The 72,089-nt window shown below is 39.2% G+C and overlaps 2 protein-coding genes and 1 long non-coding RNA gene across 4 annotated transcripts; 2 read left to right on the forward strand and 1 right to left on the reverse strand.

The window, feature by feature from the left end:
- Positions 1-11,108: 11,108 nt before the first annotated feature.
- On the forward strand, positions 11,109-16,028 carry LOC311075293. 2 transcript variants are annotated; one of them, XR_014604456.1, is made up of 6 exons: positions 11,109-12,463; positions 12,645-12,709; positions 12,981-13,036; positions 13,389-13,469; positions 13,906-14,016; positions 14,565-16,028. It is a non-coding gene; the product is annotated as an uncharacterized lncRNA (long non-coding RNA). The 2 variants fall into 2 exon arrangements; XR_014604457.1 differs by having other exon boundaries at positions 13,429-13,469.
- Positions 16,029-40,516: 24,488 nt separating this feature from the next.
- LOC311075539 (uncharacterized protein) lies at positions 40,517-47,771 on the forward strand. The gene is made up of 5 exons (XM_084103035.1): positions 40,517-40,790; positions 43,436-43,527; positions 45,105-45,569; positions 45,866-46,074; positions 46,989-47,771. Exons 3-5 carry the CDS (start codon positions 45,293-45,295, stop codon positions 47,199-47,201), a joined length of 699 nt encoding a protein of 232 aa, XP_083959161.1. The 5' UTR covers positions 40,517-40,790; positions 43,436-43,527; positions 45,105-45,292; the 3' UTR covers positions 47,202-47,771.
- Positions 47,772-54,925: 7,154 nt separating this feature from the next.
- Positions 54,926-56,531, reverse strand: LOC311075024 (uncharacterized protein; the record flags this gene model as incomplete). Its single annotated transcript, XM_084102079.1, has 4 exons — positions 54,926-55,319; positions 55,494-55,648; positions 56,231-56,415; positions 56,516-56,531. The coding sequence occupies 4 exons, from the start codon at positions 56,529-56,531 to the stop codon at positions 54,926-54,928; spliced, it is 750 nt and encodes a 249-aa protein (XP_083958205.1).
- Between the last annotated feature and the right edge of the window lie 15,558 nt (positions 56,532-72,089).

The following is a 72,089-nucleotide window of genomic DNA, read 5'->3' on the forward strand; positions in this document are numbered from 1 at the left end:
TTTCATGCACAGTCTGTTACTTTCCTAGGTTAGATCGTCTCTTCTGAGGGAGTGCGCATGGATCCTGACAAGGTTAGGGCTGTGATGGATTGGCCAAGTCCAGATTCCCGTAAGGCCCTATAGCGATTTCTGGGGTTTGCCAACTTCTATCGACGTTTCATTCGCAATTTCAGCCAACTAGCCGCACCTCTGACTGCCTTGACCTCCCCCAGAACGACGTTCAGGTGGTCAGATACAGCTGAGGCTGTATTTGCTAACCTCAAAAGCCGCTTCGTTTCGGCTCCCATCTTAGTCGCCCCTGATTCCACACGTCAGTTCGTGGTGGAGGTCGACGCGTCAGATGTGGGGGTAGGTGCAGTTCTTTCCCAACGAGCTTCCTCAGACGACAAGATGCACCCTTGCGCGTTTTTCTCCCATCGTTTATCACCTGCCGAACGTAACTATGACATTGGTAACAGAGAGTTGTTGGCCCTCAAGTTAGCCAAAAATAATGTTTGACTAAAAAGGTACTTCACTGAATCTTTATTGAATCAGAGGGAAATGTTTTGACAGTCATGGTTATCATTGCAACAATCCTGCATTATAATCTTGTTTCAATCCAGATAACCTAAATCTATTGATGGCTTATGTTGTATGACTAAATCTGTCCATATTTCCTCAAAACTCACTAGAAGACATCATTTGAGGGGTCCCCAAACCCCCCAAGAATTGCTTTTTCACACAGTACAATTTAAGTATAGACTACACAGACTGTTGATAGTGATTACACAGAGAAAGGGTCCACAATTCACAAATTAAGACACCATCCAAAAACCCAGCTACATCTCTGATTTGACTCCCACTCCGTGTAATGTAGTGTAGAGAACAAAACACATTCAATGAAAACCGTAGCATTTTAAATTATGAATAATGTCCATGGCCCCCCTCCTGAAACCTCATGCCACCCCAGGAAAAAATCTCTAGATCCGCCACTGGCCAATAGGAATAAAACATTTTTTTTTGCGCGTTTTGCGCTCAGACAAAATATGACAATGATTCAGACAACCATTACGGATCAGACGAATACATTACAATTTGCATATAGATGATATACAAATATTTTTGATTCATTCACTAAATTGTATGAGTGTTTTTTATGACAATCAAACATTTATTATTACAGACTCAGGGTCCAATTTTTAAAACACACCCAACACCAACAGATGTTCTATGATTTGTTCACAACTGGGCAGTATAAAGTGGTTTACAATGTGGTGTACAATATGTTTTAAACAGTGATGTCTTCACTTTGTCTGAACAAGAGCTAAACGCAAAAGTATATAAGCTAGCAAACATGTGATGTTGCCATTCAATGTCCTCATCATCTGTCATATGCTCAGTTATAAAATGTCCAAGATATTTACTTTCGCACACACAACAAGATCCTTATCAGACCATTTGAAAACAGAAAAATGTAGGCCCTTGTCCTTGGTTCTGCAAATCATCACAGCTCTCTTACTAGCATTATATAAAATATCATGCTCAAGACCATAAACAGAACATATGGTTAGAAGCTGTTGGAGACCAGCACTACTAGGGCTAAAAACCACAAGATCATCTGCATACTTAATGTGGTTCACGTTGCTAACTGGATGTGGAGTTTTCCCCAGAGTCCTTCATCCAAACTACCTCCAGTTCCTCGAAAAGGTGTGAACTACCTATTAATTCCCCACATTGGGGGATGTTTTGTCTTGGTCTGAGTATTTAAAGAAATGTTTAGCGATTTGTAGTCAGATCAGCCCGTAATGCTGAATGTCCTCGGACGCTCAGCATTGTGCATTTTTTCAGGTCAGGTATGCATCTTTTACTCTTGTCTGCCTTGCTGCTGAGTGGGTTGATCTAGGACTGTTGAACTTGTTAAAATCAAGTTTTGTGAAAGAATGCCAACCGCCAAACGAAGGCTGTTTTCCAATGATCCTCTGAATTGGGACAACCTTTGATGGGGTAGTTGACGTGACGTGGCTTTTTCACCGTCACAGAAGATAAAAAATAATTTATTTCACATTTTCATCATTTAGAATACTATAAATGGTTAAACATTTTCTTGTTTTACATGAATTTGTTGTTTTAATACCAGAGTTATTTATTTATTTATTTTACAACTTTGAGCCAAATCTCAAAATCGTCCTATAGTGTGACGGTAGACAAAATTATTTCATAAATATTAACTTTTATAAATAAAGAAAATAATGTTTAAAAATCTTAATGGACACTCCTGGCATAATTGTGCAAGTGTCTATTTCACTATGTGGCCATCACTTTTCCTATACATACATTTCTAAAAGTGTAGAAATTTCATAAAGTTTGTCACAGAAAAAAATGTCCTTTGGTGTTATGCAATAACCTGATATTAAGTTGGGCAATATCATGGACAACTACATTTAGTTGAAAGACCCCATTCAAGGTCATGTGACATGTCCCCCCCCACACACCTTTTACTATGGTGTCAAATGATTTTGATTAATATGCGTGAGGGAGAGAGAGCAAGACAGCGCTCGAAAATTTCAATGCAGGAAAACCGCTGACAAGGCTTGTGAACATTAGCTGCGTTGTTTCTTACCTTGCTCTACGTTGACTTTACTAGTTCTAGCTTCACCGTCACCACCTTTTTTAAAATATTTGTTTAGAAAATCTCCCAGGCCTCTATTTTCTTCTTCTCTTCTTCTCTTTTCTTTCCTTTTCTAAGCACCTGACTTGTGCTGACCGGACATTTTGAGCGTACTGAACTTCAAATCAAATTTTGATCAGTGGCCAAACCATTTTTGTGTTGGGGGTGTTTTTTTTTTTTACCACTATTTCAAGGACAATTAGGAAGAAAACAAATAAAAAGCTTTTATGTAACTCAAATATTACATATTTTTTTCCACAAATAGGCCTATTTTAAAATGTTTTAAAAAATTAGAACCGGAGCCAATGCACTGTGCTGCTCGACTCGCACCCCTTGGTTGATGTTCAATTCTTGATTGATGAATGCTGCCACGTGCTAAGATGACCCTCACTATTGAATATGTTGTTAAGCATATGATAAAAATATAGTTCCTGGAATTGTTTTATAATAGAAATTTCATACATGACTGGTAATATTTTAAAATGAATTGAAGTTGTTTTTTCAAAAGTACCTAAAAACTGAAAAAGGAAATGTGTGCAATCTTCATGATTTTAAATGCATCAATGTGTTTAAATGTGTTAAGTATGATTAAAAACTGCTCTAAGAATATGTTTTAGATGGAATGGAGTTCATGAATTTTATTTTCATGTCACTGTTACTGTTTAACTGATGAATTTTGCAGTTTGACAATGTCACAATTGTTACAAACTGCTCCGAGACACGAAGGTTGAGATCCAAATGCAGCTTTAAGGGGCAACCCAGACACGTAATCCAATATACAGGCAATAGGTCAAAACACAGGTAGGCCGTCCAAACAAACAAACAAACAAACAAAACAGGCAGGGGTCAGAGGCAAAAGAGTAATCCACGGAACAAGCAAAAAATCCAAAAACCAAAAGACATGAAACCAGGGAAAATGCTCGGAAATGCAGTGCAACAACATACAAAACTTCGCAGTGAGTGAATGAGTGAACATGGTATAAATAGGCTGAGACTAACAGGGTGATGAGACACAGGTGAATGCAATCAGTGATGAGTCCGGGCAGTGAGTTCTGGGAAATGTAGTTTGTGAGGGAGTGATAATAGTCTGGTGTGGAGTGCCCTCTGGTGGCTCTCAAGGGCACTCCAGATGGTGACCATTACAACAGTATTGTTTTGAAATGGCATTTTACTGAATTTCTCAAAGATATTATATGCATCAATGTTTCCTTATTGATGGATCTATAAGTATCAAAGTTACTTTTGGTGTGCTATGTTTTGCACAGTTTATATTGTTGAAAAATAAAAACAAAATGTCCTCCTTTATAATTGTTACAATAAACACTATAGGCCCTATCTTGCACCCAGCGCAATTGACTTTGTACACCGACGCATGTTTCATTCCTATTTTGCACCCGCGCAAAGCGCGCTTTTCCCTCCACAGAAGCACATCGCTAAACTAGGGAATGAACTTGCGCTCCCTGGGCGGTTCAGCGCAAAAAAGGAGGCGTGTTCCGGCGCAAACAATCCCTGGTGCTATTTTACTGTTCCATAAAACAATTGCGCCACTGGCCAGAAAAAAACTAGTCTAAAGTCAGTGGCGCGTTGCGCGTTGTTCATTATGCTATTTTAAGGGCGCATGCTTGACCATAATGTATTGCATGCACAACGCGCATACACTTTGATTCTCTAATCTACACAGAAGCAGCAGTTTTCATTTTTGCAAATCATATTATTACAAACGATAGATAGATAGATAGATAATTTATTATAAAAGCATACATCTAGCTTACACATTTACCCACATTATTATATACCTGTTTAACCGAAGCTAATTTGGGTGTGTTTCTCCATCCCCAATGTCACTTCTCTCTCTTTTACGGCCGTGACGAGAGCATTGCTCTCCTCGGCTGTGAACCGCTCCTGGCGCGCGTCTGGCAAATCCGCCGTTATAATAGCAATACGCCAAGGAAAAAGCACGTCTGCTCTTAAAGGGAATGTGAGATGATGCTCTGGTTTATTTCACGTTACGCCCAAACCACACCTATGAATAATGAAGCTACTTCAGACCAACCCCTTTTAGATTTGCGCCAGGCGCAAGAGCCATTTATCCCGCCGGGAAAATAGCAACAGCGCCGAGACCCGCCCACAAAGTTACTTGCGCTTTGCGCTTTGACACTTGCGTTTCAGATCGTTAAAATAGGGCCCTATATATTCTGACTCTTTTTATGCAATGACTATATTTGTCCTTTGGTGTGACGTTTTGTCCTATGATATGACAAACATAAAACAACAGGAAAATATACTTATTTTAAAATATCTTGTCTTAGATAGTACAATTTCAAACAGTTTTGTAAGGTTGGCGAAAAAAGTTTTATTGACATTCGTAGGGAAAAGTTTATCAACTTCATCTATTCATAGTCAAGTCAAGTCATCTTCATTTATATAGCGCTTTTAACAATGGAGATTGTTTCAAAGCAGCTTTACAAAGATAAATGTATAATTTAAGGAAACAGAGATTGTTTTAGCTTCATAGCTTTATACCTTTAATAAAGGTATTTTTCAGCTAAAGTTATTTTTGATTGATTCGCTTCCGTCGCAACGATCATTTGTTAGTAAATTAGGGGCCGCTAAGACGACACCATTCTCTCTACACAGACTTTAAACGCGAACCTGTGAGAAACGCTGATAGCGTTCACATGCGCATTAAGAATTGGTTCTATAGTTATGTGTGTTAGAATATGTGTGCGCAGGTTTGGAATTCCCTACAAACCAAGCCTAAACAAAGTACTGGGCTTTCCTTATAAATTTTGATACAGAATTTTATTTTATTTTGTCACTTCGGGGTAGGTACGTGAAATGAATTTCCTGACAACGCTTTATCTGTAGAGTGGTAAAGGGATCCTCCATAGGGAGAGACTAGTTGGCACTTCAGCACTGCGTTGACATCGGGTCCAGGCGCAGGTCCTTCATCCTGCAGGCTGCGGGAAAACCTTGGGATAAACAAAGACACTAAAATTAGCGTAGATGCCATTCTTCTTATGATGTAACGAGTACATCAGGATTTATGGGAAGTGTTCCCGGTTCTGGCTGACCTAATCTATGCAGCCTAACATTGAATTATAGAAGTCTATAATGTATTATGTGAATCCTAGGTCAAAGAGATGTGTCTTTAGTCTAGCTTTGAACTGACAGAGTGTGTCTGCTTCCCGGACAATGGTAGGAAGACTGTTCCAAAGTTTTGGTGCTAAATAGGAGAAGGATCTACTGCCAGCAGTCGATTTTGATATTCTAGGTATTATTAACTGGCCAGAATTTTGAGATCGCAATAGATGTGAAGGACTATAATGCATTAAAAGTGAAAATGATTCTAATTAGGACTTTCATGTAAAATAAATATCACTTTAAGAAAATAATGTTTTAATAATGTGAACAATTCTGTCTCAAGTATTTTTTTTAATGTTATTTAATAAGTACTTTTTAAATGTCACACCATGGGACACATTTACAGTACTGTTGAGTGAAAACGTGAAAAAAATATGTGAAGTCATTGACAAAATGAGTGACCACTACTATTTTCTGAAACTGCAGTTTTCATACTCCATAAATATGTATATTTTTTCTTAAAAAGTTATGTTTTCCAAAAAAAGTACTTTTTCTTGGCCATTTGTCAACTACCCGAGGCACTTGATGGCGTGACAGTTGAGATATGCAGCCTTCTGATTGAGAAACTCTCAGCAAGTCTCAACTCACCATACAAATAAATAGCACTTCAGAACAAAAGATGTTCTTAAAAATTTAATAGGGATTGAACATTCTCATGAGCTTCTAAGCATGCCTGAACTTATAAAGAAGAAATGTTTTGTGAATCTAGCCCCTGGTCTGGTTCTTTTGTTAGTTTTACAATAATCTGTTACACACGTAAAACATTACACATGATAGGGTTAGGGTGGGGTTAGGGTTAGCTATTATATGATAGCTATGCACTAAAAGACACATCACATATACAACTGCAATATCTCAAAGTAAAAAGTAAATGCTTAAAAACTTAAAGAAACTTAGCACAAATCACTTTTTCTCAATCTTCTGACTATGTACGATTCTAGGACACTGCAGATGCTGAAATAAAACAATATCCTGAAAACTTTTGCCTGGATTATTTTCCGATAAAGCTAATGGCAGATGACTTCATATTTGATTTGATATGTTTGATATGACTGATCATCAACAGTGCTCACAAATCCTAAAATTATAAGGGCATATAATGAAGGTTGTGAAATAATTGCCTAATTCTACTTTGGTGCTGCAATGATATTGCATATCACCACGATAACCAACCTCATCTGAGCTGCCTTATGTTCGTTATTTTAAATGTAGATGCTTGACAAGTGCGCTCAAATAGAGAGCGACGCCAGTACTTCCTAGTGTCCAGAACCACCCTAGTGAAAAAAACCTATACCAAAAGGTATTTAAATACAAACATTTTAAAATACATTTATTTCATACTAAGTATACTACAAATCCATCAACATATTTACTGACATATCGCTTGATATTTCTACTTCTTTATTGCACAATGAACATTTCTCAATATTAAGCCTAAAACGTGTTTTAACATAGTAAGGATATTATGATATCAGTCTTTAAATACAAGTATACGTGCAATATTTCCACTTTAGCACAATCAAATATCCATCCATCCATCCATCCATCCATCCATCTTCTTCCGCTTATCCGGGGCCGGGTCGCGGGGGCAGCAGTCTAAGCAGGGATCTACCCAGACTTCCCTCTCCCTAGACACTTCCTCCAGCTCTTCCGGGGGGACACCGAGGCGTTCCCAGGCCAGCCGGGAGACATAGTCCCTCCAGGGTGTCCTAGGTCTTCCCCGGGGCCTCCTCCCGGTGGGACATGCCCAGAACACCTTCCCGGGAAGGCGTCCAGGAGGCATCCGGAAAAGATGCCCGAGCCACCTCAGCTGGCCCCTCTCGATGTGAAGGAGCAGCGTCTCTACTCTGAGTTCCTCCTGAGTGACCGAGCTCCTCACACTATCTCTAAGGGATTGCCCAGCCACCCTGTGGAGAAAGCTCATTTTGGCCGCCTGTATCTGGGATCTTGTCCTTTCGGTCATGACCCACAGCTCATGACCATAGGTGAGAGTAGGAACCTAGATTGACCGGTAAATCGACTGCATTACAGCAGAAGCTGCACCGATCCGTCTGTCAATCTCCTGTTCCTCACTCGTGAACAAGACCCCAAGATACTTGAACTCCTCCACTTGAGGCAGGAACTCCACCAACCTGAAGCGGGCAAACCACCCTTTTCCGACTGAGAACCATGGCCTCGGATTTGGAGGTGCTGATTCTAATCCCAGCCGCTTCACACTCGGCTGCAAACCATCCCAGTGCATGCTGAAGGTCCTGGTCTGATGGGGCCAGCATGACAACATCATCCGCAAAGAGCAGAGATGAAATCGTGTGGTCCCCAAACCTGACACCCTCCGGCCCCTGGCTGCACCTAGAAATTCTGTCCATAAAAATTATGAACAGAACCAGCGACAAAGGGCAGCCCTGCCAGAGTCCAACATGCACCGGGAACAAGTCTGACTTACTGCCAGCAATGCGAACCAAGCTCCTGCTCCGGTCGTACAGGGACCGGATAGCCCTTAGCAAAGGGCTCCGAACCCCATACTCCCAGAGCACCCTCCACAAGATGCCGCGAGGGATACAGTCGAATGCCTTCTCCAAATCCACAAAGCACATGTGGATTGGTTGGGCAAACTCCCATGAACCCTCCAGCACCCTGGAGAGGGTATAGAGCTGGTCCAGTGTTCCACGACCGGGACGAAAACCGCACTGTTCCTCCGTATTCTCCTCTCCAGTACCCTGGCATAGACCTTCCCGGGGAGGCTGAGAAGTGTGATCCCCCTATAGTTGGAGCACACCCTCCGGTCCCCCTTCTTAAAAAGAGGGACCACCACCCCGGTCTGCCAGTCCAAAGGTACTGTCCCCAACCATCCCCGCAATGTTGCAGAGGCGTGTCAGCCAAGACAGCCCCACAACATCCAGAGACTTGTGGTACTCGGGGTGGATCTCATCCATCCCCGGTGCCTTGCCACCGAGGCGTTTCTTGACTACCTCGGTGACTTCAGCCTGGATGATGGAAGAGTCCACCTCCGAGCCCCCAGCCTCTGCTTCCTCAATGGAAGACGTGTCGGTGGGATTGAGGAGATCCTCTAAGTATTCCTTCCACCGTCTGATGTCATCCCCAGTCGAGGTTAACAGCTGCCCACCTCCACTGTAAACAGCGTTGATAGGGCACTGCTTCCCCCTCCTGAGGCGCCGGACGGTTTGCCACAATCTCTCCGTGTCCGACCGGTAGTCCTTCTCCATGGCCTCACCGAACTCCTCCCAAGCCCGATTTTTTGCCTCCACAACCACCCGGGCTGCAGTCCGCTTGGTCTGCCGGTACCCGTCAGCTTCCTCAGGAGTCCCACAAGCCAACCAGGCCCGATAGGACTCCTTCTTCAGCTTTACGGCATCCCTTACTTCCGGTGTCCACCACCGGATTCGGGGAGTGCCGCCTCGACAGGCACCGGAGACCTTACGGCCACAGCTCTGAGTGGCCGCATTGACAATAGAGGTGGAGAACATGGTCCACTCAGACTCAACATCTCCAGACTCCCTCGGGATCCGGTCGAAGCTCTGCCGGAGGTGGAAGTTGAAGATCTCTCTGACAGGGGATTCGGCCAAACGTTCCCAACAGACCCTCACAGTACGTTTGGGTCTGCTGAGTCTGTCCAGCTTCCTCCCCCGCCATCGGATCCAACTCACCACTAGGTGGTGATCAGTTGATAGCTCCGCCCCTCTCTTCACCCGAGTGTCCAAGACATACGGCCGGAGGTCAGATGAAACGACCACAAAGTCGATCATCGACCTCCGGCCTAGGGTGTCCTGGTGCCATGTGCACTGATGGACACCCTTATGCTTGAACATGGTGTTTGTTATGAACAAGCTGTAACTAGCACAAAAGTCCAATTACAGAACACCGCTCGGGTTCAGATCAGGGTTCCTCCCAATCACGCCCCTCCAGGTGTCACTGTCGCTGCCCACGTGGGTCCCCAGTCTGAGCACTTTCCAGCACCCCTCCCAGAGACCCCAAGAAGGCCGGGTACTCTACACTGCCATTTGGCCCATAGGCGCACACGACAGTGAGAGACCTATCCCTGACCCGAAGGCACAGGGAAGCGACCCTCTCGTTCACCGGGGTGAACTCCAACACATGGCGGCTGAGCAGGGAGGCTATAAGCAAACCCACACCAGCCCGCCGCCTCTCACCATGGGCAACTCCAGAGTGGTGAAGAGTCCATCCTCTCTCAAGGAGTGTGGTTCCAGAGCCCAAGCGCGGGCGCGTTTTGCTGGATTTTCTCCACATTGTAGCACTATAAACTTAAATTTCTTCGTCATTTATGGTCATACAGAAAAAAGAAATATAAAAAAAGAATCTGTGATATTTCTACTTTTGTATGTGTCCACTTACAATCAAATCAAAACATTGTGCTTTTGTAAAATAAAGAAAATAGACAGGGTGTGCGTTCTGCCTCTCCGTCACGGTGAACTTTTTTTTCTTGAGCACGTCTATAAACTGAAACAAAACTCAGCGAATACTTGTCACACATTTATGAGCCATACACCTTTATAAACATTTAAGTGTGTACTTTTAAATGATCGGATTCAAAACGAAAACAAATATTCTCTGTTTAAGTAATTTGTATAAAACCAACAAGATGTCCAGCTTCTCAAACGCTTCCTAATTATTTTTTAATTTACCACGCCTACTCGCGCAAAAGATATTCACATGCAAATCTCCACATGGAACGCGATCGCGCTCATTACCTCAACAACAAAACACTTCACTTCACTTTTCGTCGAGTTTGAAAGACGTTCCTGAGCTTACATTGGATTTACATCAGAAGAAGAAGAACCCGATTTGAAGACAAGAAAGATAAGGTAAGAAATGATATACTTACATATTAGTTTGCTATTGTTGCATAAATTTCACATTGCAGTTGAACTGTTGCTAGATATATGGTGAATATTATAATATTTAGACCCGTGTTTACTGTTACTGTGTTTGTGGATATCTGCTCAAACGTAGATATGTATATGGTAACCATAATGTTTTATATTTGAGCGCGATCGCGTTTGAATGTATCATATTTTGGATCGTGATCGCGTTTGAATGTATCATATTTTGGATCGTGATCACGTTTGAATGTATCATATTTTGGATCGTGATCACGTTTGAATGTATCATATTTTGGATCGTGATCGCGTTTGAATGTATCATATTTTGCAGCGCGATCGCGTTTGAATGTATCATATTTTGCAGCGCGATCGCGTTTGAATGTATCATATTTTGGATCGTGATCACGTTTGAATGTATCATATTTTATCCAGCACTGCGCATAGCTTATGCCCAGCAAACACAGAACGTTCCCCTAACGTTCCCGTTTGGTTCCCATTTGGTTATTTTTTTGGGAACCAAACAAGAACGTTCTGGGAACGTTCCCTGTAGGTTATTTTTAGGATCTTTGTTTATAACATTAAGGGAACGTTCCCAGAACGTTCCCTGTAGGTTATTTTTAGGTTTAAATTTATAACCTAAAGAGAACGTTCTGGGAACATTCCCTGTAGGTTATTTTTAGGATATATTTTTATAACTTTAAGGGAACGTTCCCAGAACGTTCCCTGTAGGTTATTTTTAGGTTTAAATTTATAACCTAAAGAGAACGTTCTGGGAACATTCCCTGTAGGTTATTTTTAGGATCTATTTTTATAACTTTAAGGGAACGTTCCCAGAACGTTCCCTGTAGGTTATTTTTAGGTTTAAATTTATAACCTAAAGAGAACGTTCTGGGAACGTTCCCTGCAGGTTGTTATTTAATAACCTAAAGAGAACCTTCCCAGAACGTTCCCTGCAGGTTATTTTTAGGTTTAATTTTTATAACCTAAAGAGAACCTTCCCAGAACGTTTCCTTGCAGGTTTTAGGTTTTATTTTTATAACCTAAAGAGAACGTTCTGGGAACGTTCTCTGCAGGTTATTATTTTAATATCACTTAGCCTACTATTAACAGGCAGATTACCAACTGACAACGTCGTCAGTACGGTCCCCTAAGGTTATAAGATAACCAACAACGTTCAGATCTATTCGCAATAACTTTTTATTAATGATATTTTAAATTATGTTATATTTTAATTCTATATGTTTATTTAAATGCTGCATGACTTTGAAGTGTTTTAATGCGCATGCGCGTGATCAAACACTGGAGCACGTGCGCTGCGCGAGAGCAGATGGAAACGTCATCGACAACTGACAAACAACAAAACTCCCGTCTCTCGCTGTTGGTTTCACTGCTTTCAGGTAAGTTTAGACAACAAAATCTCACAAATAATACACACAAACGCCCCTGACACATTTCTTACGTGTAATTGACACGCTTCTGTTAAATATTTATTTTAAAGAAATGGTTTTATGTCTTTGAAAAAGTCCGTTAGCATCTACGCTAGCTAACCGTTTTCAAAAGACAACGTTAGGCCTAAGTTACGTTAAGTTGAGGTCTTATTTATGAAAGTTTGGGTTTTTAAACACATATTTAGTGTAGATAACAGTTTTTGATAGTTTTGCTGGTAATTTGTCAATGGGAAGTAAGCTAATTTATTTAGGCTAACCAAAAAGAATGCACTGTATTGTTAACTTAATCAGTGACGTTACTTACCAATATTGCTAAAATGTGATTTCAGAATAGCGAGAGAAAAAATAAAACTCTACAACAAGGGGTGAGTTATTGTTTAATCATGATGATAATTCCATATGCATTTATTTCACAATATATTATCTTAAGATTTGTATATATTTATCTTTTCTGCATTTCACCTCTGTTCTAGCTTGGTTCCTTGTAATAAACCTATCACATGTAATATTTTTGGCTCTGTGACAAACAGCATGTTATGTTCCTAGATCATCATGCTGTGATGGCCTGCTGCACTCCCTGTCCAAGAAAATCTCTATGAACCATATGACTAGTAAGCAAAACCACCTCAAACATGCAGTGCACTGCTGTTCAAAGGTTTGGGGTCTGTAAGATTTATGCTTTTGAAATAAGTCTCACATTTTAAAATCATTAACCCCAAGTTTTTTCAGTGAGATTGTCCTTGAGAAGCCTGTAAGCTAAATAATCAGCTAAATAATAGGCGACTAATACAATATTATAATGGTCATAGTTATAATAATTCATTTAACTATTATGATAACATGATATCCTGATGATTACTATATTTTATTTTATTTCTTTAGGTCTGTTTTGAATTATGTTGGCCAATGAGACTGACAACATACTGTCCAACTCAAAGGTATTTATGTATTTTTTTTATTTTTTTTATTGATCAATACTGAAATTCTTTGTACTTTTAAATGCGGTTCAGGGGGTCGACAACTTTAGGCAGTTATTTTTCACAGATTTATTTATTTAATGTTTATTTGACAGGGACAAATGCATAGAACATTGCTTTATAAAAAATACAAAGTATATGCCATGCATACAGGTTTATAGCCATGACTAATTTGCAACCCCTAGATATCTTGGGCAGCTGTGGCTCATACTCTTAGCCTTTAAAAATGTTTGAATTGATATCCCCAATGCAATATCAGGGGGTAAATATATCATTAGAGTTCTTAAAGTTATGGCTTTGCTCTTGTTACCAGATGAGATAAAATCCCTATTGTTTGGCCCTGTATTCTTCAGGACAAGACCTTGATGCCATCCACAGTCAGTAGATGAAGAAGGTGAGTTTAGCCGAATTCAGTTCTCTTTCACTTTTTTTTTTTAGCTTAAACAGACACGTGCACGCAAAATGAAGTCAAAATGGCGAGTTTCCTCTTGTCTTGTGTTTTAAACAGAAAGAAAACGGATGCGTGTCATTTATATTAGTTCTGCGCATTCGTCTTAAAGGGACAGCAGCCTAACGTACCCGCAGCTGTTTGTGTCGCCAATGGTGATCAAACATCAAAAGAGAAAATGACTTGTAGCTTTAGCAAAGATACATTAATTTTATAGTTATTTTATTTTTACACTGAAGACTTATTTTACATTTTGATAAATCAATTTCTGTACCTGATAAGTTAGATTTAACTGAAAAACATAATGCACTGCTTATTTCAACTGTGTTTTTCTTCTATTGTATTTATCTATGCTTGTTATCTATTGTAATTTTCTATGCAGGTTCACTCCTCTACAAAATCCCCCCAATAGGGGTTATGCGGAGCGCCCAGCGGTCGAACCGGAAAGAGGTCTAAGCATTTCCGCTTTTCACTTCCGTACACATCTGCAGCGGTAGGTGATCTCTGAGTTTACTGTTAATTTTTGCTTATTACACTAAAATTCTTACTTCTGTTTTAATTAAAATGTCACGAAGGCTAAAATATCAGAAAAGGGAACATCCGAACAGCAGTTTTTGTTGTGTGCCGGTCTGCTCTATGTCGGGGAAAATGAGTAGTACAAATAGGTTCTGTACTCATAAAGTGACGTCAACATCAGCAGTAGCATTCGCCGTCAGGCAAGTGTTATTTAAATAAACTCCTGATGTACTTACAAACTTTCCAATGACTCGTTTAATGAGTACAGAACCTATTTGTACTACTGTAGTAGTTTGGTACCATTCTGGGCATTATTAGTGGGGTAATTTACCAGATACAAACCTGGAGCCGTTAGCGCATGCACTAAACCATACGGCTGATATCTCTAAATAAACTCTAAATTTTTCAATATTGTGCAGCACTAATATTGAGCATATCTTAAAGTGAACCTGGAATGATAATTTGTGATACCAGATGAGATGTATGTATGATAGATTTTGAACTGTACTATTTTTTTTATTTCAGGTTTTCTGGGATCCCAGCGGAAGGCATCAAGGCATCAGACGTTGGCCTGGACAGATGCACCTGTAAACTACACCGACCTTTGCTTTTGCATGAATGGCTGATTATTACCATGTTCTGTGAGGGTTTCATTATAGCAAAACTGAGCACCTGTGACAGTGGAATTTGTAGGTGTAAAGTCACAGAGATTAAAAAAAAAAAATTGATAGCAGTTTCAAACTTTTTTTCACTTTCTTTCTCATAAACAACACAGCAGTTACAGGTTTTCAAATTCTTCATTGGAGGTGAGACTTGTACATAAAAGGTAGAGCGAATTCGCAGGTCAGAGTTCACTAGACTTAAATATTATTTTCTCTGTTTTTTATTTGACTTCAGAGAGAGAGGCTTAATATGGGTATCCTTACCCCTATATAAAACATTCCTTTTTTGATTTGTAGTCTGAAATAATAAATAGTGCAATATAAATAAATGCAATGTAGTGTTTTGAAATATATAAATTTTTCTATACACATTGATGCTGAAATATCTGAATAAATACATGATACCAGCAGCGCTCGTGCTCATATCTCCTACAGCTTGTGATCCCAATTGTGATCCACAATCCCACCTCACTCTTTTCATTTGCTCCAGATGAATATTAATGCCATTACAGGGCTTGAATTTTGGCATGGGATTGTGTGTCCATGTAACGCGTTGTCTTTTTATTTTCTTGTTAAATTTGCAGATGGTGTTGGGAGTTTAAATGTTTTGAGCGGAGTGAAGATTGGCACATTCATGTATATTGTATATAAATCAATACTTTTTCAACTTTATAGCCAAAGTTATAGGCTACAGTTTGCAAAAAGATAGTTTTAATTAAAATGTTTGTGTAGTTTTATTTATTGAAATATTTTCATGTTTGAAATATTAAATGTAAATTACTGTTCCTGAATACATTTTGCTAACGCTGTTTTTAATGACTTATTTTAGGTTGATAATTAAACAATGAATAAACAAAAACATGGATTGTGTGCTGATTTATTTATTTAATACAAACTGATTGATTTACTTATTAATGATAGTTTCTGTAAATTCAATTTATTGTAATAATATATTCATAGGATTCTTAAGTGTTTGAACAATAAACAATGTAGAATATGTTGTTTGTAGACCTATAATTTGTGTACAGGCATATCAGGATGTGTAGACGTTAGGAGAACGTTCCGAGAACGTTCTGGGAACCTTTCGGCAACGTTCCGGGAACGTTCCCCTAACCTTCCGGGAACGTTACGAGAACCTTGCGGGAACCTTTCGGGAACGTTCTGGGAACCTTTCGGGAACGTTCCGGGAACGTTCCCCTAACCTATAGGGAACGTTCTATTAACGTAAAGAAAACTTTCCTGGCTAACCAATAGGGAACGTTCTTGGGAACGTTCTGGGAACCAAAAACTAACGTTCCCAGAACGTTCCCAGAACGTTAAATTGTTAGCTGGGTGCCTACAAGGCACAACAAACCTGGTGTTCACTGTTCATTATATTATATATTGTTGGAAACATTTGTGTGTGTGTGTGTGTGTATTCTGTGAATTTTAAAAAGCAATTTTAACCAGAAAAATCTAAAATTTATTCCCAAAATCGTGCAGGCCTTTCTCTTGATGTCAGTATGTTCACTTTTTTTTTTTCAGGGCCCAGATGCCACTGAGGACTTCAGTGAACATGAACATGGTAAAGTGAAAATCAAACACCTTGGAAATGAAAGGTATGTACAATGTTTTTAGGAATGGCACAAAGGTCTCTGTCTTTGGATCATTGTTTTCAATAAGTGCTTTTTTGGCATTTGCTGTGTGTATCTTTGGACTATGTTGTGTTGTAAATAAATCCAAACAATTTAAAAGCCATTCTTTTTTTAAATCTCCTCATTTACAGTATTGTGCAAGGTTGCCCAGAATGGCAGGGCCTGATAGCTCCTAATAGGGCCGTTAGGGGAGGGTCTTTGTCTTTCTCAGGTGAGAAAAGCTTACATATTAATGAGCTCTCCCATAAGGCTTTTTCACACAAAACACGTCGTAAATTTTTTAAATCAATATATTGTCTTATCTGAATGAGCAATCAGGGTGATTTTCACATAGTTTTAGAGCAAATATTCTAGGCTACGTGATACAATTTTCAAAAGTCTTGTGAAGAAATAATCAGTATGGGTTTCATGGCCTTATTTCAGTGAGAATTTTTTTTTGTATTTTCACAAACCACGCATAAATGTCATTATCTCAAAACTACAAACTTTTACATACATGCTGTTGATATATTATTGTAGCAGAGTTTGTGCTGAATACAGTGTAATTAGACTTTAGCCATGAAAATGTCACAAGTAACAGAAATAACCAGAAATGTCAGTGCATGTCAGAACACCTCCAGGGCCCAGAAAACAGCTCAGACCTCAGAGGGTTAATCTCAATCTAAGGTGGCAGTTCAAGGAGTGGTAGCCTAAACTTGACATTAATTGTATACTTGTCCCTCAAATCTGATTGGTTCATTTGAATGTTGTTCCAGGATTAAAAAAAGATGTTGATCAAGGACTGTTGAACTTGTTAAAATCAAGTTTTGAGAAAGAATGCCAACCGCCAAACGAAGGCTGTTTTCCAATGATCCTCTGAATTGAGACAACCTCTGATGGGGTAGTTGACGTGACGTGGCTTTTTCACCGTCACAGAAGATAAAAAATAATTTATTTCAGATTTTCATCATTTAGAATACTGTAAATGGTTAAACATTTTCTTGTTTTACATGAATTTGTTGTTTTAATACCAGAGTTATTTTTTATTTTTTTTACAACTTTGAGCCAAATCTCAAAATCGTCCTATAGTGTGACGGTAGACAAAATTATTTCATAAATATGAACTTTTATAAATAAAGAAAATAATGTTTAAAAATCTTAATGGACACTCCTGACATAATTGTGCAAGTGTCTATTTCAGTAAGTGGCCATCACTTTTCCTATACATACATTTCTAAAAGTGTAGGAATTTCATAAAGTTTTGTCACAGAAAAAAAATGTCCTTTGGTGTTATGCAATAACCTGATATTAAGTTGGGCAATATCATGGACAACTACATTTAGTTGAAAGACCCCATTCAAGGTCATGTGACTGAAGACCCCTATGAAGCCCATGAGCAGTGCACATGGTAAGTATTTCTCTCAGAATTGTTCAAATATTTAACTATGTTTTCAGACCACTGAAGTTGTTAAGTTTTTTTGTCCTTTGGTGTGACACCCCTAAATTTCATTTTTTTAATTCAAATTTGTATTTTTAACAGCAGGGCTATGTAATATTATGCAAATGTGTCATGCAAATTGCTAATGACAGTTCAGCTAGTATTAGCATGGTTATTAACTGCCACAAAAGCTCAAATGTCCTTTGGTGTGACAGGAAATGTCCTTTGTTGTGACACTTTGGCCTGTCACACCATAGGACACAGATGTCACACAATAGGACAAGACCTCCTTAAGAAGCTATTAAAACAAATAGATCAAGTTTGTTAACATACTTTTCAGACTTAACCCCCTGAGGGCGCGATAGGCTCGTTTTTTTCCTTATCAGTGAAAACAAATAAATAAAATAAAATATTACTTTTTATCTTATATGCTTGTGTTATACATCAATCGATCCTGTTAAATGTGTATTATTTTTGTGTATACTCACAATAAAAACAAAGTGTTGTGCTTTTTGCCAAATAAAGAAAAATAAACACGAAGTGAGTTCTGCCTTCTCTCTGTCCGTGTAGTCCATTCTGAAACGCGTCCGAAAATGAACTGTAACTCAGCGAATACTCAGTCAAACAGACATACAGACACACAGGCATGAAGCTTGAATTCTCTTCTTTTAAATGAAGTAATTTATATAAAAAACAAATATTCTCATCTTGTGAAATCTGCATTAAAAGAGAGCGATTCCAGTCGAGCTAATTAGAGCTCATTCAGATGTAATGTGACTCCGCCCACGGAGAGCGCACGCTATTCAAACGCAAATGTCTGAGGCAATCCAAGCAAACTGTGAACGCCCACATATCAGCTCGAGAAAACACATCAGATCATTGTACTTGTTTACACAGTCTCGCGGCGCTGTGAGGAATAATACTATAATGGAAAATTTACCTCAGAAGTACGAGGAGCAACAGATCCGAGGCTATGGAATAATGTAGTAAGTTTTTTTTTCATTCTCAAGTGCGGCGCGTATCTGTGCATGAATGAATGAATGAACGGCAGAGATGCCGCTGTTTACCACAACTGGCAAAAGACGGTTTAAATTTGAATCGTTTATGTCTGTGAATGTTTCGCTTTTAGCAAACTGTATTGCTATCAGGGACGTGGGAACTATATTGTGAGAGGGGGGGGCGGGATTCTTGAGGGGGGGGGGGGGGGGGGGGGGGGGGGGGGGGTTGCTTGGGGTTCAAGGCGACCGTTATTTAGAATGTCACTTTATGGTTTCCATGGTGACGCGTCATTGCTTGTCACGTGACACACCGCAGCAGCAACAGAGCTGAATGAATGATGATCTGCTTTTATGTCATTTTTCCCTTTTTTATTCAGAATATTCACAAATGTGTTAGCTATGGCATGAAATATCTGATATTCCGATTGTCAAATACATGCAAGTGGAATGTTCTGTATTGTTGTATAAACACCTTTATAACGATCGCATCGCGTTAGTTGAGCTGTATGCGCGATGGGCGGCGCCATGTTAATTTGTGCCGCAGACGCAGGTCAGAGAATCGGATCTGTTGGATTTACAACACGTGAATTCATCCACTTCTCCCGAAATACTTAAAAGTAAGTGCTTAAAAAAGAGGCTTAAAAACAAGAAATTTTATGACACAAAATTTTGAAATAGGCTTAAATCAAACACATTTTAATTCAGATTCTGTATATATATATATATATATACATATACCCCCCGCCCCCCCTATTCCAACGTCTATGATTGCTATAGGCTACCGAGTAAAAATCGAGTGAAATATGTTGAAATAAAATGTATTTGTATAAGCAACATATTAAACTGCAAATTAACATTTATATTTCTTATAATAAAAACGAAAGTTACTATGTTACAGACATATGAAAGACAACATTTCATTGATTAGTTTTGGATAGATTATACATTTTTACTGTAAAATATCTGCCACCTCAAATAAGCTTTTGTTTGCCAATTTTTGCTCATATGTTAAATATAGTATGTTTTGTCAAAAATAATCAAATAATATGTTATAGTGTTTATTCCAATGTAGCCTAGGCTATATTCAAGTAATGAATCCTTAACTTTGAAATAAGTATGATAAAATGTATACTTTAGTTTTTACAAAGAAAGATTACACTTGAATTGTTGTTGTAATTGTAACCTTTTTAATAAAAAAAAAATACAAGGTAGATGTAAACAAACTAATAAAAGGTAAATATAAGCCTTTTCTTTAAAATCAGTTTTTATTGTGTTTTATTAGTGACAAATTTGGGGAGAGGATAAATATTCCAAAACTTAAAATACAGTATGAGAATTAACTGCACAATTACTAGACATGTTTTCCTTTTGATATTATAGGCCAATTTGCAAGCACAATTTGTGGAAAAATAAAAAAACACGAGATGCTTCCAACTGTTGCTCTTGCATTCTTTCTTGTGACACACCTGAATGAATGGCTAATTAAGTATGCGGGCCCCATTGTCTCCTCAGGTGTGAACCACTAAATATGCATGATCGTTGACGCCCACTCCGCATATTGCCTTTCCAGACAGAAAGTGTTTTGCAAAATTTAAATCAATGCATTGTGTTATGTGAATGATTAGGCAGGATAATTTTCACATCATTTTGAAGAAAAAACTAGGCGATGACATCCATTAGTCAAAAGTCTTATTGACACATATTTAGAATGTGTTTTATGGCCTTATTTCAGAAACTTTAGTTTTTAGTTTTTTCAATAACCATGCATAAACATTATTCTCTCAAAAATACAAACATGTACATGCATGGTGCTCACATATGATGGTAGCCCTGTTTGTGCTATATAGAGTGAATTTACACCTTTGCCATTAATATGTTTATAAGCAACTGAAAAAAGCACAAATGTCAGGGCATGTCAGAACATCTCAAGGACCCCAAAAACACCTTAGACCCCAGAGGGTTAAGTTGTTTCTGTTCATATCCTGAAGTGTGTTCTTGCCACAAATCAAAGAAGGTGGATTTTGGAAATGCTTTGGAGACTGAATCAAATGACTCCTTTGAGGAAGAAGATAGATGCACACAAGGAAAATTTGTCATTGCGGAGTATGATGGCAGACCATATGTTGGGCAGATCGTGGAGGTTCATGGAGATGAACTAAAAATAAACTGCATGAAGCAAAAGAGTGAGAATTCATTTGTGTGGCCGGAGAAACTTGACTGCATTTACTATTCACGGCAGAAGATAATTGGTGTCATATCTGAACCAGAGCCAATGCACTGTGCTGCTCGACTCGCACCCCTTGGTTGTTGTTCTATTCTTGATTGATGAATGCTGCCACGCAGGGCCGGCTCTAGGTTATTTGGTGCCCAAGGCGAGAGTACTTTTACCCCATCATTTAAAGCAGGGGTTCCCAAACTTTTTAGCCCGTGACCCCCATGATAAATGCGCTGCTGCCCCGCGACCCCGCACCTCCGCACCTCCCCCACCCCAGGGTCTGAAACTAAATTTTTGCCTCACCTGCCACGGGGACTGGTAGATGAAAAAATCCACCAGCCAAACATATTTTTTACCGGCCAAAATAATAAACAGCCTTTTTTGTCACATACACTTTCATTTCAGTACTTTTAATTGAGATAATAAGGTAGGCCTATTATGTTGAATACAAAAAAAAAAAAATGTCCAGAGCCAAATTTGAAATGTATAATAAAAAAAAATCTATATATATACATATATTGATCAAAATGTGAGAAATATATGAAATATTACTATCATTGGGGTGAAATAGGCTGCTTTTTTTTCAGTTTTGTTACCTGACTCATGTGGAAGGGAAGGCAGAACGTAACCTCGGTTCCCTGAGAGATAAGGGAACGAGTATTGCGTTGCAAACGCTATGGGAAAACTCCTTTTCTCGGGAAAAGAACGGCCATAGTGTGTAAAGCAGAAGCAGCCTGGCCAGCGGCGGAGTATGCACGATCCGCGAGTGCTGAAGACGCACGGCTTTGATGGGTGCGCAGGAGGACACAAATGGGTCCACAAAATTCCAGTGGCGGGAGCTTTTTCCTCAGCGCCGTCAACAGATAGAGCGTTAACTGTACGTACACACCGCCACCGACTTGAGCTGCAAAGAAGCTCTGGCTGTCCTGTCAAGGACGCTTGTCAAAAAGTACGGGGAAGCTTGACGCCTGGCCGCTCTGAATAGTGAGTGAGTGCGCGCGGCCGGGGCTCTCTCTCTCTCTCTCCCTCTCTCTGCTCGTTAGAGGCAGAAGAGCGCGTGCGCGCTGCAAATTTCATATTTTGGTATGAACATTCACCCGCCAGTGTGGCGGATAGCCTTTTGAGATTTACTCGCCAAACAGAAAATCTACCCGGTGTGATACGTGCGAAAGGGTTAAATTAATTGCAACAAAAATATATAGGGCCCAGGGACGTCACTAGGTTTGGAGGACAGGGGGGGCTTAGCCCCCAGGGTATTTGTAACTTGCGTTTATAGAAAATCTTACAGTGAATTTGAGTAAAAAAACAACCATGTATATATGTCGCTGTATTTGTCTCTTCAACCCCGTTACCATCTTCAACCCTGTTACTCTAGTCTCAATTTTTATTAATTATTTTTTTTAAGTTTATGAATAAGTAATTTAATGTTTGTTGAACTTAGTCAGAAATGTTCAGAGCAATCATAATAATACTGATTTTAGTTCAAATTCTGAAGTTAAGCCACATCTTTGATCAAAAATGTTGCTGTCACAAAAAGTGCCCATTTCAGGTTTAAGGTTCAAGTGTAAAATGATATGTTAATGTTATGGTGCATGGTACAATTTCTGGTAAGCTACACTTTTTTATTATTTCAATTCAATTAAATTATTGTGATTTGATTTAATATTGACTCATTTGGATAAATATTAGGTAGGCTACTCGAGATAAGCGTTAATTTTTCTCAAGAAAAAAACAACTCACCTAATGTTGTAAACATAGACAGCCCTATCAGATGGTAGTATTATTTAAGGTTAAAAACAACTCAAATTAAATATAATGTTTTTTATTATAATAACAACTTTATTTAATGATATAAGTAAAAATATAATAAATAGGCCTATGTAATATAGAACACATATTTAGCAAAATACTTTTTTTCTTGCCAGCTAGGCTACGTGCTATTTCCTATATTAGGCTATGTTCATTAAATGGCTTTCCTGAGGTAAATGTAACATATTGTTCTCAAGCTTGACCTCTTCACGCTGATAAAAAACACTGATTGATCGATATTATGTAGGCCTATGAGGAATATACATTTCGGTAAGTTGTAGCCTACTAGGCCTACTGTATCTTTCAACAGTGTTCGTGTTTTTTTACTATTAGAGATGATCGGTTCACGTGCGCTAGGGATCTGTCACGTAACATTTACAAGCGCCAAAACGGTATTTATTGTTTGAATTTCGTAATAAAATTGACAGAATCTGAGAGTTGAGATTCTTTTATATCATGAAGTAACCTGCTCTGTCTAGTCTGTTGGTTATTGATAAATAGAATTGTTATTGTTGTTCTTATTATCATTTAGGGGGGCTTAGGAACATTTTGGGGTAGCTTCAGCCCCCCTAAAATAGGCCTAACAACGTCCCTATTAGGGCCTATATATTTTTTCCACTTTTTTTTTATAGAAATCATCTCGCGACCCCTGCGCCGGGGTCCCGCGACCCCCACTTTGGGAACCACTGATTTAAAGCGCTAAAACCAGCTGTCAGATGTTTTCGCGCCACTCCCGGTTGCTGAGCAACGCGCTTGAGTTTGACAGCTGTCAGAGTGACTCAGTCGTTTTTTAGGATTGTATAATCTAGTAAAAGAAATGAACAAATACAAGCAGTGTGTGGACAGTGCACAGTAAAAGTGTACAGCGTGTGCGCAGCTTTCATAATACGATACATACATTTAATAAAAAAAAATTTTTTTTTTTATTCTGCAATTTTGCGCCCCGTCCAGCAGATGGCGCCCCAGGCGGCCGCCTGTGTCGCCTGTCGGCAAAGCCGGCCCTGCTGCCACGTGCTAAGATGACCTCACTATTGAATATGTTGTTAAGCATATGATAAAAATATAGTTCCTGGAATTGTTTTATAATAGAAATTTCATACATGACTGGTAATATTTTAAAATGAATTGAAGTTGTTTTTTCAAAAGTACCTAAAAACTGAAAAAGGAAATGTGTGCAATCTTCATGATTTTAAATGTATCAATGTGTTTAAATGTGTTAAGTATGATTAAAAACTGCTCTAAGAATATGTTTTAGATGGAATGGAGTTCATGAATGTTATGCAGTGTTTTTGGGGATTTTATTTTCATGTCACTGTTACTGTTTAACTGATGAATTTTGCAGTCTGACAATGTCACAGTATTGTTTTGAAATGGCATTTTACTGAATTTCTCAAAGATATTATATGCATCAATGTTTCCTTATTGATGGATCTATAAGTATCAAAGTTACTTTTGGTGTGCTATGTTTTGCACAGTTTATATTGTTGAAAAATAAAAACAAAATGTCCTCCTTTATAATTGTTACAATAAACACTATATATTCTGACTCTTTTTATGCAATGACTATCTTTGTCCTTTAGTGTGACGTTTTGTCCTATGGTATGACAAACATAAAACAACAGGAAAATATACTTATTTTAAAATATCTTTAAAAAAAGAGTCAAGTTTGGCATTAGGGGATCGGAGTTACAATAATATCTCCTCTTAGATAGGTACAATTTCAAACAGTTTTGTAAGGTTGGCGAAAAAGTTTTATTGACATTCGTAGGGAAAAGTTTATCAAGTTCATCTATTCATGGTGAAAATGATTCTAATTAGTACTTTAATGTAAAATAAATATCACTTTAAGAAAATAATGTTTTAATAATGCAAACAATTCTGTCTAATTATCTTTTTTTTTTTTTTATTTAATCTAATTTCTTAGTACTTTTTAAATGTCACACCATAGGACACATTTACAGTACTGTTGAGTGAAAACGTTATTGACAAAATGAGTGACCACTACTATTTTCTGAAACTGCAGTTTTCTGAAACTTTTTTACAAGGACAGATATACAGAGAGCGCTTGCTGAAGGCACAGAAGCTAGCGCGGTCTGGTTTCGGGGGTGCTTTATAGTTTCCTGGTCGATGACGTCACCCGCCTATGACGTCTCGTCTTTCCATTGGACTGATTATACACGTGCTTCACGACGCAATCAAACGCAGCTCGAGTTCCTTATCAGGGAACCAGGGTTACATACATAACCTGAGACGTTTTCATACTCCATAAATATATGTATTTTTTCTTAAAAAGTTATGTTTTCCAAAAAAAGTACTTTTTCTTGGCCATTTGTCAACTACCCGAGGCACTTGATGGCGTGACAGTTGAGATATGCAGCCTTCTGATTGAGAAACTCTCAGCAAGTCTCAACTCACCATACAAATAAATAGCACTTCAGAACAAAAGATGTTCTTAAAAATTTAATAGGGATTGAACATTCTCATGAGCTTCTAAGCATGCCTGAACTTATAAAGAAGAAATGTTTTGTGAATCTAGCCCCTGGTCTGGTTCTTTTGTTAGTTTTACAATAATCTGTTACACACGTAAAACATTACACAACGTATGATAGCTATGCACTAAAAGACACATCACATATACAACTGCAATATCTCAAAGTAAAAAGTAAATGCTTTTCTTAGCTGTTGACATTGACTACTGAAATCAAATGACATTTGTAAAAACTTAAAGAAACTTAGCACAAATCACTTTTTTTCTCAATCTTCTGACTATGTACGACTCTAGGACACTGTAGATGCTGAAATAAAACAAGTCCTGAAAACTTTTGCCTGGATTATTTTCCGATAAAGCTAATGGCAGATGACTTCATATTTGATTTGATATGTTTGATATGACTGATCATCAACAGTGCTCACAAATCCTAAAATTCCTCAAGAACTCAAATTCATCCAGAAATGGTTATTATCAAAGTCCCTTTAAAGGTGTGGTATAATTCCCTTTTCATAAGATGTGAAACTAGAAAAAATGTGTAGTGCTACAAAAGTCCTTGTACTTGAAGAATGAACAAAAAGGGTGTCTGACCGCACACTGATCCACTCAAGACTGGCAAAGTCTACAAAAATATTATTTTATTTTATAAATTGCATCGTGCAAAAAGTGCAAAGTGCATGTGAGTTAAAACAAATAGACACCAGCAAGCAAACGTTTCAGCACATTGCTATCTTCAGTGCTCACTTAGCAAACAACATTCACCCTTTTTAGACTATAAAGAAAGCAGACTTTATCCCTGGCTTAATCGCAATAGCACGTTTTCAAGATCCTTACGGAAAGTACGGTTTGAAGATGAGGCTCGGCACACTTCTGCATCCAGTGGTGACAGTGAAGTGGATTTTTTAAGATCACGCCAGCGAGACAGAAAATCATCTAAGAACGGCACGCAAATACCCACTTCGCAGAAGACCACTACCACCCGTCGTGGGAGACGTGGGAGTAAGAGCAGATACTCAACAACCAGCTCGGAAGGGGGGACTTGCCTAAAGACAATTTGATCTTCAATCTTACTGGTCAAGAATTACATCCACAAGAAGTAAGCAGAGGTGGGAGTAAGTCACACATGTGCAAGTCACAAGTAAGTCTCAAGTCTTAACCTTCAAGTCTCAAGTAAGTCCAAGTCAATTTTGTGAAAAGCATGTCAAGTCAAGTCAAGTCACTGCTTTATGTCAAGCAATTCAAGTCAAGTCGTAGCTTGGGTTAACCCCCTGGGGTTGGCTATCGCGCCGGCGCGATAGGCTCGTTTTTTTCCGTATGAGTGCAAAATATAAATTTAAAAAATATATAAATTTTTATCTTATATGCTTGTGTTATACATCAATCGATCCTGTTTAGTGTGTATTTTTTTTGTGTATGCTCATAATAAAAACAAAGTGTTGTGCTTTTCGCCAAATAAAGAAAAATAAACATGATGCGAGTTCTGCCTACTCTCCGTCAGTGAAGTCAATTCTGAAACGCGTCCGAAAATGAACTGTAACTCAGCGAACAGGCATACAGACACACAGGCATGAAGCTTGAATTCTCTTCTTTTAAATGAAGTCATTTTTATAAAAAACAAATATTCACAGTTTATATAATATGTATGTAAAGAGAGAGATGTCAGTCGTTCTCATCTCAGCTAATTAAGTTTTAATGTGACTCCGCCTATGGAGACCGCGCTATTCAAACGCAAATGTGAGGCGATCCATACAAACCTGTGAAACGCCCACATCCGCTGGATAAGGCCGGTGAAACACTGGATGCGTGGCGTAAGCGTCTCAGCTGCGTGGCGTGTCCGTTTTTATTTCGGCTCCCATGTTAACAGTTTAGAGTTTGCACACTGCCTGTGTGAGACGCGCGTCTCAGGCGCGGCACGAGCCGCGTGCATTCTAGAAATAGAACCGACGCCTATTTTTCACGCGACACGCAAGCGTCTTGGAAGCGTTTCCATGCAAAATTGAATAGGAAAATCTGTTTATTTGTCATTTTGACACGAATACATATTAATAAATGTCCTTTTGATGTTTAAAAGTGTCTAGGTTTTGACATAAATGCAAATATAAATGTAATTTACAAAATATGATCGATTTTCAAATACTGCTGTATTGAATGAACAGCTTTTAGCAAACTCTATTGCTATACTGAGATGAGGAATATATACTGTATGTGTTTTGTCAAAAATAAAGTCATCAACTAACTAATGAATGCTTTACTTTGAAGTACGTATGATAAAATGTATACTTTAGTTTTGAAAGACGTTGACTAGTTTTGAAAAGATTATAAAGTATGTATGTGCATGCATATATATATATATGTGTGTGTGTGTATATATGAAGAGTTCAGATGCAAAAGCCTTTAAATGCCATCTGAAATTTTCTTCTAGAATGATCATTTTTATGAAGCTTGTATATTTAAGTTAGCTATAGGTGACACACCTGAATGAATGGCTCATTAAGTATGCAGGGACATTGTCTCACCAGGTGTGAACTACTAAATATGCATGATGCTGTTGGAGCGTTTACGCCCCATCCGCATATTGGCTTTCCAAACTAAAAGTGTTTCACAAAACTAAAATCAATGTATCGTTTTATGTGAATGATTAGGCAGGATGATTTTCACATCATTTTGAAGAAAAACCATCCATTAGTCAAAAGTCTTATTGCCACATATTTAGTATGTGTTTTGTGGCCTTATTTCAGAAACTTAGATTTTTAGTTTTTTCGATAACCTTGCATAAACATTATTATCTCAAAAATGAAAACATGTACATACATGTGGCTCACATATTATGGAAGTCCTGTTTGTGCTATATAGAGTGAATTTACACCTTTGCCATTAATATGTTTATAAGCAACTGAAAAAAGCACAAATGTCAGGGCATGTCAGAACATCTCAAGGACCCCAAAAACACCCCAGACCCCAGAGGGTTAAGCAAGTCACTGGCAAGTCATACAAATGTTTGACAATTTAACTGAATTTATATATTAAAATAAGTTAAAACTGTAGTAGTTACGCACTATGGGATTTTTATTTGCAACAAAAAAATTGCAATATGCATTTCTACTCAAAAGGACTCCACATACAGCTGAGTTGTTAATACAATAAAAAAATAAAAAAAATAAAACTACATAGCCTACAATGTAACTGAAATTAGGCCAACATAAAAGCATGTAAAATACTGAAACAGCTGCTGTACCTAAATATGCCTCAAACATTGCAGAAGACCATTAAAAAGTATTAATCAATGCAAGTATAATGGTTTCTATGCCACCAAATGGCATTCTTCAAACAAGCATCCCCTTATGGAACATGAACATATATATCCTCAAGATATTTCCTTTTTTTTTAAGGAAAGAGAAAGAGAAAGAGAGGTTATTTGATTAAGTATGATTAAAGTGAGTGAATGTGTGTGGATATGTATGAGTGAAGAGTGTATTGTTTGCATGTGCATGGTTGAGTTTGACTGTTTTTTTCTTTTTCGTGTGTGTGTGGGTGTGTGTGTGTGAGAGAGTGTGTGTGTGTGGAGAGAGAGAGAGGTGATTTGAGTGTGATTAATATGTGAATGTGTGTGCATCTGTATGAGTGAAGAGTGTATTGTTTGTTTGCATGTGCATGGTTGTGCTTGCAAGTTCGAGGTTTTTATTAATTTTTTGTTTGTTTTGTTTTGTTTATTTGTGGATGCATGTTGGGTTCGCAAGTATGTATGAATTTTTTTATTTGTGTGTGTGAAGGTGTATACAATCTTTTATGTGCATCCCCAAAAATTATCCATAGGCTTTTCAGTTTTCACTCAAAGTCTAACACTGAAGACCAATTATTAGACAGTGTACGATTGCACAAAAAAAAAAGTTTACAGTTTGACAAAAGCACAAGGTTGTGTTTTATTGTGACTGTACACAAATATAAGTAAACACTTTGCAGTTTGAATGATGTCCTGTACTATGAACTAAATGACAGAGTATGTTTTTATGTTTCCACTGTTCGATCGCACCCACGCCTCTCTCTCACACACACACAACATATTTTAGCATTGCAATCTTGACATCACACTCGCAGCCTGTTAATTATAGCCACAGAGTAAGGCGGGACAGATTAGGTGACCGTTAAGAACCCGCGTATCTAACAGTAGTTCCGCATTACATTCATTACTTTGCACGTGAGTGTTATTTATTTTTATACTGTGTAAATTCATGCACCAATCGTGACGCCCATACCGTTTCAGTTCAATGCGAATACATGTACCGTTTCACCCCTAGTCTGTGAAGCGCCAGTTCCAAGTCGAACAAGCCTGTTAGCACTCTCTGCTTGCCTGCTGCGTCACGTGGTTAGATTGCGGTGCATTCAAAAACAGATATTTATTAAACAGAATACAAGTTATTTCAAGTCATTTAACTCAAGTCCGAGTCAAGCCTCAAGTCATGAATGTAAAGTCAAAGTCAAGTCTTTCATAAATATTTGTCAAGCAAGTCTCAAGTCCTAAAATTTGCGACTTAAGTCCGACTCGAGTCAAGTCATGTGACTCGAGTCCCCCACCTCTGGAAGTAAGTCTTCTGAACAAAGGACTAACCTTTGTTCCAACTAAAGCCACAGATCCTTTTGTCACCAAAAATGTATTGTTTACGTTTTTTCGGACATTAAGATTGAAATGTTGGTACAAAAATTACAAAGTTGATCTATTGAATGTGTATAATCACAATGGTCGAGCGAAATTCAAGCCTAAAAGCACCTTTTTTGTCCACCTGTGTCTAATCCATCTATTGAGACATATTGTAGGCTAGTGGAAAGGGATGTGACTAATTTATTTGAGCAGGCATCATTTCAGAACAAAAAGTAAAATTTGACACATTCGGAAAAAGAAGCTCTTGATGAACTGTGTAGGAATAAACACATTGTCATCAAACCTGCTGATAAAGGAGGTGGTTTCAATCATGAGGCAAATCAATCATGATTTCAATTCATCAGATCCTACGACTCGGTTTCAAAGTGAGATTGAGAAATTTATTCAGGAAGCACATGTTCTGTAACGTTTTCACACACTCTTTGGTTTGGGTTTTTTTTTTCTTTAATGCTGGGGTGCCAGACAGGATTTCTGTCATTAATTAAGTTCAGTTTACGAAAATGTACAAAGGTCTTGTGCAGTCTGGTTTGTCTTTCACAAAACCCCTCACTTATTTGAGAAAAGAATTGCAATGCAATAATACCCATAAAAACACTCTTAAATAGACCACTACTACATTCAATATGACAGACAACTAGAATTCATTCAAATATGTATTTTAACAAATATCAACACAGTTTCAAGTGTCTCAAAAAATGACTTTTTGGTTTGTGTAAGAAGAAGAAAAACAAAAATTAGTACACAAATTGTCCCGCCACAAAAGCTACAAAAAAGAAACAAAATTAGCCCAAGTCACAAGATCAGCAATAATTCCCACAGTTGAATTCGTATAGTTCAATAGTTCACATAGTCAGTAAGGTAAAGAATATATAAATAAATTTCCCCCGATCAAAAAACAGTCAACAGTCAAAAGTCAAGTGTCAAGTCACGTCAAAACAGTATCGTATCCAGAACTGGTCTAGTGTACTCACGACTCCTTTTTCCTTTAATAGTCTGTTTCACGTTATCCTGGAACTTCCCAGAAGTGCGTATACAGGCTGGAGGCTCCCAATCCGTCAATTCCGCTCAGGTTTTCGAACTGCTCACTCGTACTGTTAGCCCTGCAGCGTCTCAACGACCATCCACTAGTGTCACACAATGACGAGGATACAGTGCTTCGCTTTTAATGATCCAGAGCGCGATTGATTAGAACGCAGACGATACACACTTTTGCCACGGATAAAACAATGAATCGCAGGAGTCTTCGAGCGGAGCTCCGCGAGGTACACTCACTGCATTGGCTTCCGGCAGCCGCCTCAACTTCCTTGAACGGCGCACGTCATCCAGATAAAGGTAACTGGGCTGGACCCAAGACATCACCATCTTTGTCGCTATCTTATGACGCCCGCAGATTCACATACTATATACATTGTTTAGATTTTTATGGATAATGAACTATAATTATATTACAGATGAAAGATGACTGATAAATCTAGGATAAATAAACATTTAATTGCTTATTATATGACGACATCGTCACACTCCCCCCTCTTTAAGAAAAGCCGGCCATTAGGGTAAGGCGTCAAATCCGATGTCTTCAAATATTTTTCTCAGTAAATCCAAGAAACTCCTCCTCATCACTGTCCTCCTTAAAGATTTCTAGTAATCGATGTTGTTGTTGTATTTCAAGTTCTCGTGCAGAGGGGAAGCAAGGTTTGAGCCTAGAGTGTCCTCCAGTGTCCTCCAGGACGATTTCATAGTTCAGAGGTCCTAATTTCTGGACTATCCTGTAGGGGCCTTGCCATTTAGGAGCAATTTTTGCTGAAAAGAACTTAACTGCCTTGGAATAAGGGTGAGTGCGCATCCAGACTCTGTCCTTCTCCTCATACAACACTTCTCGCCGATTTTTGTCATAGTTACGTTTTTGACGTTGACGTGCTGAATGAAGTTTCTTCTCAACATACTCCTTCATTTGATTTAATTCTGCCAATTTGTCATAGCAAGAATCATCAGGAGACACATCTCGTGGTTGCAATAACACATCCATGGGACCTCTGAGCGAGCGATTGAAGTTCAACTCTGCTGGTGTTACTCCTGTGGACTCATGGACGGCAGAATTAAGAGCAAATCTGAACTCTGGTAGGAGCTTGTCCCAATGTTTATGATTGTCACTGACGTACGAGGCCACCATTGTTTTGAGTGTACGGTTCACCCTTTCAGTGAGATTTGTCTGCGGATGGTATGCAGTTGTCATTTTGTGTCCGATGTTCCAATTTTTACAGAGCTCCTGGAACACGGAGGAGACAAACTGTGATCCTCGATCAGACAAGATGTAATCTGGGACCCCATATCGGGTAAGAATTTCTCTGATAAGTATCTGTGAGACCGTCTCAGCTGTGGCCTTGCGCAGACTAAAAAGCTCGACCCAACGAGAATAGTAATCCACAAAAACTATCAGAAAAACATTCCCAGATGAGCTCCTAGGAAATGGGCCCATCAAATCCACTCCCAGCATTTCCCATGGACGTTGCACAATGGTTTGTTGCAAGGTGCCGGGAAGTCTACGACATTCAGGCTTGTAACGCTGACAAATGTGACAGTTTTGTACCATCTCTTTGACATCTTGGTTCAAGTTAGGCCAGTACACCAAAGCTTGCAACCTTTTGAATGTTTTGAATCTGCCAAGATGACCAGCAAGAGGGTCTTCATGAATAAACTGGAGTAATTGAGATCGGAGAGGTTTTGGTATGTAAACTTGGTACACAATTTTGTGTGGAAACTGGACAACTCTGTAGACTTTATCCTCTAATATGGAGAATTTGGTAGAGGAATTGACAGTGATTTCTCCTGATTCTACTATTTGTTCGTACAGATGGTGAATGTCTGGATCTGTCTGCTGTGCTTTCCAGATGTCATGATCGGTGATTGGCAGGTCCTCTGTTTTCTCGGGGTTCCCCTTCGACTTCAGAGATAAAGCAGTGGAACAAGTTAGAAGGCCCGGTTCACTAATGTCAACAGGGGCTCGAGACAAAGCATCAGGAACCGTATTATACTTCCCCTTCCTATACTCCACTGTGAAGTTGAATTCCTGGAGTCGAAGAGCCCACCGAATTAGACGAGTGTTAGGTTTCTGTGTTTTGAAGACCCACATCAAGGAAGAGTGATCAGTAACAACTGTGAAGAATTTTCCTTCCAAGTAGTACCTCCATTTTTCGAGAGCCCACACGACTGCCAAACATTCTTGTTCGGTGGTCGTGTAATTTCTTTCTGCCGGATTTAAGGTACGACTGGCAAATGCCAGGACTTCCTCAGTGCCCAGTCCTGTTTGCTGCACGAGAACAGCTCCTAAGCCGACCTCACTTGCATCAGTGTAGATGACAAATGGTAGATTCAGATTAGGATGTCCCAACACAGGTGGAGACACAAGGAGCTGTTTTAGAGCTTGGAAGGAAATTTGACACTGCGAAGTCCAAAGGAACTTGACACCTTTCCTTTTTAAGGCATTCAGGGGTTCAGCCACTTGAGAGAAGTGTGGTACAAACCTATGATACCAACCAGCCATGCCTAAAAATCTCTGGACTTCCTTTATGTTCTTTGGCACAGGAAAATCTTGGACTGCTCTGTTTTTTTCTGGATCTGGCTTGATACCTGTATCAGACACAATATGGCCAAGAAACTTCAGAGAAGTATGGAAGAAATGTGTTTTCTTCATATTAACAGTCAGGTTTGCCTCTTTCAATTTATCCAAAACAGCCTGGATGTCCTGGAAGTGCTGTTCCATTGATGAAGAGTATATAATTATATCGTCTAAATAGACGAAACAGTTCTTTCGCTGTAGCTCTCCCAGGACTCTCTCCATCAACCGCTGGAAGGTCGCTGGTGCATTTTTGAGGCCAAAAGCCATGACCTTGAAATTAAATAACCCCTGATTGCAAATGAAGGCAGTTTTATCTCGACTTTCCTCTTCCATTCGAACCTGCCAATATCCACTGTTGAGATCCAGGGTGGAAAAAACAACAGCACCACTCAAGGACTCAAGAATTTCCTGGATTGTAGGAAGTGGATAGGCATCTGATTGAGAGACTGAATTTACCTTTCGGTAGTCCACACAGAAACGGTAACCACCCGTTTTCTTGGGAATCAATACCACTGGAGAAGACCATGCTGAGGAGGAAGGCTCGATGACATCAGCAGCCAACATCTCATCAATCAGCTGTTTGATGACCTTCTGTTTCGTAGGAGAAACGCGATAAGGCTTTTGTCTTATAGGAACATCTTGTGTAACAAACTCTGTGTGTCAAAACACTTGTTTTACCCAAAACATCTGTGCAGACATCAGAATTCTGTTTGAGTTGGATCAGAAAACGCTCTTTTCCTCTTTCATCTAGGCAGGTGTTTTGGCACGCTACATGCAGAGGGTTTGGTTCTTCCTTTGAGGTACCAGGGGGAATCGCAGAAAAAAGAGCAAGAGGGGAAGAATTATGCCATTCATGGAAGTGAGCTTCATTTTTCAGAAAATAATATTTTTGATTAGGATGAAACCAAAAGACATTGTTCCGGATGTCCATTTGCAGCCCACTGAAGAAAAGATAGTCTAAACCCAACCCAACAGGAAAGGCAAGCATCTGTGGGGCTAGGACAACCACTGGTAAGGGAACGGTTAATGTTTGTACTGCAATTTGTACTTCACCCCATCCTAATGGTTGCCGGGCTCCTCCATCAGCCAAATAAATGGGACCCTCAGTCCAGGGTCTGAGCTGTTGAGTGTGATAACCCATGGTTACCCACAATTTTTCATTTAACAGTGTATATGAAGATCCTGTGTCAACCAAAGCTTGGCCTTGCCAAGAGTGAATATTTACAGGAACAATCAACTGCTGAGGTAGAGATGTGGAGAAAGGATGAGCAGGTGAGTATACAGACTCCATATGAGTGACAGTGCTAACAGTTGGATGATTATCATGGTTACCTTTAACAGGATTTGGACCTTGCTGACCTTTATAGTTTTTGTTCTTAACAGGCCCACCCTGAGGACAAGAATTCGGAGCGTGAGGTCCTTTACACCGCCAACAGAAGGGAGATTTAGAGGAGTCCTGTGATACTGAAGCTGGTACAGGGTTAGCCAACTGACTTGGAGCAGGATTACTTATTCTGAGTTTCCAAGGTTTTTTCTGTTGTTCATACTGCAATCTTTTTCCAACTGTTGCCCAAGACGGACTAGACCACTAACAGAAGTAACTCCATTACTTCGAAGTTGACTTGCCATCTGAGGATTGATGTTCTTCAAGATCAACTTAATAACTTCATCCTCTTCAATTTGTGGCTTCCATCGTTTGCACAGAGCTCGATACATGTAAGCAAAATCTCTTATGCTCTCACCTTCCTGCTGTACACGTGTTCTTACTCTCTCCGCTAACTCATCCTCGTAATCTTCTGACAAGAAGGCAGCAAGAAACTTTGCTTCAAACTCCTGCCAAGTGTTTGTCTCAAATCGAGTAACATCCCACCAGTCTCTAGCTGTACCATGCAGCACATTCCTGAGTGTTGCTATTAATTCTTCATCAGAAAGAGGGTGAAGAGCCATGAAATCATAACATTTCTCCAAAAAGATCAAAGTATCATCACAGTCTTCTAGTCGGCCAAAGCATGGGAACTGGATTTTCACAGGCTGTTTACCCAAAAAACGTCCTCTACCTTCAACAGTGGTAACCACCTCACTTGTGGAATTAAGCTCAGAGTCACCCAGACCATATTGAAATGTTGAATGGAGTCGCTGTAATCTGGTGCATATCCGCAGCAGTAGAAGCAGATGGTGATGCAACTGTTGGTACAGAAACATTGGCTTTCACTGAACTCTGCTGTGATGACTTGAGAGCTTCAATGTCTTTAGCTAATTGATGAAAATGTTGTGTGCACTGGTGGAGTTCATTCTGTAAATTACTATTTGAACCTGTCTGAGCAAGAAAGGTATTAATTTGTTGAGTATATTGATCAGTGGTCTTTTGTATGAGATCCAGAGTATTAGCCATTGGTTCCATGACTGTATTGAAATCCTTCAATACCTCTGCATGATGATTCATTAGTTGCCAATGCAGCATGTTATTAAACTCTTTCCGGAAATACTCAAACTGATTACTCATAAGCTGTTTTATTTCTGTTGTTTGTTTCACAGATGCAGTATCCACATGCAAGGTGAGAGTATCCATAGTGTTTTTCAGCTCTCCAACTTCAGTAAACAAGGTGTCTTTTAGACTCTGGTATTGTGTTCTGGTCATTTCACTCAGTTGCTGAAGAGTCAGAGTGTCCATAAATCCAGTTAATCCTAAGGAGGGCTGAGATGAAGGTGATATTGGGGGTCTGAGATCAAAACTTCCTGTTAAGTCCATATCTAGCAGAGTGTGTTGAGATGAAATGGCCTGAAAACCTTCTAAGGTGCTGCTAGGGAGGGTGCTAGGAGGAAAGGATTGAGTTCCATCTTGATCTAAAGCCATAACATCCATAAGATCCTCTTTAAAAATCTTGGTTGGGGTTTGGTTTTGATCTCCCTCCATTTCATGGCAAGACCTGCTTGGAGATGCAGCCATTTTGCTTGAAGAATTGGGTGTTGTTTTTAGTTGTTTGAAATAATGAAGGTCTGATTTGAGTGCATTTTTCTTCTCACAAGTGTTTAATATTTGAGTCCCATCTGGGGTGCCATTTTTATGTAACGTTTTCACACACTCTTTGGTTTGGTTTTTTTTTTTTCTTTAATGCTGGGGTGCCAGACAGGATTTCTGTCATTAATTTAGTTCAGTTTACGAAAAGGTACAAAGGTCTTGTGCAGTCTGGTTTGTCTTTCACAAAACCCCTCACTTATTTGAGAAAAGAATTGCAATGCAATAATACCCATAAAAAACACTCTTAAATAGACCACTACTACATTCAATATGACAGACAACTAGAATTCATTCAAATATGTATTTTAACAAATATCAACACAGTTTCAAGTGTCTCAAAAAATGACTTTTTGGTTTGTGTAAGAAGAAGAAAAACAAAAATTAGTACACAAATTGTCCCGCCACAAAAGCTACAAAAAAGAAACAAAATTAGCCCAAGTCACAAGATCAGCAATAATTCCCACAGTTGAATTCGTATAGTTCAATAGTTCACATAGTCAGTTAGGTAAAGAATATATAAATAAATTTCCCCCGATCAAAAAACAGTCAACAGTCAAAAGTCAAGTGTCAAGTCACGTCAAAACAGTATCATATCCAGAACTGGTCTAGTGTACTCACGACTCCTTTTTCCTTTAATAGTCTGTTTCACGTTATCCTGGAACTTCCCAGACGTGCGTATACAGGCTGGAGGCTCCCAATCCGTCAATTCCGCTCAGGTTTTCGAACTGCTCACTCGTACTGTTAGCCCTGCAGCGTCTCAACGACCATCCACTAGTGTCACACAATGACGAGGATACAATGCTTCGCTTTTAATGATCCAGAGCGCGATTGATTAGAACGCAGACGATACACACTTTTGCCACGGATAAAACAATGAATCGTGGGAGTCTTCGAGCGGAGCTCCGCGAGGTACACTCACTGCATTGGCTTCCGGTGTGGTATAGTATCCTGTAACCCTATAGTGATGGGTCCGGGCTGAGGACCCAAGCAATCCGATTGGTTCAAAGCACGTTTTATGGGTAATCGCTTTAGTGCCTGGTTACAAATCATACAAAATCACTTTATTATAGAAGACGTTTGTACTACGTTATAACGAATCATTAATGTATTTAATGTATTTTAAATTATACGTTTCATATACTAGTATTTAACCGAAGCTATAGATTGTGAAATTAAACATTTCTCTTGGTAGTGTTTTTTAGTTAGCTTAGATAATAGCATAGCATACAGCTAACGTTATCCGATGATCGTGCTATGAGCTTTTCCTGAGCCTATACTACACTGATACCGCCTTACCAAACAGATTTAGATCAGGCATACTACTGGCATACTAATTGGGTCCTCAGCCCGGACCCATCACTATAGGGTTACAGGATACTATACCACACCGGCAGCCGCCTCAACTTCCTTGAACGGTGCACGTCATCCAGATAAAGGTAACTGGGCTGGAGCCAAGACGTCACCATCTTTGTCGCTATCTTATGACGCCCGCAGATTCACATACTATATACATTGTTTAGATTTTTATGGATAATGAACTCGGATTATATTACAGATGAAAGATGACTGATAAATCTAGGATAAATAAACATTTAATTGCTTATTAAATGACGACATCGTCACAGTTCATCAATTAATTTCTGATAAAGAGATGCAATATTTGTTGAATCGTTCTCCGACTAGACCTGTCTTACCTAAGGTACATAAGAGTTTGGTCAATCCACCGGAACGAACTATAGTAGCAGGAAACAATAGTCTTACTGAACCTCTTTCAAATTTTGTTGATTCTGTTTTGAGACCTTTAGTCACTTCCCTTCCTAGTTATTTGAGAGACACCGCTGGTTTTCTGCAATGTCTTGCAACCCTACAAAATGTTCGTTGTGATGCTATATTGGCAACTATGGATGTGACCTCAGTGTATACTAACATCCCACATCATGAGGGTTTATTGGCTTTAGAACATTTTCTTGATTTGCGCAATGATGATGAGGGTCTTCCGACCAAATTTATCACTGAAATGGCTGAAATGGTACTTACTAAAAACTATTTCCTATTTGAAAATCAATATTATTTGCAGGTTGAGGGCACCGCCATGGGGGCCACTGTGGCTCTTGATTATGCTAATTTATACTTGGGGTTTTTGGAGGACCAATATGTTTTCAACAATAATCCTTTCTTGGACAACATTATTTTGTTTAAGAGATACATCGATGATTGCTTTGTCATTTACAAAGGTTCTGAAAGTGATTTTGAAACATTTGTTTTGTATATGAATTGTCTTAGGCCTTACATCAAATTCACGTATAATCTGGGGATCACTGATGTCAATTTCTTGGACACTTCTATATCAACTGTGGATAATCAAATAGTCTCTTCTCTTTATAGATAAGACACAGCTAAGAACAGTCTCCTTCATGCTAATAGTGCTCATCCAATGCCCTTAAAATGTGGCTTACCTTATAGCTAATTTTTGAGACTTCACCGTATTTGTTCTAGGAGAGAGGATTTTGAGTTTAAAGCCCAGAGCTTGTACATGGACTTTAAATCACAGGGCTATCCTAACAAGTGGCTTGATACTGCACTTGAGAAGGTTTATATCTTACAAAAACAGGAGGAGAGAAATTTAACTATGAATAAAAGAAACAAGAATTTTTCATGCATTTTTAAATCCACATTTAGTCCACTGAGTAATGATATTAAAACCATTATCAAGAATCATTGGCACATTATTCAAAGTGATCCCCAGCTATTGAATGTATTTAGTGATCACTGATCAACCACTTTTTGTCTCTTCCAGGAGCTCTAATTTGAGGGACAAGCTTGTTCATGCTGACACCTACATCTCTTCTCCAACTACTCTTGTTGATGCCCAGGGCAATTTTCCATGTCACAATTGTTCTTCCTGTATTAAGTATGTTAAATGTAAATCATTTACACATCCTTGTACACTAAAAACTTATAATATTAGACAATTGTAAGAGTACATACTGTATGTTATTTACATTATCATTTGTCCATGTTCACAACTACAGTATATGTTGGCAAAACTACACGTGTATTAAGCACAAGAATGATTGAACACACAAGTGCCATTAGGAGACAGGATGATACATCTTCAATTTCTCATCATTTTAAGTTTGCCAACCACTCTCTGTCTGACATGAAGTTCCTGGGCATCGAGAGGATTCTACCTCATAGAAGAGGTGGAGATAGAGATAGAAAATTATTGCAAAGGGAGGCTTTTTGGATCTTTGAACTTAAATCTTTATTTCCTGAGGGTATGAATGAAGAACTTGAATTTTCTTGTTTTTTGTAAAATAATTATTATTATTACTACCTTTTTGTTTGTTTGTTATATTTGCTGTGTCTGTAATGCTGTATCATCCTTTGAAGCTGTATATCTGAAATATTCTGCTATATGTGTGCAAGATGGAACTTGCTTGGAATTCTACTTGTGATAATAAATGTTTATCTGAGATAATTGTATTCAGCTGATTGTCCTTAATCGCTGACCTGCTTAAAAAGGGTGAATGTTGTTTGCTAAGTGAGCACTGAAGATAGCAATGTGCTGAAACATTTGCTTGCTGGTGTCTATTTGTTTTTAACTCACATGCACTTTGCACGTTTTGCACGATGCAATTTATAAAATAGAAAAATGTTTTTTTAGACTTTTGTAGACTGCACACGGCTGACCGCAGTGTGCGGTCAGCCACCCTTTTTTTTCATTCTTTTCACAAGATGTAAAATAAGTCTGATGTCCCCAGAGTGTGTGTGTGAAGTTTTCGCTCAAAATACCACACAGATATTTTTATATAGCATGTTAAAACTGTTACTTTTTGTGGGTGAGCAAAAACGCACCGTTTTGTGTCTGTTCCTTTAAATGCAAATGAGCTGCTGCTCCCAGCACAGGGGGTGGAGCTACAAGAGCTTGCACTTACACAAACATACTGGAGACATGCATCGACTAGTTTTGTCGACTGTATAAGGTTTCAGCAGTTCTCAGCTCAGCACACACAGGCCTATACTACGGTTCTCGAGTCAAGAACTGGTTGTTGCAGCAGTTCTCCAATCACCAGTACAGAACCAAGAACTGTTTCTTTCGGACACGTTCGATACGGAGAACCGATGAGCTGGAGAGACTGCTGAACCAAACTTTCTTTTGGCCAGCTGATGCTGCGCTGATACATGAGCACGGGTGAACCGAGGACTTAAATAAGGGGCCAACTTCGGCGAAATGTAAGTTTATTTTTGATTACAAAATGTCTTTATTTGATTTGAATGTATTTTTATCCGCCAGGATAATAGAATTGACGTCATTACGTGATGACGTAAAAGAACTGGTGAACCGGTTCATTGAAACAAACTGTCCGAAAGAACCGGTTTGCAGAAAAGAACCGGACTTACCATCACTATAAATCATGTTCCGGGGGCGGGGTTTATGTAAAATTTATGGTTGGTGATGTCACCCGGGGGGAATGTCCTGTATTCCCAACCAGCCATTTGTTGTAGTCCTTAAAAAGCAATTTCTTTAAAAGCAAATATCTCCCTTTGCTTTGAACTTTGAGCATTGCAACTTTGCAGATGTTGTTTATGCTCAAACAGCAACATTACACACCAACTAAAATTAAAAAAGTGAAATCATAATCAACCACCCCTTTAAAAAAGAATGGCTTTTTGAATGTTGAGATTTATTTACAACACAACATAGTCCTAAGATACAAAAGACAAAAAGGCACATTATTGAGCACACTATTCTAAACAGAGACGTGAACAGTCACGGAATCAATAAAAAGGAACACTTCAGTACACTACACTAGAGAAACATATATGGATTATCATATGTTACTTCAAATGTTATCATTCGTTATGACGTTATGAAATGAGATTGGAGTAAAAACATATAGCCTAATGTTTGGCGTGTTTTGCTTTCAAATTCACAGCGCAAGCGACCCAAACTTACAATGCTTTACATTATTGTGACCATATTAAATAAACATCTACGTTCGAACAGATATCCAAGAACACAGTATTTAACAGTATAACAGGTCTAAACATTATAATATTCATCATGTTAGTGTAACATACTAGTCTATTTTTATATCATGCTGTGTTTTATATTATCAAGCTTTAAACATCCTCTTGTCCTACATGTATATTCATTTAGCATTGAAAGGTTGCCTACAGTATCTGTATATAGTTCATATTTCAACATGTTCCTGTTGATTTCATACATTTTAGTCTGTCAGTCACCAGTTCAACAAGTGCAATGTAAAGTTTATGCAACAATAACACGCTAAAAATCTTATCTTCAAATCGCATCTTCTTCTGAGGTAAATCCAGTGTAAACTCACAGTGTGTCTTCCAAACTCAATGAAAAGCATAGGAATGATGAAGTTTGATTCTTTGTTTTGAGGCAATGAGGGCGTTTACAGGTTTGTGTTCCTTCACGTGGACTATTTGCATTTGAATTGCTTGTGCGTGTGGTCACAGAGTTATTGAGGACGCGCACAAGAGAAACTTTACATCTTGTTGCTCTAATACGGATTACTTAAACAGAGAGTATTTGTTTTTGATATGATTTACGTCATTTAACCCTCTGAGGTCGGCAAACGCGCCCGCGCGTTTTGCTGGATTTTCTTCACATTGTAGCACAATAAAATTAAATTACTTAAATATTTCTACTTTTGTATGTGTCCACTTACAATCAAATCAAAACATTGTGCTTTTGTAAAATAAAGAAAATAAACAGGGTGTGCGTTCTGCCTCCCTGTCGCGGTGAACTTTTTTTTCTTGAGCACGTCTATAAACTGAAACCAAACTCAGCGAATACTTGTCACACATTTATGAGCCATATACCTTTTTAAACATTTAAGTGTGTACTTTTAAATGATCGGATTCAAACTGAAAACAAATATTCTCTGTTTAAGTAATTTGTATAAAACCAACAAGATGTCCAGTATCTCAAACGCTTGCTCATTAGTTTAAATTTGACCACGCCCACGCGCGCAAAAGAGATTCACATGCAAATCTTCACATGGAACGCGAACGCGCTCATTACCTCAAAAACAAAGCACCAAAAAACTTCACAAGTCTCTGCTTTTCGTCGAATTTGAAAGACGCGCCGTGAGCTTACATTGGATTTACCTCAGAAGAAGAAGAAGAACGCGATTTGAAGACAAGAAAGATGTAAGGTAAGAAATTCTTACATTAGTTTGTTATTGTTGCATAAATTTCACATTGCAGTTGAACTGTTGCTAGATATATGGTGAATATTATAATATTTAGACCCGTGTTTACTGTTAAATACTGTGTTTGTGGATATCTGCTCAAACGTAGATATGTATATGGTAACCATAATGTTTCATATTTTGCACCGCGATCGCGTTTTAATGTATCATATTTTGGAACGCGATCGCGTTTGAATGTATCATATTTTGCAGCGCGATAGCGTTTTAATGTATCATATTTTGGAACGCGATCGCGTTTGAAAAGCAAAACACACCAAATGGCTTCATGTTTTTAGTATTATCTCATTTCATATCATCATAACGAATGGAAACATTTGAAGTAACATATGATAATCAATATATTTTTCTCTAGCTTAGTTGTTACTGAAATCTTTTGGAAGATTTACAGGCTGCTATAGGTTATTGTTATTATTATTTTATGCAGCACTGCGCATAGCTTATGCCTACAAGGCACAACAAACCTGGTGTTCATTATATTATATATTGTTGGAAACATTTGTGTGTGTGTGTGTGTGTGTGTATTCTGTGAATTTTAAAAAGCAATTTTAACCAGAAAAATCTAAAATTTATTCCCAAAATCGTGCAGGCCTTTCTCTTGATATCAGTATGTTCAATTATTTTTATTTTTTTCAGGGCCCAGATGCCACTGAGTCCTGCTGACTTCAACATTCACATGAGTCTCTGTACATGAACATGGTGAAAATCAAACACCTTGGAAATGAAAGGTATGTACAATGTTTTTAGGAATGGCACAAAGGACTTTGGATCATTGTTTTCAATAAGTGTTTTTTTGTCATTTGTTGTGTATCTTTGGATTAAGTTGTGTTGTAAATAAATCCAAACAATCAAACAGCCATTCTTTTTTAAATCTCCTCATTCTTTGTGCAAGCCTGATAGCTCCTAATAGGGCCGTTAGGGGAGGGTCTTTGTCTTTCTCAGGTGTGAAAAACTTACATATTAATGAGCTCCCGCATAACGCTTTCTCACACAAAACACGTCGTACAAGTTTTAAATCAATATATTGTCTTATCTGAATGAGCAGTCGGGGTGATTTTCACATAGTTTTAGAGCAAATATTCTAGGCTACGTGATACAATTTTCAAAAGTCTTGTTAAGAAATAATCAGTATGGGTTTCATGGCCTTATTTCAGTGAGAATTTTTTTTTGTATTTTCACAAACCACGCATAAATGTAATTATCTCAAAACTACAAACTTTTACATACATGCTGCTGATATATTATTGTAGCAGAGTTTGTGCTGAATACAGTGTAATCAGACTTTAGCCATGAAAATGTCACACAAGTAACAGAAATAAGCACAAATGTCAGAGCATGTCAGAACACCTCCAGGGCCCAGAAAACAGCTCAGACCCCAGAGGGTTAAAAACACTAGACACTTCAAGCTTTCTAAAACATGTCTCTCACTTTTGGGTGGCAAGTATTCGCTGAGTTACAGTTCATTTTCTGTCGCATTTCAGATTGAACATCACACTGAGAGAGACGGCAGAACGCGCATCATGTTTATTTTCTTTATTTTACGAAAAGCAGAACATTTCGTTTTTATGATGAGTGTACACAAATAAAAATAGATATTTAACAGTTTATTTAAAAATATAATTTAAAAATGTATAAAACTTGCCTGTATGGCAAAAATAGTTATTTTCAAAGTTATTTGAGCGTCTTTTGCACTGATGAGAAAAAAAGTGAGGTGATCGAACCGGCACGACCGCTGACCCCAGGGGGTTAAACAGATAAATTTACTTGAGAAACAATATCACATAAAAGTTTGCTTTCCAGTGGAAACTCGCACTGTGTCCTAGTCCTAGGCGCTAATGGGGAATGACTCAGCGTGACCAGAGACTGAAACACGTGTTTAAACGTGACAATAGTATTGGCCGGCTACAGCCTATGTCGTCACTAGTGCGACCGTGAGGTATAAGAAGGGCACCTAGAAAGCATGTCATCTAAATCTTCGTCTTTAGGAACTGTTTTGTTTGAGTATGTGATTGCGGTAAGAAAGCAATTTACTATAACTTGTGAAGCTAAGCGTTTTAAGAAGTGTGTGGATCCGTGTCCAAGATTTTTGCAACTCGATGACACACATGACTTGTGCATTACTTGTTTGGGTTTGCTTGCACTGTGAGCCTTTTATTGACCACCATAAGCAGTGCAGCTCTAAAGAGTAGTAACCTACTTACTCACTAACACAATAAAACGGAATAGCACCATATCTCTGACATTACACACAATGTACTCTAAATCCAATCACTGTAAGCATTCATCTATCTGAATGCACCTTCAGGTATGATCAACAAAACCAAAGTGTGGCTGCATGCACCAGTGATGTGATTCAAGAACAGAATGAGACTGAAGTAAGACAAACTCGACAATCTGTGGAGATGGAGAGGGCGAAGAAAGCAATGGCCAATCTTGAGGAGGAGCTGGAAAAAAAATGCCAAAGATATAGAGGAAATTGAGAAAAACAATCAAATGAAAAACTCTGAGATACAGAAATGCACTGTGAATGTTTCTGGAAAAAAACACAGTGTTGGTATTCTGTCCTCCTTGGTGCCACATTTTCCATCCTTTATTAATTCCATCTATAATGCTATCACTGCCCCTGGTGTTGATGGTAAAAAACATGATCTCAGTGCCGAACTGTCTCGTCTCACATCTGAAAAGAGAAAACTGCAAAACAAAGAGAACAAACTCCATGTCGAACTGATAGACCTTCAGCTGAAGTTGGACAGTTCCAACATGAAGCAGGGTAAGTGTCTGGTTTTATAGTTTAGAAAACAGATCTACTCTTTATCATATCTTCATTTAGGTTCTAGCCTTTGCTAATGCAGTACTTCAGATGTAACTGTGCTTACATCAAAGATCTGAATCATCTGAACATTCATAGAAATGTTAAAACATTTGAAAGAATAAATATAAAGTAAATGGCATCTGTATGTGTGCCAGAGTATCATGCTGTACACATTCACTAACACAAGTTTAAACAGTCTGAACGCTTGAACTGATCTCTCAGAAATCAGAATCTGCTGTATGTTGTTTCTCCAGGTTTCATCCAAGCCAGCCCTTCACACCTGAAGAATATCCAATCCTGTCTTTCTCAAATCCAGAAAATTCTTGTTCAGCTTAAAAAGTTTTGGGAGAAAGTGGGATGTGAGCTGGAGCGTCTGAAAAACAAGACCTTTGTTGATGAGGCTCTCATTGATGATCCTGACATGAGGGACCAGTTTCTGCAATCTATTGAAATAGCAGTAAAGGTAATTTAAAGTTGCCCTTGATTTATTATTCTTATTTAAAGTCTCAGAAGTTAAAACTATTCTTACAAACCTATATGTTTAATGAAGGGTTGCTGAGGCTGCATCTTTAATCTCTCCCTATTCTAAATATGTTGCACTATGTGGAGTTTCAGCCAATATAGTCCTAATTCTGAGTGAACAGGGTCATTTCCTAAGTAGGTCACTTTTTCATACTTATAATTATCATATTTTAAACTCATAATGATTTTTAGAGTACTGATGTACACCTGATGTTCCTATATTGCCCACAAGGGTCGGCAATCTAGGTCGCCATTGTAAATGAGAAAGTGTTCTCAATGTGCTCAAATGTTAAATAAAGGTTAAATAAATAAAATAAATGTAATCTAAAACAAAACAAAAAAACAAGATAATCTGTTCCTCAGATCTCTTCCCTGAGTGCAGAAACATGGCCATTGTGTTTCAAGAAACTAATGTATTTTCCAAGGTTAGGTACAAACTGTCCTGGTCAGATTTATTGGCACCCTTGGTAAATATGAGCTAAGAAGGCTGTGAAAATAAATTCATTGTTCATTGTTAATCATTTTGATCTTGTATTTAAAAAATGTACAAAAAAATAAATCGTATTATGATTTTTTTTTTCAAAGGATAGGCTTATGTGAGTTTTTTTAATTATTATTATTATTTTTTTTTTTAACAATGCAGATTTATTTTCACAGCTTTTTCCCCTCATATTTACCTAGGGTGCCAATAATTCTGACCCGGACTGTACTGTATAGTATATGCAATGACTTTCATTATGTAGAGTGTATTTAATGAGTGAGACAATTGAGTGATTTTAGGAATATTTTGAGTTTATGTGAATGTATTTTTAGTAAATGTGCTGTAAAAAAAATCTTGTGCCTTTAATCTTTCAGTTTTGGAATACATTTGGTCAAAACTGTCAGAAAGCAAGTAGAATCTTATACGTTCAGTCTAAGGATGCTTATCAGTTCCTGGAGACCAATCCTTCCTCACTCTCAGAGAGCCACTGGGAAGAGCAGTATAAGACTGTGATGAAGAAGCTGAATCAGATCAAGTTCCAGGAACCGTCCACAGCCGCCATCACTGAGTGGCATTCAGATATCTGATGCTTCCTCTCACACTTAAATGCTCCTTGCAATGATATTTAATACATACAGATTTTTTGTCATTTTAACTGCTTTAACTGTTTTAAAAAATACAATTAAATAAAAACTTATTTGTTAAGTTAAAATTCAGTAACTATACTTTGTCAATTTGATGTTATGTATGTTATTTCTATTTCTCGATTGTGTCTTTTGGTAAAATTGCTTTCATCATGTAAGAGCTTGTGGTCTGGTCACATGACTTATTTCAATGTAACACAATAAAGACAAAAGACATCAAAACATTTCATTGTAGCCAAATCATTCAGAAAATTATTATTTATACATTTGCAACTACATGTCAATTTACTACCAAATTACCAATTTTTTTACAATGAAGGGCCAAAACTCCAACTTCACTGAGGTCCGTGGGCTGAGAGTAAAAGTTGCATTATATCAAATTGTTGTATTCAATTTAAAGTCGTTAACACCTTGGTTCCCCTCATTTATAACTTTTCAAGTTTTCTAGTACAATGAAACTATTGCTGTTATTAATGATGTTTTAGTTACTTTTTAAACGCCAACTGACGTTTTAAAGAAAAAAAATGAAAATTGAAATAAAATAAAAAGAATCTTGAACATTTAAGAACCTAAGGGGCGGTTTCCCGGACAGGGTTTAAATTAAGCCAGGAGAAGGCCTTAATCTAGACTAGTTAATCATGGATTAAAAAATGGCTTTCTGAAACACAGATTAAGCACAGATTACTAACACCTGGACTATGGAGTCCTTAACTAAAATAAACCAGATTAATTTAAATCCAACTGTTCTAATCTGAATTAGCATGACATAGGTCGCCTATAAAACATGGAATAAACAAAGAAAAGCTTAAATAAAATTGAATGGAACTGAGAAGTAAATTAATGGAAAACAATGGCAGCAGAAAAAGACTGCAATAAAAAAACTGCACACATCAGCTGTGTAATAAAAGAAAGGAAAATAACACAAAACTGATTAATCATTGGTTCTTTCAGCATCTGTCGGGATCAGGACAGTTTAAACGCTGCAGAAGTCCTGGTCAGGCCAGTGTGCACATCGATGGACAGGAGTTGTCCCATATATCGACTTCAATTAAGTTATTCAACTGTTCTCGTAGTGATAGCTATAGGCCTATTTATAAAGAGCTTTCAAGTCATATCCCACCACACAGGTCTAATCCACATTTTAAGAGTTGGGTAACTCACAACTTTGGATTTTCCATGCACACTTGAGCTTTGTTTATTAACCAATTAGACTTTAAAATTTAGATGTTTGAAAACCACATAACTGACCCCAAACCAGGCCAAATTTTTGCCCAAAACCAATTTTTACCCACACAATCTAATTCAAAAACACCTCGCCAATCTGGCAACACTGATGTGCAGTTTTCTACAGTTTTGTTATTGCTGCCATCTTCTGGACGCCAGTTGGCAGTGCAGGATGAATAAAGGTGAAATGATGCCATAAAGAATCGCATGCACAGGGTAAGATTTGTGAAAGTGTACACAAGATTGCATGATTAAATTTGCATGAGCAAGAGAAGATTTGTAAAGGTGTAAAAAGCCTTTAAATTTTAAGGAAAAAAATATTTGCAGCATTTTACTGTTATTTGTAAGTGTAATTCATGTATTGTGAAACTGCAGCTTCATGCTAACGCAAAATAAATATGATCTGTATTTTTCTGACTTCCATTTTTCCCCTTTGTGTAAGCAACATTTTTCCACAGGTGTAAACACACCGTGTCCTGATTGGCTTATGATCCGATCTGCTTGATTGCATGTTAATGCCAGGTGTAAACGCAGCCTCTGATATTCCCAGCCATGACCAGTTTTACAGGCATTCAAGCATTCAGATAAGTCATCGATGTAAAGATTAAAAAGAACAGGGGACACAATTCCTCCATTGCTAACCCCAAAAGGTGCAGAAACTGTATTGCCCCATTTTATTTGCATCATCACCATGGTGGGCATACCAATAAAACTGAATTCTCAGAATATATTCCGGCACCAGCTTCAAAATAAAATAAATGTTCGTGGTTAACTCAATCAAAAGCTTTAGATGCATCAATAAAACCAAACCGGTTATCTGTAATAAACACATTTATCCTATCCAGCACAATCTTCTCTAGAACTTTAGACAAAATACTGGCTACCACTATGGGCCTGTAATTATCTAAACTACCCACCAGACCAGCTTTGTCCTTAATAACTGGAACTTACAAAACAGACATTGAATCTGTTAAAACACCATGAATCATAAAACCAGAAAAACAGAGAGCTAAAAGGCGAGCTAACCTCTTATTTCCATATTTAAGATGTTCAGCAGAGATATGATCTAGACCACTTGCTTTGTTGTCAGACAATTTGCTTATAGCTTGGTACGCCTCATGTGTCATTTACATTTACATTTATGCCTTTGGCAGACGCTTTTATCCAAAGCGACTTACATTACATTTCAAGGAACACATTTACATTCTTATCAGTTGTTGCTTTCCCTGGGAATCGAACCCATGACCTTGGCGTTACAATGCTATAGTGTTTGAGCTACGGGAAAACTTCATAATAATGAAAAACTTATCATAATCATTATTGTATCATTACCTTCAGTGTAGTCAACATTATATAATTCATTTTGCACACAATTAAAAAATGACAATAATGCTGTCTCCACAACTCTGCAATATTATCTACTCCAGAAACTCCATCTAGACTAGAGTACATGGAAGAGATATCCTGCAATTATTAGAAGTTCTCACTTCTTTCCAAAAATCAGCAATATTATTATTGAACAACTTCATGGCCATAGAATCAGCCCTCAGGGTTTGCTCATTTTTACAAATAAAGTGAATAGCATACTTATATCTAGCATTAGCAAGTTTCTTAAACTCAAGCTCAGGCTCTTGTCTGGGTCTGCCTGCCATAACCCATAATTTGGAAGCTTCCCTGGTTCTGTCAGGACCACTATCGTCAAATACGATTGACAATTAGCATACAGTTAGGATTGGTTACAGTTAGATCAGCAATAACCCTCCTTAGGGTAAACATAACAGAACCAACATGAATGTATGCAAATATATTTAATTCAAGATTTTAAAGTACAACATAATTCAAGAATTTATTCTGATTCAAGGGGAATGAGAAGGCCAAACCCTGACTGGAGACAGGAGGAGCTGGGGAGGGAGGAGGGTAATCAGCTCCTGAGAAACACGACACTAATACTGAAGGAGCTTATATATGTATATATGTATATATGAATACAGTGATAGAGTCGTATTCCTATAGAGGATCAGCTGAGAGTCACTGATGAGAGCTAGACTAATGTGGATTGATTACTCTGCCACATACTTGCTCCAGCCAGGTTTAATATTATTTACCTTACTCTTATATTTAAAATAGGGCTTACTACAATCATACAAAACATTTACCATATCTTTATACAGAGAGCAGATATCCCTCCCATGATTGACATCTTTACAGTTAACTTATTTTAAAGGCTATACCAGCAAGTTTACACCCAAAACATGTTCAGTATGACACTATGTCAGCAGTGAATGAATGTTGTAGTAATCCATCATTGTTCTGGTAAACTGTGTTAAAATCTTCCGCATAAGGGAGCTTATTCATTATCAGATTGTACAAGATAATATTTTGTAACCTGTATAATGTGACAATTTTTGTGCATCCAGTGACATCAAAAGTAGTTTGAGATGACGAGATATTTGCTGCAGAAACTTAAATCTTTGACTTCAGACCACCGGCGGCGCCAGGGGGGGGGTCTTGGGGGGTCTCGGGGGGTCTCAAGACCCTCCCAAAAAACGCCTTGCCCCCCCATTTGACCCCCCACCCCCTTCCTGATTAAAAAATATATATATCCGGGATAAAGATTTAAAAATGTTTCTCCACAAACTACGCAGAACAATAATAATTAATAATTTATTCGCCATATAAAAAAATATAAACATAAGAATCACTGCTACGCCCCATGAACGTCGCTGCGCCTTGCGTCATTGCGTTCAAGGCGCTGCCGTGAGCCCGCAAGAGCTGATACAGACTTTTTTCTCGCAATTGCGACTTTATATCACTCAATTCTGACTTTATAACACATACTTGCGAGTTTAAATCTCACAATTCTGACATCTTTTCTCACAATTGTGAGATATAAAGTCCAAAGGAAAAAAAGACGGACTTTTTTTTGTTTTACCTCAGAATAGTTTATATCTCACAATTCTGACTTTATAACACGCAATTGCGACTTTATATCACGCAATTCTGACTTTATATCTCCCAATTGCAACTTTATTTCTCAGAATTGTGACTTTATATATCACAATTCTGACTTCATATTTCGCAATTCTTAGAAAAAAAGTCACAATTCTGACTTGTGAGAAAAAAATTGTGAGAAAAAAAGTCAGAATTGTGAGAGAAAAAGTCGCAATTATAATTATTTATTTATTATTCAGTGGCGGAAGCTTCCATAGAGAATATACTATTTTGTAAATATGTTTTCTGTCATGGGTGTGGCTATGGCAATTAAAGTTGTTTAATAGCAGTAATATGCAGTTATTAGCCATGTCCACTGTATTTTTTTGTTGGTTTTCATGAGACCCCCTCTTGAAAGGACCAGGTTGCCCCCCCAATCAAAATTGTCTGGAGCCGCCACTGCTTCAGACATAAAAAAAGTTAAATTATTTAAAAAACACAAAAGTCAATAATGATGTTATCAAACTTTATTCATAGAAGCATTTGTCCATGTGTATCCATTCACGAAGAGTCTTTTTGCAAGAGCTCATAAAGAGGTGATGCATACAGAGAGGAGTATATAAAGAGTGTTTAGGCATTAAGTCAAGTCAAGTCAAGTCAAGTGTATTTATATAGCGCTTTTCACAATACAGATTGCATCAAAGCAGCTTCACAGCATTAAACCAAAATAATACAACAAAGTTTGTTTCTAGTGTAAATTTATTGATTGATAAAATTAAATTAATCTCCCCAAAATATCCCCAACTGAGCAAGCCAAAGGCAACAGTGGCAAGGAACCGAAAACTCCATCAGGTGACCCAATGGAGAAAAAAAACCTTGGGAGAACCCAGGCTCAATCAGGGGCCAGTTCTCCTCTGGCATTTATGAACTAGAGGCCAGATTGTAGTTTTAACAGTAAGATTTAAAATGTTATATGAATGCCTGGCTGAAGAGATGCGTCTTTAATCTAGTTTTAAACTGGGAGAGCGAGTCTGAGCAACGAACAGTATCAGGAAGGCTATTCCAGAGTTTCGGAGCTAAATGTGAAAATGCTCTCCCTCCTTTGGTGGATCTGGATATCCTAGGTAGCCTATGACCAAAAGCCTCGAAGTAAGTGATCTTAAAGAGCGCGATGGATTATAGGGTGATAGAAGATCCGTTAAATAGGCTGGAGCTAAGCCGTTTAGGGCTTTATAAGTCAGTAGCAATACCTTGTAATTAATACGGAACTTTATAGGTAACCAATGTAGAGATGATAAAATCGGTGTTATATGATCATATTTTCTTGATCTAGTAAGAACTCTAGCGGCGGCATTTTGGACTAACTGTAGCTTGTTTATTGAGGATGCAGGACAACCGGCTAATAAAGCATTACAGTAATCTAGTCTCGAGGTCATGAATGCATGAACTAACTTTTCTGCATCAGAAACTGATAGCATATTACGTAGCTTAGCAATGTTTCTAAGGTGGAAAAAGGCTGTTCTTGTAACATATGAAATATGATTTTCAAAAGACAGGTTGCAATCGAGTATAACACCCAGGTCTTTTACTGTAGAGGATAAAGTAACAGGACATCCTACGATGTTTAAATTGTATTGTGAGAGGTTTTGTGGGCGGTTTTTTGAACCGATAAGTATTACCTCTGTCTTGTCTGGATTTAATAAAAGAAAATTACGCGTCATCCAATCTTTGATATCTTTAACACATTCTGTCAATTTGGATAATTTAGCGTTTTCATCCGGCCATGATGAAATATATATTTGAGTGTCATCAGCATAACAATGGAAACTAATTCCATGTTTCCTTATAATATTTCCAAGTGGCAGCATATATATTGAGAATAACAGAGGGCCCAACACAGATCCCTGCGGCACTCCATAGTTTACTGGAGTTATGATCGATTTTTCTCCATTTAAAGAGACAAAATGGTAGCGGTCAGATAAGTATGATCTAAACCAGTTTAATGCTTGTCCTTGAACACCAGTATAATTTTGTAGTCGATCTAAGAGTATTGTGTGATCTATAGTATCGAACGCAGCACTTAGATCAAGTAAAACTAGTATTGAGATACAGCCTTGGTCAGAAGCTAAAAGTAAATCATTTGTGATTTTAACGAGCGCAGTTTCAGTGCTATGATGCGGCCTGAATCCTGACTGAAACTTTTCATAGATATCATTTTCTTGCAAGAAAGAGCCCAGTTGAGCGGACACAACTTTTTCTAGTATTTTAGACATAAATGGAAGATTTCAAATGGGTCTATAATTTGCTAGATTATTATGATCTAATTGTGGTTTCTTAATGAGAGGTTTTATAACTGCCAGTTTAAATGTTCTAGGAACATGACCTAAAGATAAAGATGAGTTAATAATATTGAGGAGAGGCTCTTCCAGTATAGGTAACACTTCTTTCAGTAGTTTAGTTGGTATAGGATCTAATAAACATGTTGTTGTTTTAGATGAAGTGATAAGTTTATTTAACTCTTTTTGTTCTATAGTTGTAAAGCATTGTAATTGTTCTTGAGGGGTGATAATTGAGGCTGAATTATACGGCGTGATTGAAGATTGAACGTTTACAATTGTGGTTCTGATGCTTTCTATTTTCTCAGTGAAGAAGTTAAATTAAGCAGAAAGGATTAAGCAGAAAGGATTACAGAACTCTGCAGTTTACAAGTACAGTGTTTAAAAAGGCTAAACATCATCATACCAGGTTACCAGCATCATGAGGCAGAAAACTCAAATAGGACGATGAGTGTGTGTGTCAGCGCTCTGTAGATCATTCAGAAATGGCAGGTGTAACAGAGGATGTCACACATTGTGGTGGGTCTATTTCCTCCAGTTTGTCCTTTACACTTTTGTACTGTATTTCCCACTGCTCCTTGGAGAGAGAGGAAGGACTGACCTCCAGAAACTTGTAGGCATCTTTGTTCTGGAGCTGAAACATGACAGATGCTCTTTTACAGCCTGCACCAAAACAGATCCAAGCCTGTGGAATTAAAACATTTACACAAGTCACATTAGACGAAACCTTAGTAATGGCTGGACAAAATGAGAGTGACATTTAGGAGGGAACAGCATTCCTCCAGCATTCCCACAGGGACAAATAGGTTTTTTTTTTTAGAATATCTTGTTTTTGTAATCATGTAAACATGAATTTTACCTCTTTGGCCATTTGGATTGATTCAAGAAAATCATCTTTATATTTGTCAAGTTTTTGGACAAAAGTTTCTCCAGCAAAGGTCTTCTTTTCCAGGGAGTCCAGCATTTGAGCAACACTCTCCCAGAAGTTTTTGAGCTGAACCAGAATGTCCTGAATTCTTGTCAAGCTTTTCTGAACTTCATTTAGATAGATGGTGTTGAGTATGGTATCTGCAGAGGGGAAATAAAGGTTTCAACAAGCCACACGTTCTCTCCCGTTCTTAAACTAGACTTGAATCTTGGCACAGTCTTAAGCATGACTTGTCATGTAAGTATACTTTAAACATAAAAGAAAACAGACTCACTGTCACCACTGGCTCTGGCAGCCTTCATCTGCTGATCCATCGTCTGGAGTTCGACCTTCCACTGCTTCTGTTTCAGGGCAGTCTTATCAGCGATGAGGGCATTCAGTTCAGCTTCAAGAGCCTTCAAATGTGCAGCATCTTTAGAATCATGTTCAGCATCATAAATGCTTTTAACAACTAGCCCGGTGAATGGAATGACTGCAGCGAAGATGCCGAGGCCTATTTTTGTTCGAGTTATGGATCTGACAAAATCTTGAATCTCTTGGCTTTTGCGGTTTATCTTTTCATCAAGCTCTTTTATGGTTTTCTGGAGTGTTGAAGCAACATCACTGGTGGCCGATACTACAGCTTCAATGTGTAAATCATACCTATACAATGTTGAAGAAATGTTGCTGTTAAATTAGCATTTTATAACAATGGGCTGTGTAACTAGCTTAAAAGTTTATCTTAAAATATATTCATACTTTTGCCTGATTATAGCAGTTGCATGTAGAAGAATAATTCAATTTTGAAATATGTTTTAATGAGGAAAATATTCTTACCTTTCCACTATCTTGTCCACATCAGTGATGATGTCTTTGATCCAGGCTTGCGCTTTTTCTAGGAATTCGACCGCCAGATCAGCATCATTTTTCTCCACAGCTTTCATCAACATGGGAAACAGCGACTGAACCAGGTTTTTACTGGTCAGAAAACACTGTGAGAAGGAAGAGACATAAGATCAAGTTTCTTAGACCTTAGAAAATGACAGTCACACTGATGGCGACGAAACATTCAGAACTCTTATTGCCTGTATTTGTCCTGTAAATATTTCTGAAATGCTGTTCATAATGCTGCTTGTTATTATAATTTTAAGTTTAAAGTTATAAAAATGTAAGAAATGTATTTATAAATTATGAGAAGAATATCAAACCAAGATGATGTGTATAAACTCTTATGTTAAAGTTTTTTTTTTCACATACATAATTTTTCACTTTTTAATGTCACTTTTTGAAATATCTGCCTTGTTTTATTTTTGTAACATTGATTATTTTCTCATCCAGTTTTTGATTTTTAGGAGACACTGCCTCCCTTGCCTCCTCGGTGGAAACGCCCCGTTACGTATTTATTTCAAAATAAGGGAGAGATTTAATCTCAATTTAATCTCTAGCTAAAAGACAAATATATGACATGCTATTTACTAGACCCTTCGAGTTTGGTAAACACAAATTTCTAGTTTTTAATTTCTTTCTAGGTGACAGATGAAAATACTGAATTCAAGAGAAATCTGAAACTGTACTTTCAACATAGTTGCATTAGAGGAGCCGAACAGAAGCCTGGTTTCCACAGCGCGACTCCTGATGATTCTCTCCAGGTCGGGGAAGTTGGCCAGGCACAGGTAAGAGAGATGGTAGAGAAGCGCTGTCTTTTGGGCCACAGGGACAAGATCTTGTACAAACGCTGGGCTCCACGGGGACACAGCCACTGGTGAAAAAAAACATTGTATATTTTTAAAGACTGAAAAGATCACATTGATGGCTGGTATTGTTTTCAAATCTATTTGATGAAATAAGATAATACTTGCTTTTGCTATCAGCCATCCTTAGTAGGTTTACACAAAAATTTGTCAATGAGTTCTCCTACAATGTACTGAAAGCAGAACAGATTTGTTTGGTTTAAAACATGAAAATTATTATAAAAATGTGAAGTAAAACTGACTTACCCTTTGTAAGTGGTATGGAGAACAATGTATCTGGTGCTTTTATACTAAAGCTATGACCACCGCCCTCAAGCAGGGGCGGAGCGGGGGCGGGCTAATTTGTTTTGTCAAAAGCCCCGAATCTTTTAGGTTTTTTAAAATAACTTCAACTTTGTTTCATTTCCTCTTAGTCTTAAACTTTTGACTGAATGAGAGATGCGCGACCGTTTCGATTTAAATAAATTTGTTTAGGCTTGGCGTTTAAAATAGGCTAAATGTTGTTTGTAATAAAGGGCACAATATAGGCTATTTTTATAGGCTATGTAGCCTATATTATTATAGCAACACATAGCCTACATGTTAATAGTGTTTATCATGTAAATGTTGTATTTTATTTACAGGTCTTTTACACTATTGCTGAATAGGCTAATATTAAAATGCGTTTTTTTATGACGATTTGACGCGCGAGCGTTTCTCTCTCAACATGATCCGGTGTGACTTGCATTCAGGTGCATGCGATTTATTTTCTGGCAAATACGGTCAGTTAAATTTTTTTGCTGTATTAGTACAAAATGCATAGAGTCGAGACCATTTGGGCAAAAAGCAAACAAACATATTGTGTTCATTACTCCCACCCACATTTGGGCTTAATCACTGTTATTTTTAGGGGGTCCTTTCTTGGCGCGCCTACTTTTGAAAGTCAACATTTAGATTATTTAACGTTAAATGCATTATATATGCCTGAGTCACTTTGGAATAAATCACAGCGTGTTTCATGATAAAACGTGACTTGGCCTATAGGCTACAGTCCGGAAAATAGGCTATAGGTTATAGCAAATTCAGACCAACTGCTGGTCTACACAGAGAAAAAGCCCTTAGGCTCTTCTGTTGTACCGAGCCATTCGTTAGTCTAGTTGTTTGATGAGAAAATTAAATGTAGCCTATAGTTGCAATACACGCGTTAAGTTTTGTAAGCTCCGTGCAACTGCTGCAGCGGACTATTATTAGGCTACTAGAATATTAGAAATCTAATACTCAAGCTGTTTTCTCATTTTTCTACTCTTAATATTAAATTAAAAAAAACGACTGAACGAAAGATACACGGATTCTCTTGAACCACCACAGCGTTTGCGGCAGAAAACTACTGCAGTGCAGCCAAAATGCTCTGTTCGACTTTTCTGAGATCCTTTACTCTTCCCTGTGGATGACCTGTGACCTACTTTCTGTAAGATCTGAATTTTTGAACTTGAATTTTTGAGATTGAATTTTAGAAAACTGAATTTGAAGTTCCGAATTTTTTCATCTTGAAAACTTGAATCTGTATTTTTTTTAAACTGAATATTGCAGTATAAGAATTCAGAACAAAAAAACTAGCTGTTTGAAAATACATGTCTATAAAATTCAGCCATAAAAACATTTCAATTTGTTAAATTTCAAATGTTCAATATTCGTTTAAAAAAAATCAAATTCAGAACTATTTAAACTACCACCTAAAATTCAATTTTGTTAGATTACACTTGCAAATAATTCAAATTTACACAATTCAAATAATTTTGTCATATTATAAGCTCCATACTAAGTAAGTACCTGAAATATTTTAAAACATGGTCTGTCGCCATACAATGATATTACAAGTACGTACGTACAATATTTGCTAGAAACTAGGGCTGCATGATTTGGGGAAAATGTCATATTGCGATAATTGAGGTCAATATTGCGATTGCGATATGCGATATAATAAACAAATGGTTTCATGAGTCAACTTGATTGGTTCTCAAGGAAAATAAATGCACACACAGATTAGTGATAATCTGCCTAAGAAAAAAGTTCTTTAGTCAAGAGCAGTGAGTGTTTTTCTCTGTTCCCTTTGTTCTTTGATTGACTTCAGCGACAGAGATAATTAGTGGCTACTGTGTACTGTCCCTTTAAGACCAGCCGCTACTGTCAGAGACGCGGATCTCACACGCGCCTCATTCTCTCACGAGTCACAACTCTTCACGTTCATTATAAGACTACTCTTATGTTATGAAGATACTCGACAAAAAGACATTTTGGCATAATTGTGTGTGTGTTATTGTTCGTTCAAGCTCGAAAGAGAACATTCTGGCATGCTGTTTTGTGCGCACGCACGATATTAGCGCGAGTCTTCCTGTGTGTCACAGTCAGGACATTCACAGGCAGCGCGTTCATTTTGGCATACATGTGTGTTGTTCGTTCTACAGCGAAAGAGAACTTGATACTGGCGCGCTGTCTGTACAATACTGGCTCGTCTATCTGTGGGTCGTGTGTGTGTGTGTGTGTGTATGTGTGTGTGTGTCAGGAGGACATTCACTAACAGCGCGTTCTTTTTTTGTCTTATCGCGCATGAATGGTTTAAAAGCATTTTCATGAATAAGAGCGGGATCATGTAGGCTAACTCTACCCAGATAGCAATTACATTTGGCCCGGATCCGTTTTAAGCCCCTTGCCTCCGTTTCTATCTTAGAGACGTTTTCTGATTGTGAACCAGATCCGTGCCAGATAGAGGTTTCAGCTTAAACATTCTAACTGCCATCAGTTCAGTATTTATATCATTTTACAGATCTGGCCCAGATCACTTTTCCCATAGGTAACCGAAAGACATTAGCTGTGTCTGACACTGATTTGGTCCAGATCTGCAATATGAATCTGAGCCGATACTGTTTTCACATAGGCTACACTGGTGTGGCCCGAATCTGTGATACATATCTGAGCCGACTGCATTTAAAAAAGGGCTAAAAACTGCTCTGGCCCATATCTGCAAAACGGATTTGAGCCAACACTGTTTTGACAGAGACTACCTGATGTGGACCACATCCAAAATACTTTTCTCAAACTGTGTGAAGAACTCCGTGGAATAAACATTTTCAAAACAACATGGTTACCTGTCTGCATATTTTTTTTTTCTATCTAGAGCACGAGATAAATGCATTGTCATTAAGCTGAGCAATATTATCAGTGTTCAAAAACTATACAGCAACATTTTGTGATGCTATAAGGTCCGTTACAGCACACACTGTAAAAAAAAGTGTAATTTTACAGGTAATTGTCTGTATTTGTTTACAGATTTTTACCATTTTGTCATTATTACAGCAAATATCTGTAAAATAAAAGGCTGTAATTTAAAGGTCCACTGTTAAATTTGCAGGTAATTGCTTGTATTTTGGTTTTACATCAATTTTACGTTTTTTAAAAGGAACTTGTCTGTATTTTTACAGTTATGTGTAATTTTACAGAAATTATTAGGTAATATTTTACAGATTTTTTTCTGTGAAATTAGAAAACAAAGTAAAGAAGGTATAACTGCGGAAATCAGCATCTATTCAATATGTTTTCCTTACAGATTATTAAGCATGTGGGGGTTAAAGTGAGTTTTTTTAAGGTTAAATAATAGTATTTGTACATACAGTACCCTACATAGGCTACAGTAGGCCTGTATTGAATTATTTTTTATTTCACATTTTATTTTATACTCATTTTGATCATTATTTCATTGTCTTATTCTACCATAATTTCATGTATATTTTATGAATATTTTTCCAAATCTCCGTTGCTGCACATTCAGGGCTTTGTGTGTGTGAGTGCGCACGCGCGCGCGATGACGCAGATTCAAATTCGCCGCCATTACTTTTCGCTGTTTACTCCCACCCACAACGGTTAACGTATCAGTCGAGTTTGGGCAAGCGGGAGATTTGAATTCAGTCTACTCTCGTGAAGTGAGACTCCATCGGTAGGTCAGGGGAAGGAGGCCTTGGCCGACGTTGCCAGACATTAAGCCGAGGTGCCGGTACGCTGAACTCATTCCAGGCAAACAAACAAGGGACACTTCCTTTCTTCAGTCGTTTCTCCCCCCCAGTCGTCGTTACAAAATCCTCAAAAAGGAAATGACAACTGCAGACACGCGTGCATTCAGTTGGAGTGAAGCTATCCCTGCGGATCTTGACTAGCCACTTTGATCTCACCTCAAGATCCACAGGGAAGCGATGAAAACTAATCGTTCCATTGTATTTCGACGAATTTCCACACATCGGCACACAACAGTGAAAAGACGATCGTCTGGATTGACGCTGAAATTTAATTCGTTTTTCTTTTACTCTTGAGAAACTCATAATTGCTGTCTAACTAAACTATCGCGCTCTCTCTGACTCTCTCTCGCTCTGACAGGAGATAACATCGACGTAACCGGAAGTCGTGCGGCCTACCGTGACAACCCGGAAATATCGAACGTTCTATTTATGCAACAAGCCTATTGTGAGATCAACAGTGGTTCAAAGCAATCGTATTCGTCAAGAGGCGAGCAGCCGTGAGCAGGAGTTCTGTTGTCAGTCAGTCCGTTTGGATTCTTCGGAAATAACGCCCTTTTCAGTGAGCCTGGTTCGTCACAGCAGACATCATGCCAACCGATCACCGGCTGAGGTAAGAGTCTCATTATACTAAGTTACATGTGAACGATATTTTATATCACATTTGTGTTACGTTTACAGTTTTCAAGCTAACGTTAGCATTCTTAAATGATGTTCTGTCATAACTGGCGAGAGCTGGAGGGCAAAACACTGAAAATGTAGCATCATGCGTCTTTACATTTTCCATCTGTTTTAAGAAAGATCAGTTGAACCCACATCTCAAAAGACCTAAAACAAGCTTTCGTAGACTTGTTATACATATCAAAGTCCGTTTAATTGTGTATAAAATCTTTGTTAATACGCGATAGTATCTGTCAGTAAAGCAATCTCTTAAATGGCGGGACATTTTGAAACACTGTCTGGAAGCTGAAAACTCTTCTCTTAAAAAATATCCTCGGTTTTAATTATAGTAACCGCGTTTTGGGCGGATTTTTATTACCATTTTTAATAACCACAGTTATACTACAAATACAAATAGGCCTACCATGTTTGTTTTTTTTGTTTTTTTTTTGTGTGGTTAAAACCATAGTTAATTTTCGTAAGAGTTAACATGGCTATCTCAAGACTGGTAAGAAAACGAATTCAGTAAATACTGTACTTGTTGATGATACAGGAAAGCACATGAGACTAGAATATGAACACAACATGATAAATTGCATATTCTGGCTGCATCTGCTTGCCAACACGTAGCTATAGAATGTATATATGTGCATATATTAGGCTTATAAAATAAAAGTTGATAGAATGTTTGTGTTCTGATGAAGAAATTAACGTATCTACATTTTGGATGGCCTGGGGTCATCATAGTAGCCTTTTTCATAGGATACTTTTGATCATTGGTTATGAAAATTGCATTGATCCAGATGGACAGTTGCTACACCCCTAATGTTAGGTGTCTCGTCTCAGCTCAAAACTTCACTGTTAGCCTTTCCTGCTCAGCTTCCAGATCATAGTCAGTTGAGGTTTTGCATTGTCTTAGTGGAACATATTCTGACATGTGTAAATGTAATACTGAGTTGTTAATTTTTTATTTTTTTTTGTTGTTGTGATTTCAGGTCAAGTGGAAAGCAGAATGATCATGGCAAACAAGGTATGGGAAGAAGTAATTTAAAATATTGTAATGGCCGAGTCTTCTGATTCCATATGATTGCACTAAAAGTGGCAGAAAATTTAATTTGTTTTATACTATATTTTCCCATATGAATATTCATTTGATCCTTGTGAGGCCACTGGAGCTGCACAAGGTTTGTTTTTACTACAGTAAAACCACGATTGTGTTAGATTCCACACATCTATTTAATTTTTTTTTTTTTTTTTTTGTAGCGTAACTAGGCTTTGTCATTTAGAAACATGACTTTTCCTATCACTTAATGACACATATCTCTACTTTTAATTCCAGCTAGAGGATCTGACGGTTGCTGCTCGCATCTCAGCCTACCTGATGGAAAATTCTTGCTGGATGAATGACCTTCACCTTCAACTCAACCTTGCCAAGACAGAACTGCTTATGGTTTCAGCCAAACCATCCTTGCTGTGTGATCCTGCTGATTTGCCTTAGACAACATCAGAAAGATCCAGCCATTCCTATCGGAGCCACACAACTCCTTGTCTAAGCTCTTGTTCTATCCAGACTGGACTATTGTAATGCTCTCCTGGCAGGCCTTCCAGCATCAGTCAAACCTCTGCAACTGATCCAGATGCTGCAGCAAGACCTAAACTCACTGCTTCAGATCTATGTGTCTTCAGAAGCTTGTGTTCTGCAAGTGAACGGCGCCTTGTGGTGCCATCATCCCAAAGAGACACAAAATCACTTTCACTGACCTTTCCCTGGACTGTTCCCTGCTGGTGGGATGACCTGCCCAACTCAACACATTTTCAAGAAACCGCTAAAGATCCATCTTTTCATAAACACTTGACCCAATAATACTAAATCTTTGTTTTAATAAAAAAAAATAATAATTGTGCACTGTGCTACACTAACTGGGACTTGTCACTGCACTTGTTGCTTCTATTGTTCTCTTAATTTTAAGTCACTTCGGATAAAATGTAATTGTAAATGTTTAAAATAAGTTATATTAGAGTATAAAGGCATACAGCAATAGTCTTTTAATGTGGATATTTTTACATGTTCTAAATTATATACTAAGCTTGTATTTCCTATCATTCAGTATCTTGATGTTCAGTGTTTGTTTAATGAGTAATACTGTAAATGTGCAGGTATTCCGTACTTGTACGTTTAGTTAATTTAACAGAAATTGACTGTACATTTGCTATTATTAAGTACTTAATTAGAGATTGGTCAAAGTTGTGAAACTGGATCTGCAAAAATTAAAACTGTAAATATACAAACTTTGTATTTGAATTTATGTACTTATTGCATTTTTATACATAACTTCATAGTTATTATACACAGAAAAACTATATATTAAAAGATAATTACTGTAGATAGACAGAGCATTATTATAAATAACTTTATGTATGCCTAGGTAGCATAGGTTACTATGATACCCTAACTGACAAAAATGCCGAAAATAAGGCAAAAGGACAATCCAGTGGTGATTTAAGCGGAATCGTAACACATCCGGCACAGCTCCGGTAGGCGGAATCGTTTCACACACCCCGTTACGCATCTGTAACGGGATGATCAGGCGGTGCTGGATCGGCGCTGGCACATATCCGCAACAACCCCTAAAAACAGACCAGAAACGGCTTTGGCCCGATGTGCGTTTGGACTCAGGAACGAGTCCGTGAGGCGGATGCGGGACAGACCCGGCTCTATCGTTTTGCGGTTGCGGCCCTGTTCCGTTACAGCGTCCAGTGGCTATCTGGGTAGCCAAAGGATGCCAACAATTAACAGATGCTGCGTTACGTTAATTGCGTTAACAGCGCTAATTTGTTTATTTAATATAAAATCGAAGCATTTTGCGTCATATAATCGCGTAGGCTTGACATCGCGATTGCGATACGATTAATCGTGCAGCACTACTAGAAACACAAAAGACTGAAAACGTTTTAGACTGAATGCTCATATCTTTCCAATTTTCCCATTAGCTCTTTATGAATTACTGAATTATTAACTTTTACTTTCAAATGACATAAGATTAACACTTTTAAGTAGCAAAAATACAGTATTTCGTATGCATAGATCACAATATTATAGCAACGGATTAAAGTACCTTTGTTGTAAATGGAGACTTGATTGCGTCATCAGTTTTATATTCATCTTCAAACAAGCTGTTTGGACTCAAATCTAACTGTTATTCAAAAGTAACATACACTCAGATTTAATGTGATTGTCATATAGCCTAATTAAGAACGTAATATCTAATACGGAAAGATGTTGATATATCAGGGATAAAAGAAAGCTAAATATAAACTGAAAAAGATACAAAAACGCCTCGGTTACGACTGTAACCTCGGTTCCCTGAAGAGGGAACGAGCGTTGCGTCGAGTTTGACGCTATGGGAACGCTTTGCGTGATGACGTCTTGAAGCACATGTAAAATCAGTCCAATGGTGTGGCGGAACGTCAGAGGCGGGTGACGTCACGTACCAGGAAGCTATAAAAGCCGGCCCGAAACAGAAAACGAAAGCTTCGTAAAGTCTGAAGTCGTGTTAACAGGCATGAAGGAGATATGGCAAGGTGACGCAACGCTCGTTCCCTCTTCAGGGAACCGAGGTTACAGTCGTAACCGAGGCGTTCCCTTTCAAGGGAACTCGCGTTGCGTCGAGTTTGACGCTATGGGAACGTCTATACCAACGCCTCCATAGCTACAAATGTCTGTCCTGTGTGAAATCTGGTGAGCAGCACTAGGAAGACAAAACATGAGACCCTGGAGCAGAGTCTAGATCCAGAGAGTAGAACCTGACGAAAGTGTGCGGTGAGGACCAGCCTGCCGCAACACAAACGTCCTGTAACGAAACTCCTGATATAAGGGCCTTAGAGGCCGCCATACTCCTCGTAGAGTGCGACCGGACAGCCAAAGGAGAAGGCTGTCCAGCCGCCTCATAAGCAAGTGAGATAGTCTCAACCACCCACTTGCTCATCCTTTGCTTAGACACTGGACCTCCCTTGTTAGGGGAGCAAAAGTCACTTTTACGCCACAGGGCAGCTCTGTGGACATACGCGTCTAACGCCCGAACAGGGCAAAGCAAATTATTCGCCTCCTGGTCCGATTTCGAAAGGGAGGAGGACCTCCAAGTGCCACGAGGGAAACGAGATACCAAAGGGGTCTTTCCCCACAGACATTCCACCCAAAGGACTGTGGTAAGCACCTACGGCCGCCACATAAACCTTTAAAGTGGACGGGGTCAGACCTGCAGTGAACCGGTCCTGCAGGAACTCCAGAACTGTACCAATTGGGCAGTTGACTGGATCCAACCGACGGTCACTACACAAAGAGGTGAATACTCTCCAGTTCAGGGCATAAAGTTTCCTCGTGGAGGGAGCTCTGGACTGTAGAATGGTCTCAACAACCTCAGTTGAGAGACCTGACTCTATGAACTGGGCCCCCTCAGAGGCCAAGCCCACAGGTTCCACAGTTCTGGTCGGGGGTGAAAAATCGAGCCCCCTGCTTGGGACAGAAGGTCCCTCCTGACGGGTAGCTCCAGAGGAGGCCCGTCGAGGAGGGACACAAGATCGGGAAACCATACTCTGCCCGGCCAGCGCGGGGCTATAAGAAGCAGGCAAACCCGGTCCCTGCGAACTCTTTCCAGAACTCCCGGGAGCAGAGCAACTGGGGGAAAGGCGTACAGACGTAGCCTCGGCCACGTCTGTACCATAGCATCCAGTCCCAGAGGAGCTGGATGCGTGAGGGAGAACCAAAGTGGACAGTGAGACGTCTCTCGAGACGCAAACAGATCCACTTATAATTTCCATATCAGCTCCACCACCTCGGGGGTGGAGCCACCATTCCCCGGGCCTCGGCCCCTGTCTCGACAGAGTGTCTGCTCCTATATTCTGGACCCCGGGGATGTAGGCTGCCTTGAGTGACAGCAACTTCCCCTGGGACCACAAGAGGATATGGCGTGCCAGCGCAAACCCCCTTGATATAGGCGTATGTACTACACATGGTGTCCCCTGAGACCTGTGATAAAGCTCCTCAGAGCCCGGAAGACAGCTAACATCTCTAGGCTATAGAATGCCAGGAACGATGATGGTCTTCCCACAGACCTTGAGATGAGCGACCCTCAGGATCGCTCCCCAACCCGTGAGGGAGGCATCCGTCGTTAGCAGTTTGCGACGACAAGGAGCTCCCAGCACTGGGCCCTGGGACAGGAACCAAGGTTTCTTCCACATAACCAAGGCACGTAGGCATCACCGCGTGACCTTGATTGTGCTAAATGGGTTGCCCCTCGGGGAAAAACCCTCTGGTCCTGAGCCACCACTGCAGGGGCCTCATGTGCAGCAGTCCAAAAGGTATCCCGTTGGAAGCTGCTGCCATGAGACCCAACAGTCTCTGGAACTGTTTGACAGTGAGTAGCTGGCCTAGCTTTACACTTCTCACAGCTGCCAGGATCGAAGCGTGGCGATGACAGGCGCGCCTGCATCGACACTGAATCCCAAACCACGCCTAAAAAAGTGGTCCTCTAAAATAGAGAAGCACACTCTTCTTGGCGTTCAGCCGTAACCCCAACTCTTTCATATGGGCGAGAACAACATCTCGATGTTGAACCGCCATCTAATGCGACTGAGCTAAAATCAACCAATCGTCGATGTAGTTCGTGATGCGAATACCCCGGAGGCGCAGAGGCGCCAGAGCTGCATCCACGCATTTGGTGAAAGTGCGGGGTGATAAAGCCACGCCGAATGGAAGAACTCGATATTGGTATGCTTTGCCCCCGAAAGCAAACCTCAGGAACTTCCAATGACACGGACGGATGGAAATATGCGTCCTTGAGGTCTATCGTGACAAACCAGTCCTCGGACTAATCTGTGGCACGATTGTCTCAATGTTAACATTTTGAACTTGAGCTGCATGACAACTCGAAGACCTAAAATGGGACGCAATCCCCCGTCCTACTTTGGAACTATGAAGTACCGGCTGTAAAACCTGGTTTCCCTGTTGGAGGGAGGTACATATTCTATGGCCCCTTTCTCTAACAGAGTGTTTACTTCCTGTTCCATAACCAGAACCTGCTCGGGGCCCACCATTGTGGGCAGGACCCCCATAAACCGCGGTGGGCGTTACTAGAATTGTATCTAATACCCTTTTTCCACGGTCTGCAGGACCCAACGAGAAACATTTGACAGTAGCTTCCACGCTGTCAAAGATTCTACTAGAGGTACCAGTCTCTCGAGACTGGTTTCTGGACTTTGTTGCTGTTGAGTAGTCGGTTCGTCGCCCTGTAACGGCGCACCGGCAGGGAATGACCAAACAGACTGCTCTAGCACCCTCCTCAGAGGGGGCGGGCATCCCGAGGCCACTACGTTTCCGGGTGGACCTTGAGATATGTGCTCGCCGGAGACCGCTGCGCCCTGTAACACCGGAGGCGGCAGGGTTGGCAGAACGGTCCCCTGAGGGCACCGAAGAGAGACGGCACCGTATTTTTCTCCTGCTGTTGAGCAGTCGGTTCGTCGCCCTGTAACGGCGCACCGGCAGGGAACGACCAAACAGACTGCTCTAGCACCCTCCTCAGAGGGGGCGGGCATCCCGAGGCCACTACGTTTCCGGGTGGACCTTGAGATATGTGCTCGCCGGAGACCGCTGCGCCCTGTAACACCGGAGGCGGCAGGGTTGGCAGAACGGTCCCCTGAGGGCACCGAAGAGAGACGGGCACCGTGAAAAGAGGTGTTAACCGCTCTGCTTCGGGGGGACTACCCTCATTTGTCCTGAGCCCTCAGACATCAGGACTTTTTCCCAGCAGCCTTCTTGGCGGTAATAACGGTCCGCAGATCCGTTTTACCCCTCGAAGACTGCTGGGTTTGAGAGCGCCCTCCGTGTCCCCGAGATTTTTGTGGGGGAGCACGGGAGGAAACGCTCTGTTTCTGAGTGGCGCGGTGCTCAGCGCTCTTTTTAGAGGAGTGAGGCTGCTCCCGCTCAGCAGCCTCATAGAAAGAACGGCGGGGGAGAAGTTTCTGAAGTGCAGCTGCCTGTTTTGAAGCTTCTTGTGACTTCGCTACAGCACTATTAACTGCGTCTCCAAATAACCCTTGCGTGGATACTGGTGCATCTAAAAGAACATGTTTTTCTTTGTCCTTTATGTCACTTAAGTTGAGCCACAGATGCCTCTCAGTGGCCACCAGGGCTGCCATAGAGCGGCCGATGGATTTAGCCGTCTCCTTGGTGGCCCTGAGAGACAAATCCGTGGCTCTACGCAGTTCAGACACCGTATCAGCACTAATACCCCCGCCCTCCTCAAAATCACCCAATAACTCAGCCTGGTAAGCCTGCATTATGGACATTGTATGTAAACACGCTGCAGCTTGACCGGCGGCGGCATAAGCTTTATGAACCAGGGAAGAAGTAACTTTTACTGGCTTGGATGGAAGTGCAGGAGCCTTCAGAGAAGATGCCGTTGCTGGAGAGAGATAGCTCGCGAGCGTCTCTTCCACCTTCGGCATCTCCCCATAACCATGCTCTTTATAATTGTGAATGGATGAATAGTGTGATGTTTGTGCAGTATACACTCGATATGACACTGGTTTCGCCCACGATCTCGACACCTCGGTGTGGAGATCGGGGAAAAACGGCAGGCTCCTGCGCTGGGGCTGCGCACGAGATGGCAGGAAGCGTTCGTCGAGCTTACTTTTCGAACGAACGTCCTGCCTATCTTCTGGCCACTCAATAGACAGTCTGTCAACAGCTCTAGTAATGACATCGAGCAGTTCCTCAAACGCATGAGACTGAGGTGGCGAATCCTCAGACTCAGCTACAATACTCACAACATCCAACTCCTCAGAGCTGGATAGTTGCAGTACTGGTACCTCTATCGGGGGGGAAGAAACCGCAGCGCGTGCTTCCACACCCTGATAAGAGGCACTGGATCTATCAGACGGATGCTGAGATAAGGCAGAGCCCGTCTCAACATCCACTGATAAATCCATCTGTGAACCCCAGGTCTGAGATCGACGCCGTGCCTCGGCAGCGGCGGGACCCGAGCCCTGGGGAGCGTGGTCGGGATTGAACCGAGCCAAGCGGGATCGGAGCGTACGCAATGGAAGCGCACAGCAATGCACACAGTCACCACCCTCGAGTGCTGACTGGGCATGCTCCTCTCCCAAACAAACAACACAAAGAGTGTGTGTGTCACCTCCCGTTAAATAACGCGGGCAGGGATGGACACACACTCTAAACTGCTGCTCGCTCGCCATACTGAATATATATATATATGATATAGACAGACAACACCAAATATACAGACAGATTTCACACAGAGCGCAACTGAAGACTCAGAAAGCTTTCGTTTTCTGTTTCGGGCCGGCTTTTATAGCTTCCTGGTACGTGACGTCACCCGCCTCTGACGTTCCGCCACACCATTGGACTGATTTTACATGTGCTTCAAGACATCATCACGCAAAGCGTTCCCATAGCGTCAAACTCGACGCAACGCGAGTTCCCTTGAAAGGGAACTCACAGTTCCATTCCATTGACCAGGAGTTTTTGACAGTCCCTCCAGGATTTCACGATTTTTTTGTGTGATTTTTGCGATCAAAATGACTGATTTTGTGGTGGTAATTTCCAGAAATTTGTGGAAAAATTTGCGATTTTTATATTTTATAATTAGGACATCACATTTATACCATATTGTATTATGTCAGATGCACAATAGTCATACATGACACAAATCACAAACAAAATGCATACAGCTTGTTTATTTTGGTCTAATCAAATTCTGGTCAAATTAACTTTTAAAACAAATATGGGCAATTTTTCTACCTGACCTATGTAAATATTAACAGCAGGTGTAGTAATTTATACTGTTTAAATCACATTCAGTAATTCATAATCAAATTCATAACCAGTGGATAATTTATGGGTTTTTTTTTTTAAATTGTGCTGTATTGTTGTTGCTTGATTAACATTAACAACACTGACAACAGCAGGTAAATTAGGTTACTGTCACTTTAAGACCTACTACAGTAATGACAAACGTCCCAATCAGTTATTACTAGGCTACTGATTGTTTTACGTAAATACTCGCCAAGATGAATATTTTGAAGTAATTGTAGCTATGTGTATTTGTTCAAGCGCTATAAAGAGAATTCAATACTCTAACGCTGACAGGCGGTGACACGCAGTCAGTGGCTGCGTCCGAAACCGCATACTTCCCTACTATTTAGTATGGGAAAAAGAGTAGGTGAGCGAAAAAGTATGTACGAATCTAAAAGAGTAGGCGAGAATTACCTGGATGACGTACTAATTATCACGAGATTCGGACTTAAGTGCGTCCGAATATGCCTACTTTCCTTCTATATAGTAGGCGAAAACAGTAGGCTACGTAAAGGAAGCAGTACGTTCGAAACATCAGTATTCATAAAAGAGTAGGCGAGAAGTTCCCGGATGGCTTACTGCTTTCGGTCAGATTTTCGAGTGCTCGACCGATGGATACTCTTCTATCCCAGGAGGCCACTCGAGAGGATACGTCATTATCAAACATCGCAGAGATCAGCGACGCGGGTGCTTTCAAATGTGAGTAAACACGTTCCTTGTGTTAAAATTGCATGTGTTGAACTACTGTAGAGTAAACTGTTGAATTGTTGAAGGTGTAAAGACGTTACACAGTATAGTATAGTTGTGATTTTGCTGTAAAAACACGTTTTATTATGTATAATGTTAGCTAACAGGGAAGCTCCAGTAAGGACACGTAAGTTACGTCTCTAAGTGGATTTACATAAACCATATACATCTAAATGTCTATTTACATCTGACAGGAAAATCTTCAGTAAGTATTGCAGAAGAGCACATCACGACATGAAATAGACATCTGAGTGATGAATGTGCGCTATTATGTATAAATCCATAAAGTAATAAACATAAGTTATCTATTTTATTTGTCCATTACTGTTGATAAATTGAGGAACATTTATGTTGGATAAAAAGTTAAAACAACCTCAACATGTAAATGTAGTGTTGAGCTCAACACAGAGGTGATGTGAGTCTGGTCTGGATGTTACAGGGACAGATGAACGTGTGTTTATCCGGTGGAGAGTGGCTCATGAAGCTGAATGCTGCCATAAAGGCTTTGAGTGAGTATACTACAGAAATTAATAACAACAACTATTTAACTCTTAAGTTGTAGTTTATTTAATTATTGTAATTTCAAACAGAGCTATTACAGCACTTTTCTGATTCATTTCTGTGCATTTGCTGCAGATCTTTTGTGGTGGAGCAGGACCTGCAAGGGAAGATGATGGCGGCATTTGTGAAAAAAAGCGTTTTTGTCTTCTAAATAATACTGAAATCAAATGACATTGTGCGGTTAAAATTACTGCTTTTGTGTTATGTTTGTGCATTTTGTAGGATCTGAAATGTCAGCAGGCTGGTGTGAGCACTGAGGATGAGGAGCCCAGAGCTGAATCCTGGAGATGGTGCCATGGATGAGACCCTCCATCACACCACCTGCCCTTATGAGACCCTCCATCACTCCACCTGCCCTTATGAGACCCTCCATCACTCCACCTTCCCTTATGAGACCCTCCATCACTCCACCAGCCTTTATTGCCTCAGATTGTGAAGCACAACACATCACGCAACAACCTCCGGCACGAAGGCACGGCTCACCTCTGGCGCTCAGCTGATTCATCAGAATAAAGCTGCAGAATGGGAACCGCTGTGTTGAGATGGCAGAAGGATGTGGTTCAGCGCCTGTAGCCTACATACATGATTGCAGTTTGAATAAAGCTTTGTTTCATGTGTTGACTTGTATATGCATTTGTTTATTGTGTGATGGTGACTTTCATTCATTCTTTTATTAATTTATTAATATTTCTCATTGTTGTCAGTAAATAATTATATTTTATTTAATTAATGCTTTATTTAATTGTTTGAATGAAAATGTATATATGTTCACTATACATCTAGAGTGTATTCATGCATA

The sequence above is a fragment of the Abramis brama genome, assembly GCF_963993115.1.
Source record: "Abramis brama genome assembly, chromosome: 24".
NCBI lineage: Eukaryota > Metazoa > Chordata > Actinopteri > Cypriniformes > Leuciscidae > Abramis > Abramis brama.

What these genes read in the sequence shown, in the direction of transcription:
- LOC311075539 (XM_084103035.1), top strand. Translation starts at nt 45,293, where the DNA reads ATGAAAAACTCTGAGATACAGAAATGCACTGTGAATGTTTCTGGAAAA. An exon ending in CAGTTCCAACATGAAGCAGG is followed by an intron (nt 45,570 to 45,865) that starts GTAAGTGTCTGG and finishes TTGTTTCTCCAG; the next exon opens with GTTTCATCCAAGCCAGCCCT. An exon ending in CTATTGAAATAGCAGTAAAG is followed by an intron (nt 46,075 to 46,988) that starts GTAATTTAAAGT and finishes TTAATCTTTCAG; the next exon opens with TTTTGGAATACATTTGGTCA.